Genomic DNA, 72,089 nt, shown 5'->3' with positions numbered 1-72,089 from the left:
GGGAAAAAGAATGTCTACAAATAAAAACTACACAGAAGAATTGTGTGAAACTTCTTTCTCTTCTGTTTGTTCAACTAAAAGTGTTGAACCTTAGTTTTGATTGAGCCGTTCTGAAACACTCTTTCTGTAGAAAATGCAAGTGGATATTCGGAGCGCTAAGAGGGTAGTAGTGGAAAAAGGAATGTCTCCAAATATAAACTACACAGAATCATTCTGTGAATCTTCTTTCTGATCTGTGCATTCAGCTAACAGAGTTAAACCATACTTTTGATTGAGCAGATCTGAACACTCTTTCTGTAGAAAATGCAACTGGACATTTGGAGCGCTAAGAGAGTAGTAGTGGAAAAAGGAATACATTCAAATATAAACTACACAGAAGCATTCTGTGAAACTTCTTTCTGATCTGAGCATTCAGCTAACAGAGTTAAACCATACTTTTGATTGAGCAGTTTTGAAACACTCTGTCTGTGGAAAATGCAACTGGACATTCGTAGCGCTAAGTGGGTAATAGTGGAAAAAAGAATATGTTCAAATATAAACTACACAGAAGCATTGTATGAAACTTCTTTCTGTTCTGTGCATTCAACAAACAGAGTTGAACCTTACTTTTGATTGAGCCTTTCTGAAACACTCTTTCTGTAGAAACTGCAATTGGACATTCTGAGCGCTAAGAGGCCTCTATTGGGAAAAATAATATCTTCAAATAAAAACTACACAGAAGCATTGTGTGAAACTTATTTCTGATATGTTCATTAAGCTAACAGAGTTAAACCATACTTTTGATTGCGCAGTTCTGAACACTCTTTCTGTAGAAAATGCAAGTGGACATTCGGAGCGCTAAGAGGGTAATAGTGGAAAAAGGAATATATTCAAATATAAACTACACAGTAGCATTCTGTGAAAATTCTTTCTGTTCTCTGCATTAAACTAACAGAGTTGAACCTTACTTTTGATTGAGCCGTTCTGAAACTCTCTTTCTGTAGAAACTGCAATTGGACATGCTAAGCGCTAAGAGGCCTACATTGGGAAAAAGAATATCTTCAAATAAAAACTACACAGATGCATTCTGTGAAACTTATTTCTGATCTGTAAATTCAGTTAACAGAGATAAAACAAATTTTTGATTGAGCAGTTATGAAACACTCTATTTGTAGAAAACGCAAGTGGAGATTCGGAGCGCTAAGAGGGTAATAGTGGAAAAAGGAATGTCTTAAAATATAAACTACACAGAATCATTCGGTGAAACTTATTTCTGATCTGTGCATTCAGCTAACAGAGTTAAACCATACTTTTGATTGAGCAGATCTGAACACTCTTTCTGTAGAAAATGCAACTGGACATTTGGAGCGCTAAGAGCGTAGTAGTGGAAAAAGGAATATATTCAAATATAAACTACACAGAAGCATTCTGTGAAACTTCTTTCTAATCTGAGCATTCAGCTCACAGAGTTAAACCATACTTTTGATTGAGCAGTTTTGAAACACTCTGTCTGTAGAAAATGCAACTGGACATTCGTAGCGCTAAGTGGGTAATAGTGGAAAAAAGAATATGTTCAAATAGAAACTACACAGAAGCATTGTATGAAACTTCTTTCTCTTCTGTGCATTCAACTAACAGAGTTGAACCTTACTTTTGATTGAGCCGTTCTGAAACACTCTTTCTGTAGAAACTGCAATTGGACATTCTGAGCGCTAAGAGGCCTATATTGGGAAAAAGAATGTCTACAAATAAAAACTACACAGAAGAATTGTGTGAAACTTCTTTCTGTTCTGTTTGTTCAACTAAAAGAGTTGAACCTTAGTTTTGATTGAGCCGTTCTGAAACACTCTTTCCGTAGAAAATTCAAGTGGAGATTCGGAGCGCTAAGAGGGTAATAGTGGAAAAAGGAATGTCTCCAAATATAAACTACACAGAATCATTCTGTGAAACTTCTTTCTGATCTGTGCATTCAGCTAACAGAGTTAAACCATACTTTTTATTGAGCAGATCTGAACACTCTTTCTGTAGAAAATGCAACTGGACATTTGGAGCGCTAAGAGAGTAGTAGTGGAAAAAGGAATATATTCAAATATAAACTACACAGAAGCATTCTGTGAAACTTCTTTCTGATCTGAGCATTCAGCTAACAGAGTTAAACCATACTTTTGATTGAGCAGTTTTGAAACACTCTCTCTGTAGAAAATGCAACTGGACATTCGTAGCGCTAAGTGGGTAATAGTGGAAAAAAGAATATGTTCAAATATAAACTACACAGAAGCATTGTATGAAACTTCTTTCTGTTCTGTGCATTCAACTAACAGAGTTGAACCTTACTTTTGATTGAGCCGTTCTGAAACATTCTTTCTGTAGAAACTGCAATTGGACATTCTGAGCGCTTGGAGGCCTATATTGGGAAAAAGAATGTCTACAAATAAAAACTACACAGAAGAATTGTGCGAAACTTCTTTCTGTTCTGTTTGTTCAACTAAAAGAGTTGAACCTTAGTTTTGATTGAGCCGTTCTGAAACACTCTTTCTGTAGAAAATGCAAGTGGAGATTCGGAGCGCTAAGAGGGTAATAGTGGAAAAAGGAATGTCTCCAAATATAAACTACACAGAATCATTCTGTGAAACTTCTTTCTGATCTGTGCATTCAGCTAACAGAGTTAAACCATACTTTTGATTGAGCAGATCTGAACACTCTTTCTGTAGAAAATGCAACTGGACATTTGGAGCGCTAAGAGCGTAGTAGTGGAAAAAGGAACATATTCAAATATAAACTACACAGAAGCATTCTGTGAAACTTCTTTCTGATCTGAGCATTCAGCTAACAGAGTTAAACCATACTTTTGATTGAGCAGTTTTGAAACTCTCTGTCTGTAGAAAATGCAACTGGACATTCGTAGCGCTAAGTGGGTAATAGTGGAAAAAAGAATATGTTCAAATATAAACTACACAGAAGCATTGTATGAAACTTCTTTCTGTTCTGTGCATTCAACTAACAGAGTTGAACCTTACTTTTGATTGAGCCTTTCTGAAACACTCTTTCTGTAGAAACTGCAATTGGACATTCTGAGCGCTATGAGGCCTATATTGGGAAAAATAATATCTTCAAATAAAAACTACACAGAAGCATTGTGTGAAACTTATTTCTGATATGTTCATTAAGCTAACAGAGTTAAACCATACTTTTGATTGCGCAGTTCTGAACACTCTTTCTATAGAAAATGCAAGTGGACATTCGGAGCGCAAAGAGGGTAATAGTGGAAAAAGGAATATATTCAAATATATACTACACAGTAGCATTCTGTGAAAATTCTTTCTGTTCTGTGCATTCAACTAACAGAGTTGAACCTTACTTTTGATTGAGCCGTTCTGAAACACTCTTTCTGTAGAAACTGCAATTGGACTTGCTAAGCGCTAAGAGGCCTACATTGGGAAAAAGAATATCTTCAAATAAAAACTACACAGATGCATTCTGTGAAACTTATTTCTGATCTGTAAATTCAGTTAACAGAGATAAAACATATTTTTGATTGAGCAGTTATGAAACACTCTTTTTGTAGAAAATGCAAGTGGAGATTCGGAGCGCTAAGAGGGTAATAGTGGAAAACGGAATGTCTTCAAATATAAACTACACAGAATCATTCGGTGAAACTTCTTTCTGCTCTGTGCATTCAGCTAACAGAGTTAAACCATACTTTTGATTGAGCAGATCTGAACACTCTTTCTGTAGAAAATGCAACTGGACATTTGGAGCGCTAAGAGCGTAGTAGTGGAAAAAGGAATATATTCAAATATAAACTACAAAGAAGCATTCTGTGAAACTTCTTTCTGATCTGAGCATTCAGCTAACAGAGTTAAACCATACTTTTGATTGAGCAGTTTTGAAACACTCTGTCTGTAGAAAATGCAACTGGACATTCGTAGCGCTAAGTGGGTAATAGTGGAAAAAAGAATATGTTCAAATATAAACTACACAGAAGCATTGTATGAAACTTCTTTCTGTTCTGTGCATTCAACTAACAGAGTTGAACCTTACTTTTGATTGAGCCGTTCTGAAACACTCTTTCTGTAGAAACTGCAATTGGACATTCTGAGCGCTAAGAGGCCTATATCGGGAAAAAGAATGTCTACAAATAAAAACTACACAGAAGAATTGTGTGAAACTTCTTTCTCTTCTGTTTGTTCAACTAAAAGTGTTGAACCTTAGTTTTGATTGAGCCGTTCTGAAACACTCTTTCTGTAGAAAATGCAAGTGGATATTCGGAGCGCTAAGAGGGTAGTAGTGGAAAAAGGAATGTCTACAAATATAAACTACACAGAATCATTCTGTGAATCTTCTTTCTGATCTGTGCATTCAGCTAACAGAGTTAAACCATACTTTTGATTGAGCAGATCTGAACACTCTTTCTGTAGAAAATGCAACTGGACATTTGGAGCGCTAAGAGAGTAGTAGTGGAAAAAGGAATACATTCAAATATAAACTACACAGAAGCATTCTGTGAAACTTCTTTCTGATCTGAGCATTCAGCTAACAGAGTTAAACCATACTTTTGATTGAGCAGTTTTGAAACACTCTGTCTGTGGAAAATGCAACTGGACATTCGTAGCGCTAAGTGGGTAATAGTGGAAAAAAGAATATGTTCAAATATAAACTACACAGAAGCATTGTATGAAACTTCTTTCTGTTCTGTGCATTCAACAAACAGAGTTGAACCTTACTTTTGATTGAGCCTTTCTGAAACACTCTTTCTGTAGAAACTGCAATTGGACATTCTGAGCGCTAAGAGGCCTATATTGGGAAAAATAATATCTTCAAATAAAAACTACACAGAAGCATTGTGTGAAACTTATTTCTGATATGTTCATTAAGCTAACAGAGTTAAACCATACTTTTGATTGCGCAGTTCTGAACACTCTTTCTGTAGAAAATGCAAGTGTACATTCGGAGCGCTAAGAGGATAATAGTGGAAAAAGGAATGTCTCCAAATATAAACTACACAGAATCATTCTGTGAAACTTCTTTCTGATCTGTGCATTCAGCTAACAGAGTTAAACCATACTTTTGATTGAGCAGATCTGAACACTCTTTCTGTAGAAAATGCAACTGGACATTTGGAGCGCTAAGAGCGTAGTAGTGGAAAAAGGAACATATTCAAATATAAACTACACAGAAGCATTCTGTGAAACTTCTTTCTGATCTGAGCATTCAGCTAACAGAGTTAAACCATACTTTTGATTGAGCAGTTTTGAAACACTCTGTCTGTAGAAAATGCAACTGGACATTCGTAGCGCTAAGTGGGTAATAGTGGAAAAAAGAATATGTTCAAATATAAACTACACAGAAGCATTGTATGAAACTTCTTTCTGTTCTGTGCATTCAACTAACAGAGTTGAACCTTACTTTTGATTGAGCCTTTCTGAAACACTCTTTCTGTAGAAACTGCAATTGGACATTCTGAGCGCTATGAGGCCTATATTGGGAAAAATAATATCTTCAAATAAAAACTACACAGAAGCATTGTGTGAAACTTATTTCTGATATGTTCATTAAGCTAACAGAGTTAAACCATACTTTTGATTGCGCAGTTCTGAACACTCTTTCTGTAGAAAATGCAAGTGGACATTCGGAGCGCAAAGAGGGTAATAATGGAAAAAGGAATATATTCAAATATAAACTACACAGTAGCATTCTGTGAAAATTCTTTCTGTTCTGTGCATTCAACTAACAGAGTTGAACCTTACTTTTGATTGAGCCGTTCTGAAACACTCTTTCTGTAGAAACTGCAATTGGACTTGCTAAGCGCTAAGAGGCCTACATTGGGAAAAAGAATATCTTCAAATAAAAACTACACAGATGCATTCTGTGAAACTTATTTCTGATCTGTAAATTCAGTTAACAGAGATAAAACATATTTTTGATTGAGCAGCTATGAAACACTCTTTTTGTAGAAAATGCAAGTGGAGATTCGGAGCGCTAAGAGGGTAATAGTGGAAAAAGGAATGTCTTCAAATATAAACTACCCAGAATCATTCGGTGAAACTTCTTTCTGATCTGTGCATTCAGCTAACAGAGTTAAACCATACTTTTGATTGAGCAGATCTGAACACTCTTTCTGTAGAAAATGCAACTGGACATTTGGAGCGCTAAGAGCGTAGTAGTGGAAAAAGGAATATATTCAAATATAAACTACACAGAAGCATTCTGTGAAACTTATCTCTGATCTGAGCATTCAGCTAACAGAGTTAAACCATACTTTTGATTGAGCAGTTTTGAAACACTCTGTCTGTAGAAAATGCAACTGGACATTCGTAGCGCTAAGTGGGTAATAGTGGAAAAAAGAATATGTACAAATATAAACTACACAGAAGCATTGTATGAAACTTCTTTCTGTTCTGTGCATTCAACTAACAGAGTTGAACCTTACTTTTGATTGAGCCGTTCTGAAACACTCTTTCTGTAGAAACTGCAATTGGACATTCTGAGCGCTAAGAGGCCTATATTGGGAAAAATAATGTCTACAAATAAAAACTACACAGAAGTATTGTGTGAAACTTCTTTCTGTTCTGTTTGTTCAACTAAAAGAGTTGAACCTTAGTTTTGATTGAGCAGTTCTGTAACACTCTTTCTGTAGAAAATGCAAGTGGAGATTCGGAGCGCTAAGAGGGTAATAGTGGAAAAGGGAATGTCTCCAAATATAAACTACACAGAATCATTCTGTGAAACTTCTTTCTGATCTGTGCATTCAGCTAACAGAGTTAAACCATACTTTTGATTGAGCAGATCTGAACACTCTTTCTGTAGAAAATGCAACTGGACATTTGGAGCGCTAAGAGAGTAGTAGTGGAAAAAGTAATATATTCAAATATAAACTACACAGAAGCATTCTGTGAAACTTCTTTCTGATCTGAGCATTCAGCTAACAGAGTTAAACCATACTTTTGATTGAGCAGTTTTGAAACACTCTGTCTGTAGAAAATGCAACTGGACATTCGTAGCGCTAAGTGGGTAATAGTGGAAAAAAGAATATGTTCAAATATAAACTACACAGAAGCATTGTATGAAACTTCTTTCTGTTCTGTGCATTCAACTAACAGAGTTGAACCTTACTTTTGATTGAGCCGTTCTGAAACACTCTTTCTGTAGAAACTGCAATTGGACATTCTGAGCGCTAAGAGGCCTATATTGGTAAAAAGAATGTCTACAAATAAAAACTACACAGAAGAATTGTGTGAAACTTCTTTCTGTTCTGTTTGTTCAACTAAAAGAGTTGAACCTTAGTTTTGATTGAGCCGTTCTGAAACACTCTTTCTGTAGAAAATGCAAGTGGAGATTCGGAGCGCTAAGAGGGTAATAGTGGAAAAAGGAATGTCTCCAAATATAAACTACACAGAATCATTCTGTGAAACTTCTTTCTGATCTGTGCATTCAGCTAACAGAGTTAAAACATACTTTTGATTGTGCAGATCTGAACACTCTTTCTGTAGAAAATGCAACGGGACATTTGGAGCGCTAAGAGAGTTGTAGTGGAAAAAGGAATATATTCAAATATAAACTACACAGAAGCATTCTGTGAAACATCTTTCTGATCTGAGCATTCAGCTAACAGAGTTAAACCATACTTTTGATTGAGCAGTTTTGAAACACTCTGTCTGTAGAAAATGCAACTGGACATTCGTAGCGCTAAGTGGGTAATAGTGGAAAAAAGAATATGTTCAAATATAAACTACACAGAAGCATTGTATGAAATTTCTTTCTGTTCTGTGCATTCAACTAACAGAGTTGAACCTTACTTTTGATTGAGCCTTTCTGAAACACTCTTTCTGTCGAAACTGCAATTGGACATTCTGAGCGCTAAGAGGCCTATATTGGGAAAAATAATATCTTCAAATAAAAACTACACAGAAGCATTTTGTGAAACTTATTTCTGATATGTTCATTAAGCTAACAGAGTTAAACCATCCTTTTGATTGCGCAGTTCTGAACACTCTTTCTGTAGAAAATGCAAGTTGACATTCGGAGCGCTAAGAGGGTAATAGTGGAAAAAGGAATATATTCAAATATAAACTACACAGTAGCATTCTGTGAAAATTCTTTCTGTTCTGTGCATTCAACTAACAGAGTTGAACCTTACTTTTGATTGAGCCGTTCTGAAACACTCTTTCTGTAGAAACTGCAATTGGACATGCTAAGCGCTAAGAGGCCTACATTGGGAAAAAGAATATCTTCAAATAAAAACTACACAGATGCATTCTGTGAAACTTATTTCTGATCTGTAAATTCAGTTAACAGAGATAAAACATATTTTTGATTGAGCAGTTATGAAACACTCTTTTTGTAGAAAATGCAAGTGGAGATTCGGAGCGCTAAGAGGGTGATAGTGGAAATAGGAATGTCTTCAAATATAAACTACACAGAATCATTCGGTGAAACTTCTTTCTGATCTGTGCATTCAGCTAACAGAGTTAAACCATAATTTTGATTGAGCAGATCTGAACACTCTTTCTGTAGAAAATGCAACTGGACATTTGGAGCGCTAAGAGAGTAGTAGTGGAAAAAGGAATATATTCAAATATAAACTACACAGAAGCATTCTGTGAAACTTCTTTCTGATCTGAGCATTCAGCTAACAGAGTTAAACCATACTTTTGATTGAGCAGGTTTGAAACACTCTGTCTGTAGAAAATGCAACTGGACATTCGTAGCGCTAAGTGGGTAATATTGGAAAAAAGAATATGTTCAAATATAAACTACACAGAAGCATTGTATGAAACTTCTTTCTGTTCTGTGCATTCAACTAACAGAGTTGAACCTTACTTTTGATTGAGCCGTTCTGAAACACTCTTTCTGTAGAAACTGCAATTGGACATTCTGAGCGCTAAGAGGACTATATTGGGAAAAAGAATGTCTACAAATTAAAACTACACAGAAGAATTGTGTGAAACTTCTTTCTGTTCTGTTTGTTCAACTAAAAGAGTTGAACCTTAGTTTTGATTGAGCCGTTCTGAAACACTCTTTCTGTAGAAAATGCAAGTGGAGATTCGGAGCGCTAAGAGGGTAATAGTGGAAAAAGGAATGTCTCCAAATATAAACTACACAGAATCATTCTGTGAAAATTCTTTCTGATCTGTGCATTCAGCTAACAGAGTTAAACCATACTTTTTATTGAGCAGATCTGAACACTCTTTCTGTAGAAAATGCAACTGGACATTTGGAGCGCTAAGAGAGTAGTAGTGTAAAAAGGAATATATTCAAATATAAACTACACAGAAGCATTCTGTGAAACTTCTTTCTGATCTGAGCATTCAGCTAACAGTGTTAAACCATACTTTTGATTGAGCAGGTTTGAAACACTCTGTCTGTAGAAAATGCAACTGGACATTCGTAGCGCTAAGTGGGTAATATTGGAAAAAAGAATATGTTCAAATATAAACTACAGAGAAGCATTGTATGAAACTTCTTTCTGTTCTGTGCATTCAACTAACAGAGTTGAACCTTACTTTTGATTGAGCCGTTCTGAAACACTCTTTCTGTAGAAACTGCAATTGGACATTCTGAGTGCTAAGAGGACTATATTGGGAAAAAGAATGTCTACAAATTAAAACTACACAGAAGAATTGTGTGAAACTTCTTTCTGTTCTGTTTGTTCAACTAAAAGAGTTGAACCTTAGTTTTGATTGAGCCGTTCTGAAACACTCTTTCTGTAGAAAATGCAAGTGGAGATTCGGAGCGCTAAGAGGGTAATAGTGGAAAAAGGAATGTCTTCAAAAATAAACTACACAGAATCATTCGGTGAAACTTCTTTCTGATCTGTGCATTCAGCTAACAGAGTTAAACCATACTTTTTATTGAGCAGATCTGAACACTCTTTCTGTAGAAAATGCAACTGGACATTTGGAGCGCTAAGAGAGTAGTAGTGTAAAAAGGAATATATTCAAATATAAACTACACAGAAGCATTCTGTGAAACTTCTTTCTGATCTGAGCATTCAGCTAACAGAGTTAAACCATACTTTTGATTGAGCAGTTTTGAAACACTCTCTCTGTAGAAAATGCAACTGGACATTCGTAGCGCTAAGTGGGTAATAGTGGAAAAAAGAATATGTTCAAATATAAACTACACAGAAGCATTGTATGAAACTTCTTTCTGTTCTGTGCATTCAACTAACAGAGTTGAACCTTACTTTTGATTGAGCCGTTCTGAAACACTCTTTCTGTAGAAACTGCAATTGGACATTCTGAGCGCTAAGAGGCCTATATTGGGAAAAACAATGTCTACAAATAAAAACTACACAGAAGAATTGTGTGAAACTTCTTTCTGTTCTGTTTGTTCAACTAAAAGAGTTGAACCTTAGTTTTGATTGAGCCGTTCTGAAACACTCTTTCTGTAGAAAATGCAAGTGGAGATTCGGAGCGCTAAGAGGGTAATGGTGGAAAAAGGAATGTCTCCAAATATAAACTACACAGAATCATTCTGTGAAACTTCTTTCTGATCCGTGCATTCAGCTAACAGAGTTAAACCATACTTTTGATTGAGCAGATCTGAACACTCTTTCTGTAGAAAATGCAACTGGACATTTGGAGCGCTAAGAGAGTAGTAGTGGAAAAAGGAATATATTCAAATATAAACTACACAGAAGCATTCTGTGAAACTTTTTCCTGATCTGAGCATTCAGCTAACAGAGTTAAACCATACTTTTGATTGAGCAGTTTTGAAACACTCTGTCTGTAGAAAATGCAACTGGACATTCATAGCGCTAAGTGGGTAATAGTGGAAAAAAGAATATGTTCAAATATAAACTACACAGAAGCATTGTATGAAACTTCTTTCTGTTCTGTGCATTCAACTAACAGAGTTGAACCTTACTTTTGATTGAGCCTTTCTGAAACACTCTTTCTGTAGAAACTGCAATTGGACATTCTGAGCGCTAAGAGGCCTATATTGGGAAAAATAATATCTTCAAATAAAAACTAACCAGAAGCATTGTTTGAAACTTATTACTGATATGTTCATTAAGCTAGCAGAGTTAAACCATACTTTTGATTGCGCAGTTCTGAACACTCTTTCTGTAGAAAATGCAAGTGGACATTCGGAGCGCTAAGAGGGTAATAGTGGAAAAAGGAATATATTCAAATATAAACTACACAGTAGCATTCTGTGAAAATTCTTTCTGTTCGGTGCATTCAACTAACAGAGTTGAACCTTACTTTTGATTGAGCCGTTCTGAAACACTCTTTCTGTAGAAACTGCAATTGGACATGCTAAGCGCTAAGAGGCCTACATTGGGAAAAAGAATATCTTCAAATAAAAACTACACAGATGCATTCTGTGAAACTTATTTCTGATCTGTAAATTCAGTTAACAGAGATAAAACATATTTTTGATTGAGCAGTTATGAAACACTCTTTTTGTAGAAAATGCAAGTGGAGATTCGGAGCGCTAAGAGGGTAATAGTGGAAATAGGAATGTCTTCAAATATAAACTACACAGAACCATTCGGTGAAACTTCTTTCTGATCTGTGCATTCAGCTAACAGAGTTAAACCATACTTTTGATTGAGCAGGTTTGAAACACTCTGTCTGTAGAAAATGCAACTGGACATTCGTAGCGCTAAGTGGGTAATATTGGAAAAAAGAATATGTTCAAATATAAACTACACAGAAGCATTGTATGAAACTACTTTCTGTTCTGTGCATTCAACTAACAGAGTTGAACCTTACTTTTGATTGAGCCGTTCTGAAACACTCTTTCTGTAGAAACTGCAATTGGACATTCTGAGCGCTAAGAGGACTATATTGGGAAAAAGAATGTCTACAAATTAAAACTACACAGAAGAATTGTGTGAAACTTCTTTCTGTTCTGTTTGTTCAACTAAAAGAGTTGAACCTTAGTTTTGATTGAGCCGTTCTGTAACACTCTTTCTGTAGAAAATGCAAGTGGAGATTCGGAGCGCTAAGAGGGTAATAGTGGAAAAGGGAATGTCTCCAAATATAAACTACACAGAATCATTCTGTGAAACTTCTTTCTGATCTGTGCATTCAGCTAACAGAGTTAAACCATACTTTTGATTGAGCAGATCTGAACACTCTTTCTGTAGAAAATGCAACTGGACATTTGGAGCGCTAAGAGAGTAGTAGTGGAAAAAGGAATATATTCAAATATAAACTACACAGAAGCATTCTGTGAAACTTCTTTCTGATCTGAGCATTCAGCTAACAGAGTTAAACCATACTTTTGATTGAGCAGTTTTGAAACACTCTGTCTGTAGAAAATGCAACTGGACATTCGTAGCGCTAAGTGGGTAATAGTGGAAAAAAGAATATGTTCAAATATAAACTACACAGAAGCATTGTATGAAACTTCTTTCTGTTCTGTGCATTCAACTAACAGAGTTGAACCTTACTTTTGATTGAGCCGTTCTGAAACACTCTTTCTGTAGAAACTGCAATTGGACATTCTGAGCGCTAAGAGGCCTATATTGGTAAAAAGAATGTCTACAAATAAAAACTACACAGAAGAATTCTGTGAAACTTCTTTCTGTTCTGTTTGTTCAACTAAAAGAGTTGAACCTTAGTTTTGATTGAGCCGTTCTGAAACACTCTTTCTGTAGAAAATGCAAGTGGAGATTCGGAGCGCTAAGAGGGTAATAGTGGAAAAAGGAATGTCTCCAAATATAAACTACACAGAATCATTCTGTGAAACTTCTTTCTGATCTGTGCATTCAGCTAACAGAGTTAAACCATACTTTTGATTGAGAAGATCTGAACACTCTTTCTGTAGAAAATGCAACGGGACATTTGGAGCGCTAAGAGAGTTGTAGTGGAAAAAGGAATATATTCAAATATAAACTACACAGAAGCATTCTGTGAAACATCTTTCTGATCTGAGCATTCAGCTAACAGAGTTAAACCATACTTTTGATTGAGCAGTTTTGAAACACTCTGTCTGTAGAAAATGCAACTGGACATTCGTAGCGCTAAGTGGGTAATAGTGGAAAAAAGAATATGTTCAAATATAAACTACACAGAAGCATTGTATGAAATTTCTTTCTGTTCTGTGCATTCAACTAACAGAGTTGAACCTTACTTTTGATTGAGCCTTTCTGAAACACTCTTTCTGTCGAAACTGCAATTGGACATTCTGAGCGCTAAGAGGCCTATATTGGGAAAAATAATATCTTCAAATAAAAACTACACAGAAGCATTTTGTGAAACTTATTTCTGATATGTTCATTAAGCTAACAGAGTTAAACCATACTTTTGATTGAGCAGATCTGAACACTCTTTCTGTAGAAAATGCAACTGGACATTTGGAGCGCTAAGAGCGTAGTAGTGGAAAAAGGAATATATTCAAATATAAACTACACAGAAGCATTCTGTGAAACTTCTTTCTAATCTGAGCATTCAGCTCACAGAGTTAAACCATACTTTTGATTGAGCAGTTTTGAAACACTCTGTCTGTAGAAAATGCAACTGGACATTCGTAGCGCTAAGTGGGTAATAGTGGAAAAAAGAATATGTTCAAATAGAAACTACACAGAAGCATTGTATGAAACTTCTTTCTCTTCTGTGCATTCAACTAACAGAGTTGAACCTTACTTTTGATTGAGCCGTTCTGAAACACTCTTTCTGTAGAAACTGCAATTGGACATTCTGAGCGCTAAGAGGCCTATATTGGGAAAAAGAATGTCTACAAATAAAAACTACACAGAAGAATTGTGTGAAACTTCTTTCTGTTCTGTTTGTTCAACTAAAAGAGTTGAACCTTAGTTTTGATTGAGCCGTTCTGAAACACTCTTTCCGTAGAAAATTCAAGTGGAGATTCGGAGCGCTAAGAGGGTAATAGTGGAAAAAGGAATGTCTCCAAATATAAACTACACAGAATCATTCTGTGAAACTTCTTTCTGATCTGTGCATTCAGCTAACAGGGTTAAACCATACTTTTTATTGAGCAGATCTGAACACTCTTTCTGTAGAAAATGCAACTGGACATTTGGAGCGCTAAGAGAGTAGTAGTGGAAAAAGGAATATATTCAAATATAAACTACACAGAAGCATTCTGTGAAACTTCTTTCTGATCTGAGCATTCAGCTAACAGAGTTAAACCATACTTTTGATTGAGCAGTTTTGAAACACTCTCTCTGTAGAAAATGCAACTGGACATTCGTAGCGATAAGTGGGTAATAGTGGAAAAAAGAATATGTTCAAATATAAACTACACAGAAGCATTGTATGAAACTTCTTTCTGTTCTGTGCATTCAACTAACAGAGTTGAACCTTACTTTTGATTGAGCCGTTCTGAAACATTCTTTCTGTAGAAACTGCAATTGGACATTCTGAGCGCTTGGAGGCCTATATTGGGAAAAAGAATGTCTACAAATAAAAACTACACAGAAGAATTGTGCGAAACTTCTTTCTGTTCTGTTTGTTCAACTAAAAGAGTTGAACCTTAGTTTTGATTGAGCCGTTCTGAAACACTCTTTCTGTAGAAAATGCAAGTGGAGATTCGGAGCGCTAAGAGGGTAATAGTGGAAAAAGGAATGTCTCCAAATATAAACTACACAGAATCATTCTGTGAAACTTCTTTCTGATCTGTGCATTCAGCTAACAGAGTTAAACCATACTTTTGATTGAGCAGATCTGAACACTCTTTCTGTAGAAAATGCAACTGGACATTTGGAGCGCTAAGAGCGTAGTAGTGGAAAAAGGAACATATTCAAATATAAACTACACAGAAGCATTCTGTGAAACTTCTTTCTGATCTGAGCATTCAGCTAACAGAGTTAAACCATACTTTTGATTGAGCAGTTTTGAAACTCTCTGTCTGTAGAAAATGCAACTGGACATTCGTAGCGCTAAGTGGGTAATAGTGGAAAAAAGAATATGTTCAAATATAAACTACACAGAAGCATTGTATGAAACTTCTTTCTGTTCTGTGCATTCAACTAACAGAGTTGAACCTTACTTTTGATTGAGCCTTTCTGAAACACTCTTTCTGTAGAAACTGCAATTGGACATTTTGAGCGCTATGAGGCCTATATTGGGAAAAATAATATCTTCAAATAAAAACTACACAGAAGCATTGTGTGAAACTTATTTCTGATATGTTCATTAAGCTAACAGAGTTAAACCATACTTTTGATTGCGCAGTTCTGAACACTCTTTCTATAGAAAATGCAAGTGGACATTCGGAGCGCAAAGAGGGTAATAGTGGAAAAAGGAATATATTCAAATATATACTACACAGTAGCATTCTGTGAAAATTCTTTCTGTTCTGTGCATTCAACTAACAGAGTTGAACCTTACTTTTGATTGAGCCGTTCTGAAACACTCTTTCTGTAGAAACTGCAATTGGACTTGCTAAGCGCTAAGAGGCCTACATTGGGAAAAAGAATATCTTCAAATAAAAACTACACAGATGCATTCTGTGAAACTTATTTCTGATCTGTAAATTCAGTTAACAGAGATAAAACATATTTTTGATTGAGCAGTTATGAAACACTCTTTTTGTAGAAAATGCAAGTGGAGATTCGGAGCGCTAAGAGGGTAATAGTGGAAAACGGAATGTCTTCAAATATAAACTACACAGAATCATTCGGTGAAACTTCTTTCTGCTCTGTGCATTCAGCTAACAGAGTTAAACCATACTTTTGATTGAGCAGATCTGAACACTCTTTCTGTAGAAAATGCAACTGGACATTTGGAGCGCTAAGAGCGTAGTAGTGGAAAAAGGAATATATTCAAATATAAACTACAAAGAAGCATTCTGTGAAACTTCTTTCTGATCTGAGCATTCAGCTAACAGAGTTAAACCATACTTTTGATTGAGCAGTTTTGAAACACTCTGTCTGTAGAAAATGCAACTGGACATTCGTAGCGCTAAGTGGGTAATAGTGGAAAAAAGAATATGTTCAAATATAAACTACACAGAAGCATTGTATGAAACTTCTTTCTGTTCTGTGCATTCAACTAACAGAGTTGAACCTTACTTTTGATTGAGCCGTTCTGAAACACTCTTTCTGTAGAAACTGCAATTGGACATTCTGAGCGCTAAGAGGCCTATATCGGGAAAAAGAATGTCTACAAATAAAAACTACACAGAAGAATTGTGTGAAACTTCTTTCTCTTCTGTTTGTTCAAATAAAAGTGTTGAACCTTAGTTTTGATTGAGCCGTTCTGAAACACTCTTTCTGTAGAAAATGCAAGTGGATATTCGGAGCGCTAAGAGGGTAGTAGTGGAAAAAGGAATGTCTACAAATATAAACTACACAGAATCATTCTGTGAATCTTCTTTCTGATCTGTGCATTCAGCTAACAGAGTTAAACCATACTTTTGATTGAGCAGATCTGAACACTCTTTCTGTAGAAAATGCAACTGGACATTTGGAGCGCTAAGAGAGTAGTAGTGGAAAAAGGAATACATTCAAATATAAACTACACAGAAGCATTCTGTGAAACTTCTTTCTGATCTGAGCATTCAGCTAACAGAGTTAAACCATACTTTTGATTGAGCAGTTTTGAAACACTCTGTCTGTGGAAAATGCAACTGGACATTCGTAGCGCTAAGTGGGTAATAGTGGAAAAAAGAATATGTTCAAATATAAACTACACAGAAGCATTGTATGAAACTTCTTTCTGTTCTGTGCATTCAACAAACAGAGTTGAACCTTACTTTTGATTGAGCCTTTCTGAAACACTCTTTCTGTAGAAACTGCAATTGGACATTCTGAGCGCTAAGAGGCCTATATTGGGAAAAATAATATCTTCAAATAAAAACTACACAGAAGCATTGTGTGAAACTTATTTCTGATATGTTCATTAAGCTAACAGAGTTAAACCATACTTTTGATTGCGCAGTTCTGAACACTCTTTCTGTAGAAAATGCAAGTGTACATTCGGAGCGCTAAGAGGATAATAGTGGAAAAAGGAATGTCTCCAAATATAAACTACACAGAATCATTCTGTGAAACTTCTTTCTGATCTGTGCATTCAGCTAACAGAGTTAAACCATACTTTTGATTGAGCAGATCTGAACACTCTTTCTGTAGAAAATGCAACTGGACATTTGGAGCGCTAAGAGCGTAGTAGTGGAAAAAGGAACATATTCAAATATAAACTACACAGAAGCATTCTGTGAAACTTCTTTCTGATCTGAGCATTCAGCTAACAGAGTTAAACCATACTTTTGATTGAGCAGTTTTGAAACACTCTGTCTGTAGAAAATGCAACTGGACATTCGTAGCGCTAAGTGGGTAATAGTGGAAAAAAGAATATGTTCAAATATAAACTACACAGAAGCATTGTATGAAACTTCTTTCTGTTCTGTGCATTCAACTAACAGAGTTGAACCTTACTTTTGATTGAGCCTTTCTGAAACACTCTTTCTGTAGAAACTGCAATTGGACATTCTGAGCGCTATGAGGCCTATATTGGGAAAAATAATATCTTCAAATAAAAACTACACAGAAGCATTGTGTGAAACTTATTTCTGATATGTTCATTAAGCTAACAGAGTTAAACCATACTTTTGATTGCGCAGTTCTGAACACTCTTTCTGTAGAAAATGCAAGTGGACATTCGGAGCGCAAAGAGGGTAATAATGGAAAAAGGAATATATTCAAATATAAACTACACAGTAGCATTCTGTGAAAATTCTTTCTGTTCTGTGCATTCAACTAACAGAGTTGAACCTTACTTTTGATTGAGCCGTTCTGAAACACTCTTTCTGTAGAAACTGCAATTGGACTTGCTAAGCGCTAAGAGGCCTACATTGGGAAAAAGAATATCTTCAAATAAAAACTACACAGATGCTTTCTGTGAAACTTATTTCTGATCTGTAAATTCAGTTAACAGAGATAAAACATATTTTTGATTGAGCAGCTATGAAACACTCTTTTTGTAGAAAATGCAAGTGGAGATTCGGAGCGCTAAGAGGGTAATAGTGGAAAAAGGAATGTCTTCAAATATAAACTACCCAGAATCATTCGGTGAAACTTCTTTCTGATCTGTGCATTCAGCTAACAGAGTTAAACCATACTTTTGATTGAGCAGATCTGAACACTCTTTCTGTAGAAAATGCAACTGGACATTTGGAGCGCTAAGAGCGTAGTAGTGGAAAAAGGAATATATTCAAATATAAACTACACAGAAGCATTCTGTGAAACTTATCTCTGATCTGAGCATTCAGCTAACAGAGTTAAACCATACTTTTGATTGAGCAGTTTTGAAACACTCTGTCTGTAGAAAATGCAACTGGACATTCGTAGCGCTAAGTGGGTAATAGTGGAAAAAAGAATATGTACAAATATAAACTACACAGAAGCATTGTATGAAACTTCTTTCTGTTCTGTGCATTCAACTAACAGAGTTGAACCTTACTTTTGATTGAGCCGTTCTGAAACACTCTTTCTGTAGAAACTGCAATTGGACATTCTGAGCGCTAAGAGGCCTATATTGGGAAAAATAATGTCTACAAATAAAAACTACACAGAAGTATTGTGTGAAACTTCTTTCTGTTCTGTTTGTTCAACTAAAAGAGTTGAACCTTAGTTTTGATTGAGCAGTTCTGTAACACTCTTTCTGTAGAAAATGCAAGTGGAGATTCGGAGCGCTAAGAGGGTAATAGTGGAAAAGGGAATGTCTCCAAATATAAACTACACAGAATCATTCTGTGAAACTTCTTTCTGATCTGTGCATTCAGCTAACAGGGTTAAACCATACTTTTGATTGAGCAGATCTGAACACTCTTTCTGTAGAAAATGCAACTGGACATTTGGAGCGCTAAGAGAGTAGTAGTGGAAAAAGTAATATATTCAAATATAAACTACACAGAAGCATTCTGTGAAACTTCTTTCTGATCTGAGCATTCAGCTAACAGAGTTAAACCATACTTTTGATTGAGCAGTTTTGAAACACTCTGTCTGTAGAAAATGCAACTGGACATTCGTAGCGCTAAGTGGGTAATAGTGGAAAAAAGAATATGTTCAAATATAAACTACACAGAAGCATTGTATGAAACTTCTTTCTGTTCTGTGCATTCAACTAACAGAGTTGAACCTTACTTTTGATTGAGCCGTTCTGAAACACTCTTTCTGTAGAAACTGCAATTGGACATTCTGAGCGCTAAGAGGCCTATATTGGTAAAAAGAATGTCTACAAATAAAAACTACACAGAAGAATTGTGTGAAACTTCTTTCTGTTCTGTTTGTTCAACTAAAAGAGTTGAACCTTAGTTTTGATTGAGCCGTTCTGAAACACTCTTTCTGTAGAAAATGCAAGTGGAGATTCGGAGCGCTAAGAGGGTAATAGTGGAAAAAGGAATGTCTCCAAATATAAACTACACAGAATCATTCTGTGAAACTTCTTTCTGATCTGTGCATTCAGCTAACAGAGTTAAAACATACTTTTGATTGAGCAGATCTGAACACTCTTTCTGTAGAAAATGCAACGGGACATTTGGAGCGCTAAGAGAGTTGTAGTGGAAAAAGTAATATATTCAAATATAAACTACACAGAAGCATTCTGTGAAACTTCTTTCTGATCTGAGCATTCAGCTAACAGAGTTAAACCATACTTTTGATTGAGCAGTTTTGAAACACTCTGTCTGTAGAAAATGCAACTGGACATTCGTAGCGCTAAGTGGGTAATAGTGGAAAAAAGAATATGTTCAAATATAAACTACACAGAAGCATTGTATGAAACATCTTTCTGTTCTGTGCATTCAACTAACAGAGTTGAACCTTACTTTTGATTGAGCCTTTCTGAAACACTCTTTCTGTGGAAACTGCAATTGGACATTCTGAGCGCTATGAGGCCTATATTGGGAAAAATAATATCTTCAAATAAAAACTACACAGAAGCATTGTGTGAAACTTATTTCTGATATGTTCATTAAGCTAACAGAGTTAAACCATACTTTTGATTGCGCAGTTCTGAACACTCTTTCTGTAGAAAATGCAAGTGGACATTCGGAGCTCAAAGAGGGTAATAGTGGAAAAAGGAATATATTCAAATATAAACTACACAGTAGCATTCTGTGAAAATTCTTTCTGTTCTGTGCATTCAACTAACAGAGTTGAACCTTACTTTTGATTGAGCCGTTCTGAAACACTCTTTCTGTAGAAACTGCAATTGGACTTGCTAAGCGCTAAGAGGCCTACATTGGGAAAAAGAATATCTTCAAATAAAAACTACACAGATGCATTCTGTGAAACTTATTTCTGATCTGTAAATTCAGTTAACAGAGATAAAACATATTTTTGATTGAGCAGTTATGAAACACTCTTTTTGTAGAAAATGCAAGTGGAGATTCGGAGCGCTAAGAGGGTAATAGTGGAAAAAGGAATGTCTTCAAATATAAACTACCCAGAATCATTCGGTGAAACTTCTTTCTGATCTGTGCATTCAGCTAACAGAGTTAAACCATACTTTTGATTGAGCAGATCTGAACACTCTTTCTGTAGAAAATGCAACTGGACATTTGGAGCGCTAAGAGCGTAGTAGTGGAAAAAGGAATATATTCAAATATAAACTACACAGAAGCATTCTGTGAAACTTATCTCTGATCTGAGCATTCAGCTAACAGAGTTAAACCATACTTTTGATTGAGCAGTTTTGAAACACTCTGTCTGTAGTAAATGCAACTGGACATTCGTAGCGCTAAGTGGGTAATAGTGGAAAAAAGAATATGTACAAATATAAACTACACAGAAGCATTGTATGAAACTTCTTTCTGTTCTGTGCATTCAACTAACAGAGTTGAACCTTACTTTTGATTGAGCCGTTCTGAAACACTCTTTCTGTAGAAACTGCAATTGGACATTCTGAGCGCTAAGAGGCCTATATTGGGAAAAATAATGTCTACAAATAAAAACTACACAGAAGTATTGTGTGAAACTTCTTTCTGTTCTGTTTGTTCAACTAAAAGAGTTGAACCTTAGTTTTGATTGAGCCGTTCTGTAACACTCTTTCTGTAGAAAATGCAAGTGGAGATTCGGAGCGCTAAGAGGGTAATAGTGGAAAAGGGAATGTCTCCAAATATAAACTACACAGAATCATTCTGTGAAACTTCTTTCTGATCTGTGCATTCAGCTAACAGAGTTAAACCATACTTTTGATTGAGCAGATCTGAACACTCTTTCTGTAGAAAATGCAACTGGACATTTGGAGCGCTAAGAGAGTAGTAGTGGAAAAAGTAATATATTCAAATATAAACTACACAGAAGCATTCTGTGAAACTTCTTTCTGATCTGAGCATTCAGCTAACAGAGTTAAACCATACTTTTGATTGAGCAGTTTTGAAACACTCTGTCTGTAGAAAATGCAACTGGACATTCGTAGCGCTAAGTGGGTAATAGTGGAAAAAAGAATATGTTCAAATATAAACTACACAGAAGCATTGTATGAAACTTCTTTCTGTTCTGTGCATTCAACTAACAGAGTTGAACCTTACTTTTGATTGAGCCGTTCTGAAACACTCTTTCTGTAGAAACTGCAATTGGACATTCTGAGCGCTAAGAGGCCTATATTGGGAAAAATTATATCTTCAAATAAAAACTACACAGAAGCATTGTGTGAAACTTATTTCAGATATGTTCATTAAGCTAACAGAGTTAAACCATACTTTTGATTGCGCAGTTCTGAACACTCTTTCTGTAGAAAATGCAAGTGGACATTCGGAGCGCTAAGAGGTTAATAGTGGAAAAAGGAATATATTCAAATATAAACTACACAGTAGCATTCTGTGAAAATTCTTTCTGTTCTGTGCATTCAACTAACAGAGTTGAACCTTACTTTTGATTGAGCCGTTCTGAAACACTCTTTCTGTAGAAACTGCAATTGGACATGCTAAGCGCTAAGAGTCCTACATTGGGAAAAAGAATATCTTCAAATAAAAACTACACAGATGCATTCTGTGAAACTTATTTCTGATCTGTAAATTCAGTTAACAGAGATAAAACATATTTTTGATTGAGCAGTTATGAAACACTCTTTTTGTAGAAAATGCAAGTGGAGATTCAGAGCGCTAAGAGGGTAATAGTGGAAAACGGAATGTCTTCAAATATAAACTACACAGAATCATTCGGTGAAACTTCTTTCTGCTCTGTGCATTCAGCTAACAGAGTTAAACCATACTTTTGATTGAGCAGATCTGAACACTCTTTCTGTAGAAAATGCAACTGGACATTTGGAGCGCTAAGAGCGTAGTAGTGGAAAAAGGAATATATTCAAATATAAACTACACAGAAGCATTCTGTGAAACTTCTTTCTGATCTGAGCATTCAGCTAACAGAGTTAAACCATACTTTTGATTGAGCAGTTTTGAAACACTCTCTCTGTAGAAAATGCAACTGGACATTCGTAGCGCTAAGTGGGTAATAGTGGAAAAAAGAATATGTTCAAATATAAACTACACAGAAGCATTGTATGAAACTTCTTTCTGTTCTGTGCATTCAACTAACAGAGTTGAACCTTACTTTTGATTGAGCCGTTCTGAAACATTCTTTCTGTAGGAACTGCAATTGGACATTCTGAGCGCTTGGAGGCCTATATTGGGAAAAAGAATGTCTACAAATAAAAACTACACAGAAGAATTGTGCGAAACTTCTTTCTGTTCTGTTTGTTCAACTAAAAGAGTTGAACCTTAGTTTTGATTGAGCCGTTCTGAAACACTCTTTCTGTAGAAAATGCAAGTGGAGATTCGGAGCGCTAAGAGGGTAATAGTGGAAAAAGGAATGTCTCCAAATATAAACTACACAGAATCATTCTGTGAAACTTCTTTCTGATCTGTGCATTCAGCTAACAGAGTTAAAACATACTTTTGATTGAGCAGATCTGAACACTCTTTCTGTAGAAAATGCAACTGGACATTTGGAGCGCTAAGAGCGTAGTAGTGGAAAAAGGAACATATTCAAATATAAACTACACAGAAGCATTCTGTGAAACTTCTTTCTGATCTGAGCATTCAGCTAACAGAGTTAAACCATACTTTTGATTGAGTAGTTTTGAAACACTCTGTCTGTAGAAAATGCAACTGGACATTCGTAGCGCTAAGTGGGTAATAGTGGAAAAAAGAATATGTTCAAATATAAACTACACAGAAGCATTGTATGAAACTTCTTTCTGTTCTGTGCATTCAACTAACAGAGTTGAACCTTACTTTTGATTGAGCCTTTCTGAAACACTCTTTCTGTAGAAACTGCAATTGGACATTCTGAGCGCTATGAGGCCTATATTGGGAAAAATAATATCTTCAAATAAAAACTACACAGAAGAATTGTGTGAAACTTATTTCTGATATGTTCATTAAGCTAACAGAGTTAAACCATACTTTTGATTGCGCAGTTCTGAACACTCTTTCTGTAGAAAATGCAAGTGGACATTCGGAGCGCAAAGAGGGTAATAGTGGAAAAAGGAATATATTCAAATATAAACTACACAGTAGCATTCTGTGAAAATACTTTCTGTTCTGTGCATTCAACTAACAGAGTTGAACCTTACTTTTGATTGAGCCGTTCTGAAACACTCTTTCTGTAGAAACTGCAATTGGACTTGCTAAGCGCTAAGAGGCCTACATTGGGAAAAAGAATATCTTCAAATAAAAACTACACAGATGCATTCTGTGAAACTTATTTCTGATCTGTAAATTCAGTTAACAGAGATAAAACATATTTTTGATTGAGCAGTTATGAAACACTCTTTTTGTAGAAAATGCAAGTGGAGATTCGGAGCGCTAAGAGGGTAATAGTGGAAAACGGAATGTCTTCAAATATAAACTACACAGAATCATTCGGTGAAACTTCTTTCTGCTCTGTGCATTCAGCTAACAGAGTTAAACCATACTTTTGATTGAGCAGATCTGAACACTCTTTCTGTAGAAAATGCAACTGGACATTTGGAGCGCTAAGAGCGTAGTAGTGGAAAAAGGAATATATTCAAATATAAACTACACAGAAGCATTCTGTGAAACTTCTTTCTGATCTGAGCATTCAGCTAACAGAGTTAAACCATACTTTTGATTGAGCAGTTTTGAAACACTCTGTCTGTAGAAAATGCAACTGGACATTCGTAGCGCTAAGTGGGTAATAGTGGAAAAAAGAATATGTTCAAGTATAAACTACACAGAAGCATTGTATGAAACTTCTTTCTGTTCTGTGCATTCAACTAACAGAGTTGAACCTTACTTTTGATTGAGCCGTTCTGAAACACTCTTTCTGTAGAAACTGCAATTGGACATTCTGAGCGCTAAGAGGCCTATATCGGGAAAAAGAATGTCTACAAATAAAAACTACACAGAAGAATTGTGTGAAACTTCTTTCTCTTCTGTTTGTTCAACTAAAAGTGTTGAACCTTAGTTTTGATTGAGCCGTTCTGAAACACTCTTTCTGTAGAAAATGCAAGTGGATATTCGGAGCGCTAAGAGGGTAGTAGTGGAAAAAGTAATGTCTCCAAATATAAACTACACAGAATCATTCTGTGAATCTTCTTTCTGATCTGTGCATTCAGCTAACAGAGTTAAACCATACTTTTGATTGAGCAGATCTGAACACTCTTTCTGTAGAAAATGCAACTGGACATTTGGAGCGCTAAGAGAGTAGTAGTGGAAAAAGGAATACATTCAAATATAAACTACACAGAAGCATTCTGTGAAACTTCTTTCTGATCTGAGCATTCAGCTAACAGAGTTAAACCATACTTTTGATTGAGCAGTTTTGAAACACTCTGTCTGTGGAAAATGCAACTGGACATTCGTAGCGCTAAGTGGGTAATAGTGGAAAAAAGAATATGTTCAAATATAAACTACACAGAAGCATTGTATGAAACTTCTTTCTGTTCTGTGCATTCAACAAACAGAGTTGAACCTTACTTTTGATTGAGCCTTTCTGAAACACTCTTTCTGTAGAAACTGCAATTGGACATTCTGAGCGCTAAGAGGCCTCTATTGGGAAAAATAATATCTTCAAATAAAAACTACACAGAAGCATTGTGTGAAACTTATTTCTGATATGTTCATTAAGCTAACAGAGTTAAACCATACTTTTGATTGCGCAGTTCTGAACACTCTTTCTGTAGAAAATGCAAGTGGACATTCGGAGCGCTAAGAGGGTAATAGTGGAAAAAGGAATATATTCAAATATAAACTACACAGTAGCATTCTGTGAAAATTCTTTCTGTTCTCTGCATTAAACTAACAGAGTTGAACCTTACTTTTGATTGAGCCGTTCTGAAACACTCTTTCTGTAGAAACTGCAATTGGACATGCTAAGCGCTAAGAGGCCTACATTGGGAAAAAGAATATCTTCAAATAAAAACTACACAGATGCATTCTGTGAAACTTATTTCTGATCTGTAAATTCAGTTAACAGAGATAAAACAAATTTTTGATTGAGCAGTTATGAAACACTCTATTTGTAGAAAACGCAAGTGGAGATTCGGAGCGCTAAGAGGGTAATAGTGGAAAAAGGAATGTCTTAAAATATAAACTACACAGAATCATTCGGTGAAACTTATTTCTGATCTGTGCATTCAGCTAACAGAGTTAAACCATACTTTTGATTGAGCAGATCTGAACACTCTTTCTGTAGAAAATGCAACTGGACATTTGGAGCGCTAAGAGCGTAGTAGTGGAAAAAGGAATATATTCAAATATAAACTACACAGAAGCATTCTGTGAAACTTCTTTCTAATCTGAGCATTCAGCTCACAGAGTTAAACCATACTTTTGATTGAGCAGTTTTGAAACACTCTGTCTGTAGAAAATGCAACTGGACATTCGTAGCGCTAAGTGGGTAATAGTGGAAAAAAGAATATGTTCAAATAGAAACTACACAGAAGCATTGTATGAAACTTCTTTCTCTTCTGTGCATTCAACTAACAGAGTTGAACCTTACTTTTGATTGAGCCGTTCTGAAACACTCTTTCTGTAGAAACTGCAATTGGACATTCTGAGCGCTAAGAGGCCTATATTGGGAAAAAGAATGTCTACAAATAAAAACTACACAGAAGAATTGTGTGAAACTTCTTTCTGTTCTGTTTGTTCAACTAAAAGAGTTGAACCTTAGTTTTGATTGAGCCGTTCTGAAACACTCTTTCCGTAGAAAATTCAAGTGGAGATTCGGAGCGCTAAGAGGGTAATAGTGGAAAAAGGAATGTCTCCAAATATAAACTACACAGAATCATTCTGTGAAACTTCTTTCTGATCTGTGCATTCAGCTAACAGAGTTAAACCATACTTTTTATTGAGCAGATCTGAACACTCTTTCTGTAGAAAATGCAACTGGACATTTGGAGCGCTAAGAGAGTAGTAGTGGAAAAAGGAATATATTCAAATATAAACTACACAGAAGCATTCTGTGAAACTTCTTTCTGATCTGAGCATTCAGCTAACAGAGTTAAACCATACTTTTGATTGAGCAGTTTTGAAACACTCTCTCTGTAGAAAATGCAACTGGACATTCGTAGCGCTAAGTGGGTAATAGTGGAAAAAAGAATATGTTCAAATATAAACTACACAGAAGCATTGTATGAAACTTCTTTCTGTTCTGTGCATTCAACTAACAGAGTTGAACCTTACTTTTGATTGAGCCGTTCTGAAACATTCTTTCTGTAGAAACTGCAATTGGACATTCTGAGCGCTTGGAGGCCTATATTGGGAAAAAGAATGTCTACAAATAAAAACTACACAGAAGAATTGTGCGAAACTTCTTTCTGTTCTGTTTGTTCAACTAAAAGAGTTGAACCTTAGTTTTGATTGAGCCGTTCTGAAACACTCTTTCTGTAGAAAATGCAAGTGGAGATTCGGAGCGCTAAGAGGGTAATAGTGGAAAAAGGAATGTCTCCAAATATAAACTACACAGAATCATTCTGTGAAACTTCTTTCTGATCTGTGCATTCAGCTAACAGAGTTAAACCATACTTTTGATTGAGCAGATCTGAACACTCTTTCTGTAGAAAATGCAACTGGACATTTGGAGCGCTAAGAGCGTAGTAGTGGAAAAAGGAACATATTCAAATATAAACTACACAGAAGCATTCTGTGAAACTTCTTTCTGATCTGAGCATTCAGCTAACAGAGTTAAACCATACTTTTGATTGAGTAGTTTTGAAACACTCTGTCTGTAGAAAATGCAACTGGACATTCGTAGCGCTAAGTGGGTAATAGTGGAAAAAAGAATATGTTCAAATATAAACTACACAGAAGCATTGTATGAAACTTCTTTCTGTTCTGTGCATTCAACTAACAGAGTTGAACCTTACTTTTGATTGAGCCTTTCTGAAACACTCTTTCTGTAGAAACTGCAATTGGACATTCTGAGCGCTATGAGGCCTATATTGGGAAAAATAATATCTTCAAATAAAAACTACACAGAAGCATTGTGTGAAACTTATTTCTGATATGTTCATTAAGCTAACAGAGTTAAACCATACTTTTGATTGCGCAGTTCTGAACACTCTTTCTGTAGAAAATGCAAGTGGACATTCGGAGCGCAAAGAGGGTAATAGTGGAAAAAGGAATATATTCAAATATAAACTACACAGTAGCATTCTGTGAAAATACTTTCTGTTCTGTGCATTCAACTAACAGAGTTGAACCTTACTTTTGATTGAGCCGTTGTGAAACACTCTTTCTGTAGAAACTGCAATTGGACTTGCTAAGCGCTAAGAGGCCTACATTGGGAAAAAGAATATCTTCAAATAAAAACTACACAGATGCATTCTGTGAAACTTATTTCTGATCTGTAAATTCAGTTAACAGAGATAAAACATATTTTTGATTGAGCAGTTATGAAACACTCTTTTTGTAGAAAATGCAAGTGGAGATTCGGAGCGCTAAGAGGGTAATAGTGGAAAACGGAATGTCTTCAAATATAAACTACACAGAATCATTCGGTGAAACTTCTTTCTGCTCTGTGCATTCAGCTAACAGAGTTAAACCATACTTTTGATTGAGCAGATCTGAACACTCTTTCTGTAGAAAATGCAACTGGACATTTGGAGCGCTAAGAGCGTAGTAGTGGAAAAAGGAATATATTCAAATATAAACTACACAGAAGCATTCTGTGAAACTTCTTTCTGATCTGAGCATTCAGCTAACAGAGTTAAACCATACTTTTGATTGAGCAGTTTTGAAACACTCTGTCTGTAGAAAATGCAACTGGACATTCGTAGCGCTAAGTGGGTAATAGTGGAAAAAAGAATATGTTCAAGTATAAACTACACAGAAGCATTGTATGAAACTTCTTTCTGTTCTGTGCATTCAACTAACAGAGTTGAACCTTACTTTTGATTGAGCCGTTCTGAAACACTCTTTCTGTAGAAACTGCAATTGGACATTCTGAGCGCTAAGAGGCCTATATCGGGAAAAAGAATGTCTACAAATAAAAACTACACAGAAGAATTGTGTGAAACTTCTTTCTCTTCTGTTTGTTCAACTAAAAGTGTTGAAACTTAGTTTTGATTGAGCCGTTCTGAAACACTCTTTCTGTAGAAAATGCAAGTGGATATTCGGAGCGCTAAGAGGGTAGTAGTGGAAAAAGGAATGTCTCCAAATATAAACTACACAGAATCATTCTGTGAATCTTCTTTCTGATCTGTGCATTCAGCTAACAGAGTTAAACCATACTTTTGATTGAGCAGATCTGAACACTCTTTCTGTAGAAAATGCAACTGGACATTTGGAGCGCTAAGAGAGTAGTAGTGGAAAAAGGAATACATTCAAATATAAACTACACAGAAGCATTCTGTGAAACTTCTTTCTGATCTGAGCATTCAGCTAACAGAGTTAAACCATACTTTTGATTGAGCAGTTTTGAAACACTCTGTCTGTGGAAAATGCAAGTGGACATTCGTAGCGCTAAGTGGGTAATAGTGGAAAAAAGAATATGTTCAAATATAAACTACACAGAAGCATTGTATGAAACTTCTTTCTGTTCTGTGCATTCAACAAACAGAGTTGAACCTTACTTTTGATTGAGCCTTTCTGAAACACTCTTTCTGTAGAAACTGCAATTGGACATTCTGAGCGCTAAGAGGCCTCTATTGGGAAAAATAATATCTTCAAATAAAAACTACACAGAAGCATTGTGTGAAACTTATTTCTGATATGTTCATTAAGCTAACAGAGTTAAACCATACTTTTGATTGCGCAGTTCTGAACACTCTTTCTGTAGAAAATGCAAGTGGACATTCGGAGCGCTAAGAGGGTAATAGTGGAAAAAGGAATATATTCAAATATAAACTACACAGTAGCATTCTGTGAAAATTCTTTCTGTTCTCTGCATTAAACTAACAGAGTTGAACCTTACTTTTGATTGAGCCGTTCTGAAACACTCTTTCTGTAGAAACTGCAATTGGACATGCTAAGCGCTAAGAGGCCTACATTGGGAAAAAGAATATCTTCAAATAAAAACTACACAGATGCATTCTGTGAAACTTATTTCTGATCTGTAAATTCAGTTAACAGAGATAAAACAAATTTTTGATTGAGCAGTTATGAAACACTCTATTTGTAGAAAACGCAAGTGGAGATTCGGAGCGCTAAGAGGGTAATAGTGGAAAAAGGAATGTCTTAAAATATAAACTACACAGAATCATTCGGTGAAACTTATTTCTGATCTGTGCATTCAGCTAACAGAGTTAAACCATACTTTTGATTGAGCAGATCTGAACACTCTTTCTGTAGAAAATGCAACTGGACATTTGGAGCGCTAAGAGCGTAGTAGTGGAAAAAGGAATATATTCAAATATAAACTACACAGAAGCATTCTGTGAAACTTCTTTCTAATCTGAGCATTCAGCTCACAGAGTTAAACCATACTTTTGATTGAGCAGTTTTGAAACACTCTGTCTGTAGAAAATGCAACTGGACATTCGTAGCGCTAAGTGGGTAATAGTGGAAAAAAGAATATGTTCAAATAGAAACTACACAGAAGCATTGTATGAAACTTCTTTCTCTTCTGTGCATTCAACTAACAGAGTTGAACCTTACTTTTGATTGAGCCGTTCTGAAACACTCTTTCTGTAGAAACTGCAATTGGACATTCTGAGCGCTAAGAGGCCTATATTGGGAAAAAGAATGTCTACAAATAAAAACTACACAGAAGAATTGTGTGAAACTTCTTTCTGTTCTGTTTGTTCAACTAAAAGAGTTGAACCTTAGTTTTGATTGAGCCGTTCTGAAACACTCTTTCCGTAGAAAATTCAAGTGGAGATTCGGAGCGCTAAGAGGGTAATAGTGGAAAAAGGAATGTCTCCAAATATAAACTACACAGAATCATTCTGTGAAACTTCTTTCTGATCTGTGCATTCAGCTAACAGAGTTAAACCATACTTTTTATTGAGCAGATCTGAACACTCTTTCTGTAGAAAATGCAACTGGACATTTGGAGCGCTAAGAGAGTAGTAGTGGAAAAAGGAATATATTCAAATATAAACTACACAGAAGCATTCTGTGAAACTTCTTTCTGATCTGAGCATTCAGCTAACAGAGTTAAACCATACTTTTGATTGAGCAGTTTTGAAACACTCTCTCTGTAGAAAATGCAACTGGACATTCGTAGCGCTAAGTGGGTAATAGTGGAAAAAAGAATATGTTCAAATATAAACTACACAGAAGCATTGTATGAAACTTCTTTCTGTTCTGTGCATTCAACTAACAGAGTTGAACCTTACTTTTGATTGAGCCGTTCTGAAACATTCTTTCTGTAGAAACTGCAATTGGACATTCTGAGCGCTTGGAGGCCTATATTGGGAAAAAGAATGTCTACAAATAAAAACTACACAGAAGAATTGTGCGAAACTTCTTTCTGTTCTGTTTGTTCAACTAAAAGAGTTGAACCTTAGTTTTGATTGAGCCGTTCTGAAACACTCTTTCTGTAGAAAATGCAAGTGGAGATTCGGAGCGCTAAGAGGGTAATAGTGGAAAAAGGAATGTCTCCAAATATAAACTACACAGAATCATTCTGTGAAACTTCTTTCTGATCTGTGCATTCAGCTAACAGAGTTAAACCATACTTTTGATTGAGCAGATCTGAACACTCTTTCTGTAGAAAATGCAACTGGACATTTGGAGCGCTAAGAGCGTAGTAGTGGAAAAAGGAACATATTCAAATATAAACTACACAGAAGCATTCTGTGAAACTTCTTTCTGATCTGAGCATTCAGCTAACAGAGTTAAACCATACTTTTGATTGAGCAGTTTTGAAACTCTCTGTCTGTAGAAAATGCAACTGGACATTCGTAGCGCTAAGTGGGTAATAGTGGAAAAAAGAATATGTTCAAATATAAACTACACAGAAGCATTGTATGAAACTTCTTTCTGTTCTGTGCATTCAACTAACAGAGTTGAACCTTACTTTTGATTGAGCCTTTCTGAAACACTCTTTCTGTAGAAACTGCAATTGGACATTCTGAGGGCTATGAGGCCTATATTGGGAAAAATAATATCTTCAAATAAAAACTACACAGAAGCATTGTGTGAAACTTATTTCTGATATGTTCATTAAGCTAACAGAGTTAAACCATACTTTTGATTGCGCAGTTCTGAACACTCTTTCTATAGAAAATGCAAGTGGACATTCGGAGCGCAAAGAGGGTAATAGTGGAAAAAGGAATATACTCAAATATATACTACACAGTAGCATTCTGTGAAAATTCTTTCTGTTCTGTGCATTCAACTAACAGAGTTGAACCTTACTTTTGATTGAGCCGTTCTGAAACACTCTTTCTGTAGAAACTGCAATTGGACTTGCTAAGCGCTAAGAGGCCTACATTGGGAAAAAGAATATCTTCAAATAAAAACTACACAGATGCATTCTGTGAAACTTATTTCTGATCTGTAAATTCAGTTAACAGAGATAAAACATATTTTTGATTGAGCAGTTATGAAACACTCTTTTTGTAGAAAATGCAAGTGGAGATTCGGAGCGCTAAGAGGGTAATAGTGGAAAACGGAATGTCTTCAAATATAAACTACACAGAATCATTCGGTGAAACTTCTTTCTGCTCTGTGCATTCAGCTAACAGAGTTAAACCATACTTTTGATTGAGCAGATCTGAACACTCTTTCTGTAGAAAATGCAACTGGACATTTGGAGCGCTAAGAGCGTAGTAGTGGAAAAAGGAATATATTCAAATATAAACTACAAAGAAGCATTCTGTGAAACTTCTTTCTGATCTGAGCATTCAGCTAACAGAGTTAAACCATACTTTTGATTGAGCAGTTTTGAAACACTCTGTCTGTAGAAAATGCAACTGGACATTCGTAGCGCTAAGTGGGTAATAGTGGAAAAAAGAATATGTTCAAATATAAACTACACAGAAGCATTGTATGAAACTTCTTTCTGTTCTGTGCATTCAACTAACAGAGTTGAACCTTACTTTTGATTGAGCCGTTCTGAAACACTCTTTCTGTAGAAACTGCAATTGGACATTCTGAGCGCTAAGAGGCCTATATTGGGAAAAATAATGTCTACAAATAAAAACTACACAGAAGTATTGTGTGAAACTTCTTTCTGTTCTGTTTGTTCAACTAAAAGAGTTGAACCTTAGTTTTGATTGAGCAGTTCTGTAACACTCTTTCTGTAGAAAATGCAAGTGGAGATTCGGAGCGCTAAGAGGGTAATAGTGGAAAAGGGAATGTCTCCAAATATAAACTACACAGAATCATTCTGTGAAACTTCTTTCTGATCTGTGCATTCAGCTAACAGAGTTAAACCATACTTTTGATTGAGCAGATCTGAACACTCTTTCTGTAGAAAATGCAACTGGACATTTGGAGCGCTAAGAGAGTAGTAGTGGAAAAAGTAATATATTCAAATATAAACTACACAGAAGCATTCTGTGAAACTTCTTTCTGATCTGAGCATTCAGCTAACAGAGTTAAACCATACTTTTGATTGAGCAGTTTTGAAACACTCTGTCTGTAGAAAATGCAACTGGACATTCGTAGCGCTAAGTGGGTAATAGTGGAAAAAAGAATATGTTCAAATATAAACTACACAGAAGCATTGTATGAAACTTCTTTCTGTTCTGTGCATTCAACTAACAGAGTTGAACCTTACTTTTGATTGAGCCGTTCTGAAACACTCTTTCTGTAGAAACTGCAATTGGACATTCTGAGCGCTAAGAGGCCTATATTGGGAAAAAGAATGTCTACAAATAAAAACTACACAGAAGAATTGTGTGAAACTTCTTTCTGTTCTGTTTGTTCAACTAAAAGAGTTGAACCTTAGTTTTGATTGAGCCGTTCTGAAACACTCTTTCTGTAGAAAATGCAAGTGGAGATTCGGAGCGCTAAGAGGGTAATAGTGGAAAAAGGAATGTCTCCAAATATAAACTACACAGAATCATTCTGTGAAACTTCTTTCTGATCTGTGCATTCAGCTAACAGAGTTAAAACATACTTTTGATTGAGCAGATCTGAACACTCTTTCTGTAGAAAATGCAACGGGACATTTGGAGCGCTAAGAGAGTTGTAGTGGAAAAAGGAATATATTCAAATATAAACTACACAGAAGCATTCTGTGAAACATCTTTCTGATCTGAGCATTCAGCTAACAGAGTTAAACCATACTTTTGATTGAGCAGTTTTGAAACACTCTGTCTGTAGAAAATGCAACTGGACATTCGTAGCGCTAAGTGGGTAATAGTGGAAAAAAGAATATGTTCAAATATAAACTACACAGAAGCATTGTATGAAATTTCTTTCTGTTCTGTGCATTCAACTAACAGAGTTGAACCTTACTTTTGATTGAGCCTTTCTGAAACACTCTTTCTGTCGAAACTGCAATTGGACATTCTGAGCGCTAAGAGGCCTATATTGGGAAAAATAATATCTTCAAATAAAAACTACACAGAAGCATTTTGTGAAACTTATTTCTGATATGTTCATTAAGCTAACAGAGTTAAACCATCCTTTTGATTGCGCAGTTCTGAACACTCTTTCTGTAGAAAATGCAAGTGGACATTCGGAGCGCTAAGAGGGTAATAGTGGAAAAAGGAATATATTCAAATATAAACTACACAGTAGCATTCTGTGAAAATTCTTTCTGTTCTGTGCATTCAACTAACAGAGTTGAACCTTACTTTTGATTGAGCCGTTCTGAAACACTCTTTCTGTAGAAACTGCAATTGGACATGCTAAGCGCTAAGAGGCCTACATTGGGAAAAAGAATATCTTCAAATAAAAACTACACAGATGCATTCTGTGAAACTTATTTCTGATCTGTAAATTCAGTTAACAGAGATAAAACATATTTTTGATTGAGCAGTTATGAAACACTCTTTTTGTAGAAAATGCAAGTGGAGATTCGGAGCGCTAAGAGGGTGATAGTGGAAATAGGAATGTCTTCAAATATAAACTACACAGAATCATTCGGTGAAACTTCTTTCTGATCTGTGCATTCAGCTAACAGAGTTAAACCATAATTTTGATTGAGCAGATCTGAACACTCTTTCTGTAGAAAATGCAACTGGACATTTGGAGCGCTAAGAGAGTAGTAGTGGAAAAAGGAATATATTCAAATATAAACTACACAGAAGCATTCTGTGAAACTTCTTTCTGATCTGAGCATTCAGCTAACAGAGTTAAACCATACTTTTGATTGAGCAGGTTTGAAACACTCTGTCTGTAGAAAATGCAACTGGACATTCGTAGCGCTAAGTGGGTAATATTGGAAAAAAGAATATGTTCAAATATAAACTACACAGAAGCATTGTATGAAACTTCTTTCTGTTCTGTGCATTCAACTAACAGAGTTGAACCTTACTTTTGATTGAGCCGTTCTGAAACACTCTTTCTGTAGAAACTGCAATTGGACATTCTGAGCGCTAAGAGGACTATATTGGGAAAAAGAATGTCTACAAATTAAAACTACACAGAAGAATTGTGTGAAACTTCTTTCTGTTCTGTTTGTTCAACTAAAAGAGTTGAACCTTAGTTTTGATTGAGCCGTTCTGAAACACTCTTTCTGTAGAAAATGCAAGTGGAGATTCGGAGCGCTAAGAGGGTAATAGTGGAAAAAGGAATGTCTCCAAATATAAACTACACAGAATCATTCTGTGAAAATTCTTTCTGATCTGTGCATTCAGCTAACAGAGTTAAACCATACTTTTTATTGAGCAGATCTGAACACTCTTTCTGTAGAAAATGCAACTGGACATTTGGAGCGCTAAGAGAGTAGTAGTGTAAAAAGGAATATATTCAAATATAAACTACACAGAAGCATTCTGTGAAACTTCTTTCTGATCTGAGCATTCAGCTAACAGTGTTAAACCATACTTTTGATTGAGCAGGTTTGAAACACTCTGTCTGTAGAAAATGCAACTGGACATTCGTAGCGCTAAGTGGGTAATATTGGAAAAAAGAATATGTTCAAATATAAACTACAGAGAAGCATTGTATGAAACTTCTTTCTGTTCTGTGCATTCAACTAACAGAGTTGAACCTTACTTTTGATTGAGCCGTTCTGAAACACTCTTTCTGTAGAAACTGCAATTGGACATTCTGAGTGCTAAGAGGACTATATTGGGAAAAAGAATGTCTACAAATTAAAACTACACAGAAGAATTGTGTGAAACTTCTTTCTGTTCTGTTTGTTCAACTAAAAGAGTTGAACCTTAGTTTTGATTGAGCCGTTCTGAAACACTCTTTCTGTAGAAAATGCAAGTGGAGATTCGGAGCGCTAAGAGGGTAATAGTGGAAAAAGGAATGTCTTCAAAAATAAACTACACAGAATCATTCGGTGAAACTTCTTTCTGATCTGTGCATTCAGCTAACAGAGTTAAACCATACTTTTTATTGAGCAGATCTGAACACTCTTTCTGTAGAAAATGCAACTGGACATTTGGAGCGCTAAGAGAGTAGTAGTGTAAAAAGGAATATATTCAAATATAAACTACACAGAAGCATTCTGTGAAACTTCTTTCTGATCTGAGCATTCAGCTAACAGAGTTAAACCATACTTTTGATTGAGCAGTTTTGAAACACTCTCTCTGTAGAAAATGCAACTGGACATTCGTAGCGCTAAGTGGGTAATAGTGGAAAAAAGAATATGTTCAAATATAAACTACACAGAAGCATTGTATGAAACTTCTTTCTGTTCTGTGCATTCAACTAACAGAGTTGAACCTTACTTTTGATTGAGCCGTTCTGAAACACTCTTTCTGTAGAAACTGCAATTGGACATTCTGAGCGCTAAGAGGCCTATATTGGGAAAAACAATGTCTACAAATAAAAACTACACAGAAGAATTGTGTGAAACTTCTTTCTGTTCTGTTTGTTCAACTAAAAGAGTTGAACCTTAGTTTTGATTGAGCCGTTCTGAAACACTCTTTCTGTAGAAAATGCAAGTGGAGATTCGGAGCGCTAAGAGGGTAATGGTGGAAAAAGGAATGTCTCCAAATATAAACTACACAGAATCATTCTGTGAAACTTCTTTCTGATCCGTGCATTCAGCTAACAGAGTTAAACCATACTTTTGATTGAGCAGATCTGAACACTCTTTCTGTAGAAAATGCAACTGGACATTTGGAGCGCTAAGAGAGTAGTAGTGGAAAAAGGAATATATTCAAATATAAACTACACAGAAGCATTCTGTGAAACTTTTTCCTGATCTGAGCATTCAGCTAACAGAGTTAAACCATACTTTTGATTGAGCAGTTTTGAAACACTCTGTCTGTAGAAAATGCAACTGGACATTCATAGCGCTAAGTGGGTAATAGTGGAAAAAAGAATATGTTCAAATATAAACTACACAGAAGCATTGTATGAAACTTCTTTCTGTTCTGTGCATTCAACTAACAGAGTTGAACCTTACTTTTGATTGAGCCTTTCTGAAACACTCTTTCTGTAGAAACTGCAATTGGACATTCTGAGGGCTAAGAGGCCTATATTGGGAAAAATAATATCTTCAAATAAAAACTAACCAGAAGCATTGTTTGAAACTTATTACTGATATGTTCATTAAGCTAGCAGAGTTAAACCATACTTTTGATTGCGCAGTTCTGAACACTCTTTCTGTAGAAAATGCAAGTGGACATTCGGAGCGCTAAGAGGGTAATAGTGGAAAAAGGAATATATTCAAATATAAACTACACAGTAGCATTCTGTGAAAATTCTTTCTGTTCGGTGCATTCAACTAACAGAGTTGAACCTTACTTTTGATTGAGCCGTTCTGAAACACTCTTTCTGTAGAAACTGCAATTGGACATGCTAAGCGCTAAGAGGCCTACATTGGGAAAAAGAATATCTTCAAATAAAAACTACACAGATGCATTCTGTGAAACATATTTCTGATCTGTAAATTCAGTTAACAGAGATAAAACATATTTTTGATTGAGCAGTTATGAAACACTCTTTTTGTAGAAAATGCAAGTGGAGATTCGGAGCGCTAAGAGGGTAATAGTGGAAATAGGAATGTCTTCAAATATAAACTACACAGAACCATTCGGTGAAACTTCTTTCTGATCTGTGCATTCAGCTAACAGAGTTAAACCATACTTTTGATTGAGCAGGTTTGAAACACTCTGTCTGTAGAAAATGCAACTGGACATTCGTAGCGCTAAGTGGGTAATATTGGAAAAAAGAATATGTTCAAATATAAACTACACAGAAGCATTGTATGAAACTACTTTCTGTTCTGTGCATTCAACTAACAGAGTTGAACCTTACTTTTGATTGAGCCGTTCTGAAACACTCTTTCTGTAGAAACTGCAATTGGACATTCTGAGCGCTAAGAGGACTATATTGGGAAAAAGAATGTCTACAAATTAAAACTACACAGAAGAATTGTGTGAAACTTCTTTCTGTTCTGTTTGTTCAACTAAAAGAGTTGAACCTTAGTTTTGATTGAGCCGTTCTGTAACACTCTTTCTGTAGAAAATGCAAGTGGAGATTCGGAGCGCTAAGAGGGTAATAGTGGAAAAGGGAATGTCTCCAAATATAAACTACACAGAATCATTCTGTGAAACTTCTTTCTGATCTGTGCATTCAGCTAACAGAGTTAAACCATACTTTTGATTGAGCAGATCTGAACACTCTTTCTGTAGAAAATGCAACTGGACATTTGGAGCGCTAAGAGAGTAGTAGTGGAAAAAGTAATATATTCAAATATAAACTACACAGAAGCATTCTGTGAAACTTCTTTCTGATCTGAGCATTCAGCTAACAGAGTTAAACCATACTTTTGATTGAGCAGTTTTGAAACACTCTGTCTGTAGAAAATGCAACTGGACATTCGTAGCGCTAAGTGGGTAATAGTGGAAAAAAGAATATGTTCAAATATAAACTACACAGAAGCATTGTATGAAACTTCTTTCTGTTCTGTGCATTCAACTAACAGAGTTGAACCTTACTTTTGATTGAGCCGTTCTGAAACACTCTTTCTGTAGAAACTGCAATTGGACATTCTGAGCGCTAAGAGGCCTATATTGGTAAAAAGAATGTCTACAAATAAAAACTACACAGAAGAATTGTGTGAAACTTCTTTCTGTTCTGTTTGTTCAACTAAAAGAGTTGAACCTTAGTTTTGATTGAGCCGTTCTGAAACACTCTTTCTGTAGAAAATGCAAGTGGAGATTCGGAGCGCTAAGAGGGTAATAGTGGAAAAAGGAATGTCTCCAAATATAAACTACACAGAATCATTCTGTGAAACTTCTTTCTGATCTGTGCATTCAGCTAACAGAGTTAAACCATACTTTTGATTGAGAAGATCTGAACACTCTTTCTGTAGAAAATGCAACGGGACATTTGGAGCGCTAAGAGAGTTGTAGTGGAAAAAGGAATATATTCAAATATAAACTACACAGAAGCATTCTGTGAAACATCTTTCTGATCTGAGCATTCAGCTAACAGAGTTAAACCATACTTTTGATTGAGCAGTTTTGAAACACTCTGTCTGTAGAAAATGCAACTGGACATTCGTAGCGCTAAGTGGGTAATAGTGGAAAAAAGAATATGTTCAAATATAAACTACACAGAAGCATTGTATGAAATTTCTTTCTGTTCTGTGCATTCAACTAACAGAGTTGAACCTTACTTTTGATTGAGCCTTTCTGAAACACTCTTTCTGTCGAAACTGCAATTGGACATTCTGAGCGCTAAGAGGCCTATATTGGGAAAAATTATATCTTCAAATAAAAACTACACAGAAGCATTTTGTGAAACTTATTTCTGATATGTTCATTAAGCTAACAGAGTTAAACCATACTTTTAATTGCGCAGTTCTGAACACTCTTTCTGTAGAAAATGCAAGTGGACATTCGGAGCGCTAAGAGGGTAATAGTGGAAAAAGGAATATATTCAAATATAAACTACACAGTAGCATTCTGTGAAAATTCTTTCTGTTCTGTGTATTCAACTAACAGAGTTGAACCTTACTTTTGATTGAGCCGTTCTGAAACACTCTTTCTGTAGAAACTGCAATTGGACATGCTAAGCGCTAAGAGGCCTACATTGGGAAAAAGAATATCTTCAAATAAAAACTACACAGATGCATTCTGTGAAACTTATTTCTGATCTGTAAATTCAGTTAACAGAGATAAAACATATTTTTGATTGAGCAGTTATGAAACACTCTTTTTGTAGAAAATGCAAGTGGAGATTCGGAGCGCTAAGAGGGTAATTGTGGAAATAGGAATGTCTTCAAATATAAACTACACAGAATCATTCGGTGAAACTTCTTTCTGATCTGTGCATTCAGCTAACAGAGTTAAACCATACTTTTGATTGAGCAGATCTGAACACTCTTTCTGTAGAAAATGCAACTGGACATTTGGAGCGCTAAGAGAGTAGTAGTGGAAAAAGGAATATATTCAAATATAAACTACACAGAAGCATTCTGTGAAACTTCTTTCTGATCTGAGCATTCAGCTAACAGAGTTAAACCATACTTTTGATTGAGCAGGTTTGAAACACTCTGTCTGTAGAAAATGCAACTGGACATTCGTAGCGCTAAGTGGGTAATATTGGAAAAAAGAATATATTCAAATATAAACTACACAGAAGCATTGTATGAAACTTCTTTCTGTTCTGTGCATTCAACTAACAGAGTTGAACCTTACTTTTGATTGAGCCGTTCTGAAACACTCTTTCTGTAGAAACTGCAATTGGACATTCTGAGCGCTAAGAGGACTATATTGGGAAAAAGAATGTCTACAAATTAAAACTACACAGAAGAATTGTGTGAAACTTCTTTCTGTTCTGTTTGTTCAACTAAAAGAGTTGAACCTTAGTTTTGATTGAGCCGTTCTGAAACACTCTTTCTGTAGAAAATGCAAGTGGAGATTCGGAGCGCTAAGAGGGTAATAGTGGAAAAAGGAATGTCTCCAAATACAAACTACACAGAATCATTCTGTGAAACTTCTTTCTGATCTGTGCATTCAGCTAACAGAGTTAAACCATACTTTTTATTGAGCAGATCTAAACACTCTTTCTGTAGAAAATGCAACTGGACATTTGGAGCGCTAAGAGAGTAGTAGTGTAAAAAGGAATATATTCAAATATAAACTACACAGAAGCATTCTGTGAAACTTCTTTCTGATCTGAGCATTCAGCTAACAGAGTTAAACCATACTTTTGATTGAGCAGGTTTGAAACACTCTGTCTGTAGAAAATGCAACTGGACATTCGTAGCGCTAAGTGGGTAATATTGGAAAAAAGAATATGTTCAAATATAAACTACAGAGAAGCATTGTATGAAACTTCTTTCTGTTCTGTGCATTCAACTAACAGAGTTGAACCTTACTTTTGATTGAGCCGTTCTGAAACACTCTTTCTGTAGAAACTGCAATTGGACATTCTGAGCGCTAAGAGGACTATATTGGGAAAAAGAATGTCTACAAATTAAAACTACACAGAAGAATTGTGTGAAACTTCTTTCTGTTCTGTTTGTTCAACTAAAAGAGTTGAACCTTAGTTTTGATTGAGCCGTTCTGAAACACTCTTTCTGTAGAAAATGCAAGTGGAGATTCGGAGCGCTAAGAGGGTAATAGTGGAAAAAGGAATGTCTTCAAAAATAAACTACACAGAATCATTCGGTGAAACTTCTTTCTGATCTGTGCATTCAGCTAACAGAGTTAAACCATACTTTTTATTGAGCAGATCTGAACACTCTTTCTGTAGAAAATGCAACTGGACATTTGGAGCGCTAAGAGAGTAGTAGTGTAAAAAGGAATATATTCAAATATAAACTACACAGAAGCATTCTGTGAAACTTCTTTCTGATCTGAGCATTCAGCTAACAGAGTTAAACCATACTTTTGATTGAGCAGTTTTGAAACACTCTGTCTGTAGAAAATGCAACTGGACATTCGTAGCGATAAGTGGGTAATAGTGGAAAAAAGAATATGTTCAAATATAAACTACACAGAAGCATTGTATGAAACTTCTTTCTGTTCTGTGCATTCAACTAACAGATTTGAACCTTATTTTTGATTGAGCCGTTCTGAAACACTCTTTCTGTAGAAACTGCAATTGGACATTCTGAGCGCTAAGAGGCCTATATTGGGAAAAACAATGTCTACAAATAAAAACTACACAGAAGAATTGTGTGAAACTTCTTTCTGTTCTGTTTGTTCAACTAAAAGAGTTGAACCTTAGTTTTGATTGAGCCGTTCTGAAACACTCTTTCTGTAGAAAATGCAAGTGGAGATTCGGAGCGCTAAGAGGGTAATGGTGGAAAAAGGAATGTCTCCAAATATAAACTACACAGAATCATTCTGTGAAACTTCTTTCTGATCCGTGCATTCAGCTAACAGAGTTAAACCATACTTTTGATTGAGCAGATCTGAACACTCTTTCTGTAGAAAATGCAACTGGACATTTGGAGCGCTAAGAGAGTAGTAGTGGAAAAAGGAATATATTCAAATATAAACTACACAGAAGCATTCTGTGAAACTTCTTCCTGATCTGAGCATTCAGCTAACAGAGTTAAACCATACTTTTGATTGAGCAGTTTTGAAACACTCTGTCTGTAGAAAATGCAACTGGACATTCATAGCGCTAAGTGGGTAATAGTGGAAAAAAGAATATGTTCAAATATAAACTACACAGAAGCATTGTATGAAACTTCTTTCTGTTCTGTGCATTCAACTAACAGAGTTGAACCTTACTTTTGATTGAGCCTTTCTGAAACACTCTTTCTGTAGAAACTGCAATTGGACATTCTGAGCGCTAAGAGGCCTATATTGGGAAAAATAATATCTTCAAATAAAAACTAACCAGAAGCATTGTTTGAAACTTATTACTGATATGTTCATTAAGCTAGCAGAGTTAAACCATACTTTTGATTGCGCAGTTCTGAACACTCTTTCTGTAGAAAATGCAAGTGGACATTCGGAGCGCTAAGAGGGTAATAGTGGAAAAAGGAATATATTCAAATATAAACTACACAGTAGCATTCTGTGAAAATTCTTTCTGTTCGGTGCATTCAACTAACAGAGTTGAACCTTACTTTTGATTGAGCCGTTCTGAAACACTCTTTCTGTAGAAACTGCAATTGGACATGCTAAGCGCTAAGAGGCCTACATTGGGAAAAAGAATATCTTCAAATAAAAACTACACAGATGCATTCTGTGAAACATATTTCTGATCTGTAAATTCAGTTAACAGAGATAAAACATATTTTTGATTGAGCAGTTATGAAACACTCTTTTTGTAGAAAATGCAAGTGGAGATTCGGAGCGCTAAGAGGGTAATAGTGGAAATAGGAATGTCTTCAAATATAAACTACACAGAACCATTCGGTGAAACTTCTTTCTGATCTGTGCATTCAGCTAACAGAGTTAAACCATACTTTTGATTGAGCAGGTTTGAAACACTCTGTCTGTAGAAAATGCAACTGGACATTCGTAGCGCTAAGTGGGTAATATTGGAAAAAAGAATATGTTCAAATATAAACTACACAGAAGCATTGTATGAAACTACTTTCTGTTCTGTGCATTCAACTAACAGAGTTGAACCTTACTTTTGATTGAGCCGTTCTGAAACACTCTTTCTGTAGAAACTGCAATTGGACATTCTGAGCGCTAAGAGGACTATATTGGGAAAAAGAATGTCTACAAATTAAAACTACACAGAAGAATTGTGTGAAACTTCTTTCTGTTCTGTTTGTTCAACTAAAAGAGTTGAACCTTAGTTTTGATTGAGCCGTTCTGTAACACTCTTTCTGTAGAAAATGCAAGTGGAGATTCGGAGCGCTAAGAGGGTAATAGTGGAAAAGGGAATGTCTCCAAATATAAACTACACAGAATCATTCTGTGAAACTTCTTTCTGATCTGTGCATTCAGCTAACAGAGTTAAACCATACTTTTGATTGAGCAGATCTGAACACTCTTTCTGTAGAAAATGCAACTGGACATTTGGAGCGCTAAGAGAGTAGTAGTGGAAAAAGTAATATATTCAAATATAAACTACACAGAAGCATTCTGTGAAACTTCTTTCTGATCTGAGCATTCAGCTAACAGAGTTAAACCATACTTTTGATTGAGCAGTTTTGAAACACTCTGTCTGTAGAAAATGCAACTGGACATTCGTAGCGCTAAGTGGGTAATAGTGGAAAAAAGAATATGTTCAAATATAAACTACACAGACGCATTGTATGAAACTTCTTTCTGTTCTGTGCATTCAACTAACAGAGTTGAACCTTACTTTTGATTGAGCCGTTCTGAAACACTCTTTCTGTAGAAACTGCAATTGGACATTCTGAGCGCTAAGAGGCCTATATTGGTAAAAAGAATGTCTACAAATAAAAACTACACAGAAGAATTGTGTGAAACTTCTTTCTGTTCTGTTTGTTCAACTAAAAGAGTTGAACCTTAGTTTTGATTGAGCCGTTCTGAAACACTCTTTCTGTAGAAAATGCAAGTGGAGATTCGGAGCGCTAAGAGGGTAATAGTGGAAAAAGGAATGTCTCCAAATATAAACTACACAGAATCATTCTGTGAAACTTCTTTCTGATCTGTGCATTCAGCTAACAGAGTTAAACCATACTTTTGATTGAGAAGATCTGAACACTCTTTCTGTAGAAAATGCAACGGGACATTTGGAGCGCTAAGAGAGTTGTAGTGGAAAAAGGAATATATTCAAATATAAACTACACAGAAGCATTCTGTGAAACATCTTTCTGATCTGAGCATTCAGCTAACAGAGTTAAACCATACTTTTGATTGAGCAGTTTTGAAACACTCTGTCTGTAGAAAATGCAACTGGACATTCGTAGCGCTAAGTGGGTAATAGTGGAAAAAAGAATATGTTCAAATATAAACTACACAGAAGCATTGTATGAAATTTCTTTCTGTTCTGTGCATTCAACTAACAGAGTTGAACCTTACTTTTGATTGAGCCTTTCTGAAACACTCTTTCTGTCGAAACTGCAATTGGACATTCTGAGCGCTAAGAGGCCTATATTGGGAAAAATAATATCTTCAAATAAAAACTACACAGAAGCATTTTGTGAAACTTATTTCTGATATGTTCATTAAGCTAACAGAGTTAAACCATACTTTTAATTGCGCAGTTCTGAACACTCTTTCTGTAGAAAATGCAAGTGGACATTCGGAGCGCTAAGAGGGTAATAGTGGAAAAAGGAATATATTCAAATATAAACTACACAGTAGCATTCTGTGAAAATTCTTTCTGTTCTGTGTATTCAACTAACAGAGTTGAACCTTACTTTTGATTGAGCCGTTCTGAAACACTCTTTCTGTAGAAACTGCAATTGGACATGCTAAGCGCTAAGAGGCCTACATTGGGAAAAAGAATATCTTCAAATAAAAACTACACAGATGCATTCTGTGAAACTTATTTCTGATCTGTAAATTCAGTTAACAGAGATAAAACATATTTTTGATTGAGCAGTTATGAAACACTCTTTTTGTAGAAAATGCAAGTGGAGATTCGGAGCGCTAAGAGGGTAATTGTGGAAATAGGAATGTCTTCAAATATAAACTACACAGAATCATTCGGTGAAACTTCTTTCTGATCTGTGCATTCAGCTAACAGAGTTAAACCATACTTTTGATTGAGCAGATCTGAACACTCTTTCTGTAGAAAATGCAACTGGACATTTGGAGCGCTAAGAGAGTAGTAGTGGAAAAAGGAATATATTCAAATATAAACTACACAGAAGCATTCTGTGAAACTTCTTTCTGATCTGAGCATTCAGCTAACAGAGTTAAACCATACTTTTGATTGAGCAGGTTTGAAACACTCTGTCTGTAGAAAATGCAACTGGACATTCGTAGCGCTAAGTGGGTAATATTGGAAAAAAGAATATATTCAAATATAAACTACACAGAAGCATTGTATGAAACTTCTTTCTGTTCTGTGCATTCAACTAACAGAGTTGAACCTTACTTTTGATTGAGCCGTTCTGAAACACTCTTTCTGTAGAAACTGCAATTGGACATTCTGAGCGCTAAGAGGACTATATTGGGAAAAAGAATGTCTACAAATTAAAACTACACAGAAGAATTGTGTGAAACTTCTTTCTGTTCTGTTTGTTCAACTAAAAGAGTTGAACCTTAGTTTTGATTGAGCCGTTCTGAAACACTCTTTCTGTAGAAAATGCAAGTGGAGATTCGGAGCGCTAAGAGGGTAATAGTGGAAAAAGGAATGTCTCCAAATACAAACTACACAGAATCATTCTGTGAAACTTCTTTCTGATCTGTGCATTCAGCTAACAGAGTTAAACCATACTTTTTATTGAGCAGATCTAAACACTCTTTCTGTAGAAAATGCAACTGGACATTTGGAGCGCTAAGAGAGTAGTAGTGTAAAAAGGAATATATTCAAATATAAACTACACAGAAGCATTCTGTGAAACTTCTTTCTGATCTGAGCATTCAGCTAACAGAGTTAAACCATACTTTTGATTGAGCAGGTTTGAAACACTCTGTCTGTAGAAAATGCAACTGGACATTCGTAGCGCTAAGTGGGTAATATTGGAAAAAAGAATATGTTCAAATATAAACTACAGAGAAGCATTGTATGAAACTTCTTTCTGTTCTGTGCATTCAACTAACAGAGTTGAACCTTACTTTTGATTGAGCCGTTCTGAAACACTCTTTCTGTAGAAACTGCAATTGGACATTCTGAGCGCTAAGAGGACTATATTGGGAAAAAGAATGTCTACAAATTAAAACTACACAGAAGAATTGTGTGAAACTTCTTTCTGTTCTGTTTGTTCAACTAAAAGAGTTGAACCTTAGTTTTGATTGAGCCGTTCTGAAACACTCTTTCTGTAGAAAATGCAAGTGGAGATTCGGAGCGCTAAGAGGGTAATAGTGGAAAAAGGAATGTCTTCAAAAATAAACTACACAGAATCATTCGGTGAAACTTCTTTCTGATCTGTGCATTCAGCTAACAGAGTTAAACCATACTTTTTATTGAGCAGATCTGAACACTCTTTCTGTAGAAAATGCAACTGGACATTTGGAGCGCTAAGAGAGTAGTAGTGTAAAAAGGAATATATTCAAATATAAACTACACAGAAGCATTCTGTGAAACTTCTTTCTGATCTGAGCATTCAGCTAACAGAGTTAAACCATACTTTTGATTGAGCAGTTTTGAAACACTCTGTCTGTAGAAAATGCAACTGGACATTCGTAGCGATAAGTGGGTAATAGTGGAAAAAAGAATATGTTCAAATATAAACTACACAGAAGCATTGTATGAAACTTCTTTCTGTTCTGTGCATTCAACTAACAGATTTGAACCTTACTTTTGATTGAGCCGTTCTGAAACACTCTTTCTGTAGAAACTGCAATTGGACATTCTGAGCGCTAAGAGGCCTATATTGGGAAAAACAATGTCTACAAATAAAAACTACACAGAAGAATTGTGTGAAACTTCTTTCTGTTCTGTTTGTTCAACTAAAAGAGTTGAACCTTAGTTTTGATTGAGCCGTTCTGAAACACTCTTTCTGTAGAAAATGCAAGTGGAGATTCGGAGCGCTAAGAGGGTAATGGTGGAAAAAGGAATGTCTCCAAATATAAACTACACAGAATCATTCTGTGAAACTTCTTTCTGATCCGTGCATTCAGCTAACAGAGTTAAACCATACTTTTGATTGAGCAGATCTGAACACTCTTTCTGTAGAAAATGCAACTGGACATTTGGAGCGCTAAGAGAGTAGTAGTGGAAAAAGGAATATATTCAAATATAAACTACACAGAAGCATTCTGTGAAACTTCTTCCTGATCTGAGCATTCAGCTAACAGAGTTAAACCATACTTTTGATTGAGCAGTTTTGAAACACTCTGTCTGTAGAAAATGCAACTGGACATTCGTAGCGCTAAGTGGGTAATAGTGGAAAAATGAATATGTTCAAATATAAACTACACAGAAGCATTGTATGAAACTTCTTTCTGTTCTGTGCATTCAACTAACAGAGTTGAACCTTACTTTTGATTGAGCCTTTCTGAAACACTCTTTCTGTAGAAACTGCAATTGGACATTCTGAGCGCTAAGAGGCCTATATTGGGAAAAATAATATCTTCAAATAAAAACTAACCAGAAGCATTGTTTGAAACTTATTACTGATATGTTCATTAAGCTAGCAGAGTTAAACCATACTTTTGATTGCGCAGTTCTGAACACTCTTTCTGTAGAAAATGCAAGTGGACATTCGGAGCGCTAAGAGGGTAATAGTGGAAAAAGGAATATATTCAAATATAAACTACACAGTAGCATTCTGTGAAAATTCTTTCTGTTCGGTGCATTCAACTAACAGAGTTGAACCTTACTTTTGATTGAGCCGTTCTGAAACACTCTTTCTGTAGAAACTGCAATTGGACATGCTAAGCGCTAAGAGGCCTACATTGGGAAAAAGAATATCTTCAAATAAAAACTACACAGATGCATTCTGTGAAACTTATTTCTGATCTGTAAATTCAGTTAACAGAGATAAAACATATTTTTGATTGAGCAGTTATGAAACACTCATTTTGTAGAAAATGCAAGAGGAGGTTTTGAGCACTAAGAGGGTAATAGTGGAAAAAGGAATGTCTTCAAAAATAAACTACACAGAATCATTCGGTGAAACTTCTTTCTGATCTGTGCATTCAGCTAACAGAGTTAAACCATACTTTTGATTGAGCAGATCTGAACACTCTTTCTGTAGAAAATGCAATTGGACACTTGGAGCGCTAAGAGAGTAGTAGTGGAAAAAGGATTATATTCAAATATAAACTTCACAGAAGCATTCTGTGAAACTTCTTTCTGATCTGAGCATTCAGCTAACAGAGTTAAACCATACTTTTGATTGAGCAGTTTTGAAACACTCTGTCTGTAGAAAATGCAAATGGACATTCGTAGAGCTAAGTGTGTAATAGTGGAAAAAAGAATATGTTCAAATATAAACTACACAGAACCATTGTATGAAACTTCTTTCTGTTCTGGGCATTCAACTAACAGAGTTGAACCTTACTTTTGATTGAGCCTTTCTGAAACACTCTTTCTGTAGAAACTGCAATTGGACATTCTGAGCGCTAAGAGGCCTATATTGGGAAAAATAATATCTTCAAATAAAAACTACACAGAAGCATTGTGTGAAACTTATTTCTGATATGTTCATTAAGCTAACAGAGTTAAACCATACTTTTGATTGCGCAGTTCTGAACACTCTTTCTGTAGAAAATGCAAGTGGACATTCGGAGCGCTAAGAGGGTAATAGTGGAAAAAGGAATATATTCAAATATAAACTACACAGTAGCATTCTGTGAAAATTCTTTCTGTTCTGTGCATTCAACTAACAGATTTGAACCTTACTTTTGATTGAGCCGTTCTGAAACACTCTTTCTGTAGAAACTGCAATTGGACATGCTAAGCGCTAAGAGGCCTACATTGGGAAAAAGAATATCTTCAAATAAAAACTACACAGATGCATTCTGTGAAACTTATTTCTGATCTGTAAATTCAGTTAACAGAGATAAAACATATTTTTGATTGAGCAGTTATGAAACACTCTTTTTGTAAAAAATGCAAGAGGAGATTTTGAGCGCTAAGAGGGTAATAGTGGAAAAAGGAATGTCTTCAAATATAAACTACACAGAATCATTCGGTGAAACTTCTTTCTGATCTGTGCATTCAGCTAACAGAGTTAAACCATACTTTTGATTGAGCAGATCTGAACACTCTTTCTGTAGAAAATGCAACTGGACATTTGGAGCGCTAAGAGCGTAGTAGTGGAAAAAGGAATATATTCAAATATAAACTACACAGAAGCATTCTGTGAAACTTCTTTCTGATCTGAGCATTCAGCTAACAGAGTTAAACCATACTTTTGATTGAGCAGTTTTGAAACACTCTGTCTGTAGAAAATGCAACTGGACATTCGTAGCGCTAAGTGGGTAATAGTGGAAAAAAGAATATGTTCAAATATAAACTACACAGAAGCATTGTATGAAACTTCTTTCTGTTCTGTGCATTCAACTAACAGAGTTGAACCTTACTTTTGATTGAGCCTTTCTGAAACACTCTTTCTGTAGAAACTGCAATTGGACATTCTGAGCGCTAAGAGGCCTATATTGGGAAAAATAATATCTTCAAATAAAAACTAACCAGAAGCATTGTTTGAAAGTTATTACTGATATGTTCATTAAGCTAGCAGAGTTAAACCATACTTTTGATTGCGCAGTTCTGAACACTCTTTCTGTAGAAAATGCAAGTGGACATTCGGAGCGCTAAGAGGGTAATAGTGGAAAAAGGAATATATTCAAATATAAACTACACAGTAGCATTCTGTGAAAATTCTTTCTGTTCGGTGCATTCAACTAACAGAGTTGAACCTTACTTTTGATTGAGCCGTTCTGAAACACTCTTTCTGTAGAAACTGCAATTGGACATGCTAAGCGCTAAGAGGCCTACATTGGGAAAAAGAATATCTTCAAATAAAAACTACACAGATGCATTCTGTGAAACTTATTTCTGATCTGTAAATTCAGTTAACAGAGATAAAACATATTTTTGATTGAGCAGTTATGAAACACTCTTTTTGTAGAAAATGCAAGTGGAGATTCGGAGCGCTAAGAGGGTAATAGTGGAAAAAGGAATGTCTTCAAATATAAACTACCCAGAATGATTCGGTGAAACTTCTTTCTGATCTGTGCATTCAGCTAACAGAGTTAAACCATACTTTTGATTGAGCAGATCTGAACACTCTTTCTGTAGAAAATGCAACTGGACATTTGGAGCGCTAAGAGCGTAGTAGTGGAAAAAGGAATATATTCAAATATAAACTACACAGAAGCATTCTGTGAAACTTATCTCTGATCTGAGCATTCAGCTAACAGAGTTAAACCATACTTTTGATTGAGCAGTTTTGAAACACTCTGTCTGTAGAAAATGCAACTGGACATTCGTAGCGCTAAGTGGGTAATAGTGGAAAAAAGAATATGTACAAATATAAACTACACAGAAGCATTGTATGAAACTTCTTTCTGTTCTGTGCATTCAACTAACAGAGTTGAACCTTACTTTTGATTGAGCCGTTCTGAAACACTCTTTCTGTAGAAACTGCAATTGGACATTCTGAGCGCTAAGAGGCCTATATTGGGAAAAATAATGTCTACAAATAAAAACTACACAGAAGTATTGTGTGAAACTTCTTTCTGTTCTGTTTGTTCAACTAAAAGAGTTGAACCTTAGTTTTGATTGAGCCGTTCTGTAACACTCTTTCTGTAGAAAATGCAAGTGGAGATTCGGAGCGCTAAGAGGGTAATAGTGGAAAAGGGAATGTCTCCAAATATAAACTACACAGAATCATTCTGTGAAACTTCTTTCTGATCTGTGCATTCAGCTAACAGAGTTAAACCATACTTTTGATTGAGCAGATCTGAACACTCTTTCTGTAGAAAATGCAACTGGACATTTGGAGCGCTAAGAGAGTAGTAGTGGAAAAAGTAATATATTCAAATATAAACTACACAGAAGCATTCTGTGAAACTTCTTTCTGATCTGAGCATTCAGCTAACAGAGTTAAACCATACCTTTGATTGAGCAGTTTTGAAACACTCTGTCTGTAGAAAATGCAACTGGACATTCGTAGCGCTAAGTGGGTAATAGTGGAAAAAAGAATATGTTCAAATATAAACTACACAGAAGCATTGTATGAAACTTCTTTCTGTTCTCTGCATTCAACTAACAGAGTTGAACCTTACTTTTGATTGAGCCGTTCTGAAACACTCTTTCTGTAGAAACTGCAATTGGACATTCTGAGCGCTAAGAGGCCTATATTGGTAAAAAGAATGTCTACAAATAAAAACTACACAGAAGAATTGTGTGAAACTTCTTTCTGTTCTGTTTGTTCAACTAAAAGAGTTGAACCTTAGTTTTGATTGAGCCGTTCTGAAACACTCTTTCTGTAGAAAATGCAAGTGGAGATTCGGAGCGCTAAGATGGTAATAGTGGAAAAAGGAATGTCTCCAAATATAAACTACACAGAATCATTCTGTGAAACTTCTTTCTGATCTGTGCATTCAGCTAACAGAGTTAAACCATACTTTTGATTGAGCAGATCTGAACACTCTTTCTGTAGAAAATGCAACGGGACATTTGGAGCGCTAAGAGAGTTGTAGTGGAAAAAGGAATATATTCAAATATAAACTACACAGAAGCATTCTGTGAAACATCTTTCTGATCTGAGCATTCAGCTAACAGAGTTAAACCATACTTTTGATTGAGCAGTTTTGAAACACTCTGTCTGTAGAAAATGCAACTGGACATTCGTAGCGCTAAGTGGGTAATAGTGGAAAAAAGAATATGTTCAAATATAAACTACACAGAAGCATTGTATGAAATTTCTTTCTGTTCTGTGCATTCAACTAACAGAGTTGAACCTTACTTTTGATTGAGCCTTTCTGAAACACTCTTTCTGTCGAAACTGCAATTGGACATTCTCAGCGCTAAGAGGCCTATATTGGGAAAAATAATATCTTCAAATAAAAACTACACAGAAGCATTTTGTGAAACTTATTTCTGATATGTTCATTAAGCTAACAGAGTTAAACCATCCTTTTAATTGCGCAGTTCTGAACACTCTTTCTGTAGAAAATGCAAGTGGACATTCGGAGCGCTAAGAGGGTAATAGTGGAAAAAGGAATATATTCAAATATAAACTACACAGTAGCATTCTGTGAAAATTCTTTCTGTTCTGTGCATTCAACTAACAGAGTTGAACCTTACTTTTGATTGAGCCGTTCTGAAACACTCTTTCTGTAGAAACTGCAATTGGACATGCTAAGCGCTAAGAGGCCTACATTGGGAAAAAGAATATCTTCAAATAAAAACTACACAGATGCATTCTGTGAAACATATTTCTGATCTGTAAATTCAGTTAACAGAGATAAAACATATTTTTGATTGAGCAGTTATGAAACACTCTTTTTGTAGAAAATGCAAGTGGAGATTCGGAGCGCTAAGAGGGTAATAGTGGAAATAGGAATGTCTTCAAATATAAACTACACAGAATCATTCGGTGAAACTTCTTTCTGATCTGTGCATTCAGCTAACAGAGTTAAACCATACTTTTGATTGAGCAGATCTGAACACTCTTTCTGTAGAAAATGCAACTGGACATTTGGAGCGCTAAGAGAGTAGTAGTGGAAAAAGGAATATATTCAAATATAAACTACACAGAAGCATTCTGTGAAACTTCTTTCTGATCTGAGCATTCAGCTAACAGAGTTAAACCATACTTTTGATTGAGCAGGTTTGAAACACTCTGTCTGTAGAAAATGCAACTGGACATTCGTAGCGCTAAGTGGGTAATATTGGAAAAAAGAATATGTTCAAATATAAACTACACAGAAGCACTGTATGAAACTTCTTTCTGTTCTGTGCATTCAACTAACAGAGTTGAACCTTACTTTTGATTGAGCCGTTCTGAAACACTCTTTCTGTAGAAACTGCAATTGGACATTCTGAGCGCTAAGAGGACTATATTGGGAAAAAGAATGTCTACAAATTAAAACTACACAGAAGAATTGTGTGAAACTTCTTTCTGTTCTGTTTGTTCAACTAAAAGAGTTGAACCTTAGTTTTGATTGAGCCGTTCTGAAACACTCTTTCTGTAGAAAATGCAAGTGGAGATTCGGAGCGCTAAGAGGGTAATAGTGGAAAAAGGAATGTCTCCAAATATAAACTACACAGAATCATTCTGTGAAACTTCTTTCTGATCTGTGCATTCAGCTAACAGAGTTAAACCATACTTTTTATTGAGCAGATCTAAACACTCTTTCTGTAGAAAATGCAACTGGACATTTGGAGCGCTAAGAGAGTAGTAGTGTAAAAAGGAATATATTCAAATATAAACTACACAGAAGCATTCTGTGAAACTTCTTTCTGATCTGAGCATTCAGCTAACAGAGTTAAACCATACTTTTGATTGAGCAGGTTTGAAACACTCTGTCTGTAGAAAATGCAACTGGACATTCGTAGCGCTAAGGGGGTAATATTGGAAAAAAGAATATGTTCAAATATAAACTACAGAGAAGCATTGTATGAAACTTCTTTCTGTTCTGTGCATTCAACTAACAGAGTTGAACCTTACTTTTGATTGAGCCGTTCTGAAACACTCTTTCTGTAGAAACTGCAATTGGACATGCTAAGCGCTAAGAGGCCTACATTGGGAAAAAGAATATCTTCAAATAAAAACTACACAGATGCATTCTGTGAAACTTATTTCTGATCTGTAAATTCAGTTAACAGAGATAAAACATATTTTTGATTGAGCAGTTATGAAACACTCTTTTTGTAGAAAATGCAAGTGGAGATTCGGAGCGCTAAGAGGGTAATAGTGGAAATAGGAATGTCTTCAAATATAAACTACACAGAATCATTCGGTGAAACTTCTTTCTGATCTGTGCATTCAGCTAACAGAGTTAAACCATACTTTTGATTGAGCAGATCTGAACACTCTTTCTGTAGAAAATGCAACTGGACATTTGGAGCGCTAAGAGAGTAGTAGTGGAAAAAGGAATATATTCAAATATAAACTACACAGAAGCATTCTGTGAAACTTCTTTCTGATCTGAGCATTCAGCTAACAGAGTTAAACCATACTTTTGATTGAGCAGGTTTGAAACACTCTGTCTGTAGAAAATGCAACTGGACATTCGTAGCGCTAAGTGGGTAATATTGGAAAAAAGAATATGTTCAAATATAAACTACACAGAAGCACTGTATGAAACTTCTTTCTGTTCTGTGCATTCAACTAACAGAGTTGAACCTTACTTTTGATTGAGCCGTTCTGAAACACTCTTTCTGTAGAAACTGCAATTGGACATTCTGAGCGCTAAGAGGACTATATTGGGAAAAAGAATGTCTACAAATTAAAACTACACAGAAGAATTGTGTGAAACTTCTTTCTGTTCTGTTTGTTCAACTAAAAGAGTTGAACCTTAGTTTTGATTGAGCCGTTCTGAAACACTCTTTCTGTAGAAAATGCAAGTGGAGATTCGGAGCGCTAAGAGGGTAATAGTGGAAAAAGGAATGTCTCCAAATATAAACTACACAGAATCATTCTGTGAAACTTCTTTCTGATCTGTGCATTCAGCTAACAGAGTTAAACCATACTTTTTATTGAGCAGATCTAAACACTCTTTCTGTAGAAAATGCAACTGGACATTTGGAGCGCTAAGAGAGTAGTAGTGTAAAAAGGAATATATTCAAATATAAACTACACAGAAGCATTCTGTGAAACTTCTTTCTGATCTGAGCATTCAGCTAACAGAGTTAAACCATACTTTTGATTGAGCAGGTTTGAAACACTCTGTCTGTAGAAAATGCAACTGGACATTCGTAGCGCTAAGGGGGTAATATTGGAAAAAAGAATATGTTCAAATATAAACTACAGAGAAGCATTGTATGAAACTTCTTTCTGTTCTGTGCATTCAACTAACAGAGTTGAACCTTACTTTTGATTGAGCCGTTCTGAAACACTCTTTCTGTAGAAACTGCAATTGGACATTCTGAGCGCTAAGAGGACAATATTGGGAAAAAGAATGTCTACAAATTAAAACTACACAGAAGAATTGTGTGAAACTTCTTTCTGTTCTGTTTGTTCAACTAAAAGAGTTGAACCTTAGTTTTGATTGAGCCGTTCTGAAACACTCTTTCTGTAGAAAATGCAAGTGGAGATTCGGAGCGCTAAGAGGGTAATGGTGGAAAAAGGAATGTCTCCAAATATAAACTACACAGAATCATTCTGTGAAACTTCTTTCTGATCCGTGCATTCAGCTAACAGAGTTAAACCATACTTTTGATTGAGCAGATCTGAACACTCTTTCTGTAGAAAATGCAACTGGACATTTGGAGCGCTAAGAGAGTAGTAGTGGAAAAAGGAATATATTCAAATATAAACTACACAGAAGCATTCTGTGAAACTTCTTCCTGATCTGAGCATTCAGCTAACAGAGTTAAACCATACTTTTGATTGAGCAGTTTTGAAACACTCTGTCTGTAGAAAATGCAACTGGACATTCGTAGCGCTAAGTGGGTAATAGTGGAAAAAAGAATATGTTCAAATATAAACTACACAGAAGCATTGTATGAAACTTCTTTCTGTTCTGTGCATTCAACTAACAGAGTTGAACCTTACTTTTGATTGAGCCTTTCTGAAACACTCTTTCTGTAGAAACTGCAATTGGACATTCTGAGCGCTAAGAGGCCTATATTGGGAAAAATAATATCTTCAAATAAAAACTAACCAGAAGCATTGTTTGAAACTTATTACTGATATGTTCATTAAGCTAGCAGAGTTAAACCATACTTTTGATTGCGCAGTTCTGAACACTCTTTCTGTAGAAAATGCAAGTGGACATTCGGAGCGCTAAGAGGGTAATAGTGGAAAAAGGAATATATTCAAATATAAACTACACAGTAGCATTCTGTGAAAATTCTTTCTGTTCGGTGCATTCAACTAACAGAGTTGAACCTTACTTTTGATTGAGCCGTTCTGAAACACTCTTTCTGTAGAAACTGCAATTGGACATGCTAAGCGCTAAGAGGCCTACATTGGGAAAAAGAATATCTTCAAATAAAAACTACACAGATGCATTCTGTGAAACTTATTTCTGATCTGTAAATTCAGTTAACAGAGATAAAACATATTTTTGATTGAGCAGTTATGAAACACTCTTTTTGTAGAAAATGCAAGTGGAGATTCGGAGCGCTAAGAGGGTAATAGTGGAAAAAGGAATGTCTTCAAATATAAACTACCCAGAATCATTCGGTGAAACTTCTTTCTGATCTGTGCATTCAGCTAACAGAGTTAAACCATACTTTTGATTGAGCAGATCTGAACTCTCTTTCTGTAGAAAATGCAACTGGACATTTGGAGCGCTAAGAGCGTAGTAGTGGAAAAAGGAATATATTCAAATATAAACTACACAGAAGCATTCTGTGAAACTTATCTCTGATCTGAGCATTCAGCTAACAGAGTTAAACCATACTTTTGATTGAGCAGTTTTGAAACACTCTGTCTGTAGAAAATGCAACTGGACATTCGTAGCGCTAAGTGGGTAATAGTGGAAAAAAGAATATGTACAAATATAAACTACACAGAAGCATTGTATGAAACTTCTTTCTGTTCTGTGCATTCAACTAACAGAGTTGAACCTTACTTTTGATTGAGCCGTTCTGAAACACTCTTTCTGTAGAAACTGCAATTGGACATTCTGAGCGCTAAGAGGCCTATATTGGGAAAAATAATGTCTACAAATAAAAACTACACAGAAGTATTGTGTGAAACTTCTTTCTGTTCTGTTTGTTCAACTAAAAGAGTTGAACCTTAGTTTTGATTGAGCCGTTCTGTAACACTCTTTCTGTAGAAAATGCAAGTGGAGATTCGGAGCGCTAAGAGGGTAATAGTGGAAAAAGGAATGTCTCCAAATATAAACTACACAGAATCATTCTGTGAAACTTCTTTCTGATCTGTGCATTCAGCTAACAGAGTTAAACCATACTTTTGATTGAGAAGATCTGAACACTCTTTCTGTAGAAAATGCAACGGGACATTTGGAGCGCTAAGAGAGTTGTAGTGGAAAAAGGAATATATTCAAATATAAACTACACAGAAGCATTCTGTGAAACATCTTTCTGATCTGAGCATTCAGCTAACAGAGTTAAACCATACTTTTGATTGAGCAGTTTTGAAACACTCTGTCTGTAGAAAATGCAACTGGACATTCGTAGCGCTAAGTGGGTAATAGTGGAAAAAAGAATATGTTCAAATATAAACTACACAGAAGCATTGTATGAAATTTCTTTCTGTTCTGTGCATTCAACTAACAGAGTTGAACCTTACTTTTGATTGAGCCTTTCTGAAACACTCTTTCTGTCGAAACTGCAATTGGACATTCTGAGCGCTAAGAGGCCTATATTGGGAAAAATAATATCTTCAAATAAAAACTACACAGAAGCATTTTGTGAAACTTATTTCTGATATGTTCATTAAGCTAACAGAGTTAAACCATCCTTTTAATTGCGCAGTTCTGAACACTCTTTCTGTAGAAAATGCAAGTGGACATGCGGAGCGCTAAGAGGGTAATAGTGGAAAAAGGAATATATTCAAATATAAACTACACAGTAGCATTCTGTGAAAATTCTTTCTGTTCTGTGCATTCAACTAACAGAGTTGAACCTTACTTTTGATTGAGCCGTTCTGAAACACTCTTTCTGTAGAAACTGCAATTGGACATGCTAAGCGCTAAGAGGCCTACATTGGGAAAAAGAATATCTTCAAATAAAAACTACACAGATGCATTCTGTGAAACTTATTTCTGATCTGTAAATTCAGTTAACAGAGATAAAACATATTTTTGATTGAGCAGTTATGAAACACTCTTTTTGTAGAAAATGCAAGTGGAGATTCGGAGCGCTAAGAGGGTAATAGTGGAAATAGGAATGTCTTCAAATATAAACTACACAGAATCATTCGGTGAAACTTCTTTCTGATCTGTGCATTCAGCTAACAGAGTTAAACCATACTTTTGATTGAGCAGATCTGAACACTCTTTCTGTAGAAAATGCAACTGGACATTTGGAGCGCTAAGAGAGTAGTAGTGGAAAAAGGAATATATTCAAATATAAACTACACAGAAGCATTCTGTGAAACTTCTTTCTGATCTGAGCATTCAGCTAACAGAGTTAAACCATCTTTTGATTGAGCAGGTTTGAAACACTCTGTCTGTAGAAAATGCAACTGGACATTCGTAGCGCTAAGTGGGTAATATTGGAAAAAAGAATATGTTCAAATATAAACTACACAGAAGCATTGTATGAAACTTCTTTCTGTTCTGTGCATTCAACTAACAGAGTTGAACCTTACTTTTGATTGAGCCGTTCTGAAACACTCTTTCTGTAGAAACTGCAATTGGACATTCTGAGCGCTAAGAGGACTATATTGGGAAAAAGAATGTCTACAAATTAAAACTACACAGAAGAATTGTGTGAAACTTCTTTCTGTTCTGTTTGTTCAACTAAAAGAGTTGAACCTTAGTTTTGATTGAGCCGTTCTGAAACACTCTTTCTGTAGAAAATGCAAGTGGAGATTCGGAGCGCTAAGAGGGTAATAGTGGAAAAAGGAATGTCTCCAAATACAAACTACACAGAATCATTCTGTGAAACTTCTTTCTGATCTGTGCATTCAGCTAACAGAGTTAAACCATACTTTTTATTGAGCAGATCTAAACACTCTTTCTGTAGAAAATGCAACTGGACATTTGGAGCGCTAAGAGAGTAGTAGTGTAAAAAGGAATATATTCAAATATAAACTACACAGAAGCATTCTGTGAAACTTCTTTCTGATCTGAGCATTCAGCTAACAGAGTTAAACCATACTTTTGATTGAGCAGGTTTGAAACACTCTGTCTGTAGAAAATGCAACTGGACATTCGTAGCGCTAAGTGGGTAATATTGGAAAAAAGAATATGTTCAAATATAAACTACAGAGAAGCATTGTATGAAACTTCTTTCTGTTCTGTGCATTCAACTAACAGAGTTGAACCTTACTTTTGATTGAGCCGTTCTGAAACACTCTTTCTGTAGAAACTGCAATTGGACATTCTGAGCGCTAAGAGGACTATATTGGGAAAAAGAATGTCTACAAATTAAAACTACACAGAAGAATTGTGTGAAACTTCTTTCTGTTCTGTTTGTTCAACTAAAAGAGTTGAACCTTAGTTTTGATTGAGCCGTTCTGAAACACTCTTTCTGTAGAAAATGCAAGTGGAGATTCGGAGCGCTAAGAGGGTAATAGTGGAAAAAGGAATGTCTTCAAAAATAAACTACACAGAATCATTCGGTGAAACTTCTTTCTGATCTGTGCATTCAGCTAACAGAGTTAAACCATACTTTTTATTGAGCAGATCTGAACACTCTTTCTGTAGAAAATGCAACTGGACATTTGGAGCGCTAAGAGAGTAGTAGTGTAAAAAGGAATATATTCAAATATAAACTACACAGAAGCATTCTGTGAAACTTCTTTCTGATCTGAGCATTCAGCTAACAGAGTTAAACCATACTTTTGATTGAGCAGTTTTGAAACACTCTGTCTGTAGAAAATGCAACTGGACATTCGTAGCGATAAGTGGGTAATAGTGGAAAAAAGAATATGTTCAAATATAAACTACACAGAAGCATTGTATGAAACTTCTTTCTGTTCTGTGCATTCAACTAACAGATTTGAACCTTACTTTTGATTGAGCCGTTCTGAAACACTCTTTCTGTAGAAACTGCAATTGGACATTCTGAGCGCTAAGAGGCCTATATTGGGAAAAACAATGTCTACAAATAAAAACTACACAGAAGAATTGTGTGAAACTTCTTTCTGTTCTGTTTGTTCAACTAAAAGAGTTGAACCTTAGTTTTGATTGAGCCGTTCTGAAACACTCTTTCTGTAGAAAATGCAAGTGGAGATTCGGAGCGCTAAGAGGGTAATGGTGGAAAAAGGAATGTCTCCAAATATAAACTACACAGAATCATTCTGTGAAACTTCTTTCTGATCCGTGCATTCAGCTAACAGAGTTAAACCATACTTTTGATTGAGCAGATCTGAACACTCTTTCTGTAGAAAATGCAACTGGACATTTGGAGCGCTAAGAGAGTAGTAGTGGAAAAAGGAATATATTCAAATATAAACTACACAGAAGCATTCTGTGAAACTTCTTCCTGATCTGAGCATTCAGCTAACAGAGTTAAACCATACTTTTGATTGAGCAGTTTTGAAACACTCTGTCTGTAGAAAATGCAACTGGACATTCGTAGCGCTAAGTGGGTAATAGTGGAAAAAAGAATATGTTCAAATATAAACTACACAGAAGCATTGTATGAAACTTCTTTCTGTTCTGTGCATTCAACTAACAGAGTTGAACCTTACTTTTGATTGAGCCTTTCTGAAACACTCTTTCTGTAGAAACTGCAATTGGACATTCTGAGCGCTAAGAGGCCTATATTGGGAAAAATAATATCTTCAAATAAAAACTAACCAGAAGCATTGTTTGAAACTTATTACTGATATGTTCATTAAGCTAGCAGAGTTAAACCATACTTTTGATTGCGCAGTTCTGAACACTCTTTCTGTAGAAAATGCAAGTGGACATTCGGAGCGCTAAGAGGGTAATAGTGGAAAAAGGAATATATTCAAATATAAACTACACAGTAGCATTCTGTGAAAATTCTTTCTGTTCGGTGCATTCAACTAACAGAGTTGAACCTTACTTTTGATTGAGCCGTTCTGAAACACTCTTTCTGTAGAAACTGCAATTGGACATGCTAAGCGCTAAGAGGCCTACATTGGGAAAAAGAATATCTTCAAATAAAAACTACACAGATGCATTCTGTGAAACTTATTTCTGATCTGTAAATTCAGTTAACAGAGATAAAACATATTTTTGATTGAGCAGTTATGAAACACTCATTTTGTAGAAAATGCAAGAGGAGGTTTTGAGCACTAAGAGGGTAATAGTGGAAAAAGGAATGTCTTCAAAAATAAACTACACAGAATCATTCGGTGAAACTTCTTTCTGATCTGTGCATTCAGCTAACAGAGTTAAACCATACTTTTGATTGAGCAGATCTGAACACTCTTTCTGTAGAAAATGCAATTGGACACTTGGAGCGCTAAGAGAGTAGTAGTGGAAAAAGGATTATATTCAAATATAAACTTCACAGAAGCATTCTGTGAAACTTCTTTCTGATCTGAGCATTCAGCTAACAGAGTTAAACCATACTTTTGATTGAGCAGTTTTGAAACACTCTGTCTGTAGAAAATGCAAATGGACATTCGTAGAGCTAAGTGTGTAATAGTGGAAAAAAGAATATGTTCAAATATAAACTACACAGAACCATTGTATGAAACTTCTTTCTGTTCTGGGCATTCAACTAACAGAGTTGAACCTTACTTTTGATTGAGCCTTTCTGAAACACTCTTTCTGTAGAAACTGCAATTGGACATTCTGAGCGCTAAGAGGCCTATATTGGGAAAAATAATATCTTCAAATAAAAACTACACAGAAGCATTGTGTGAAACTTATTTCTGATATGTTCATTAAGCTAACAGAGTTAAACCATACTTTTGATTGCGCAGTTCTGAACACTCTTTCTGTAGAAAATGCAAGTGGACATTCGGAGCGCTAAGAGGGTAATAGTGGAAAAAGGAATATATTCAAATATAAACTACACAGTAGCATTCTGTGAAAATTCTTTCTGTTCTGTGCATTCAACTAACAGATTTGAACCTTACTTTTGATTGAGCCGTTCTGAAACACTCTTTCTGTAGAAACTGCAATTGGACATGCTAAGCGCTAAGAGGCCTACATTGGGAAAAAGAATATCTTCAAATAAAAACTACACAGATGCATTCTGTGAAACTTATTTCTGATCTGTAAATTCAGTTAACAGAGATAAAACATATTTTTGATTGAGCAGTTATGAAACACTCTTTTTGTAAAAAATGCAAGAGGAGATTTTGAGCGCTAAGAGGGTAATAGTGGAAAAAGGAATGTCTTCAAATATAAACTACACAGAATCATTCGGTGAAACTTCTTTCTGATCTGTGCATTCAGCTAACAGAGTTAAACCATACTTTTGATTGAGCAGATCTGAACACTCTTTCTGTAGAAAATGCAACTGGACATTTGGAGCGCTAAGAGCGTAGTAGTGGAAAAAGGAATATATTCAAATATAAACTACACAGAAGCATTCTGTGAAACTTCTTTCTGATCTGAGCATTCAGCTAACAGAGTTAAACCATACTTTTGATTGAGCAGTTTTGAAACACTCTGTCTGTAGAAAATGCAACTGGACATTCGTAGCGCTAAGTGGGTAATAGTGGAAAAAAGAATATGTTCAAATATAAACTACACAGAAGCATTGTATGAAACTTCTTTCTGTTCTGTGCATTCAACTAACAGAGTTGAACCTTACTTTTGATTGAGCCTTTCTGAAACACTCTTTCTGTAGAAACTGCAATTGGACATTCTGAGCGCTAAGAGGCCTATATTGGGAAAAATAATATCTTCAAATAAAAACTAACCAGAAGCATTGTTTGAAAGTTATTACTGATATGTTCATTAAGCTAGCAGAGTTAAACCATACTTTTGATTGCGCAGTTCTGAACACTCTTTCTGTAGAAAATGCAAGTGGACATTCGGAGCGCTAAGAGGGTAATAGTGGAAAAAGGAATATATTCAAATATAAACTACACAGTAGCATTCTGTGAAAATTCTTTCTGTTCGGTGCATTCAACTAACAGAGTTGAACCTTACTTTTGATTGAGCCGTTCTGAAACACTCTTTCTGTAGAAACTGCAATTGGACATGCTAAGCGCTAAGAGGCCTACATTGGGAAAAAGAATATCTTCAAATAAAAACTACACAGATGCATTCTGTGAAACTTATTTCTGATCTGTAAATTCAGTTAACAGAGATAAAACATATTTTTGATTGAGCAGTTATGAAACACTCTTTTTGTAGAAAATGCAAGTGGAGATTCGGAGCGCTAAGAGGGTAATAGTGGAAAAAGGAATGTCTTCAAATATAAACTACCCAGAATGATTCGGTGAAACTTCTTTCTGATCTGTGCATTCAGCTAACAGAGTTAAACCATACTTTTGATTGAGCAGATCTGAACACTCTTTCTGTAGAAAATGCAACTGGACATTTGGAGCGCTAAGAGCGTAGTAGTGGAAAAAGGAATATATTCAAATATAAACTACACAGAAGCATTCTGTGAAACTTATCTCTGATCTGAGCATTCAGCTAACAGAGTTAAACCATACTTTTGATTGAGCAGTTTTGAAACACTCTGTCTGTAGAAAATGCAACTGGACATTCGTAGCGCTAAGTGGGTAATAGTGGAAAAAAGAATATGTACAAATATAAACTACACAGAAGCATTGTATGAAACTTCTTTCTGTTCTGTGCATTCAACTAACAGAGTTGAACCTTACTTTTGATTGAGCCGTTCTGAAACACTCTTTCTGTAGAAACTGCAATTGGACATTCTGAGCGCTAAGAGGCCTATATTGGGAAAAATAATGTCTACAAATAAAAACTACACAGAAGTATTGTGTGAAACTTCTTTCTGTTCTGTTTGTTCAACTAAAAGAGTTGAACCTTAGTTTTGATTGAGCCGTTCTGTAACACTCTTTCTGTAGAAAATGCAAGTGGAGATTCGGAGCGCTAAGAGGGTAATAGTGGAAAAGGGAATGTCTCCAAATATAAACTACACAGAATCATTCTGTGAAACTTCTTTCTGATCTGTGCATTCAGCTAACAGAGTTAAACCATACTTTTGATTGAGCAGATCTGAACACTCTTTCTGTAGAAAATGCAACTGGACATTTGGAGCGCTAAGAGAGTAGTAGTGGAAAAAGTAATATATTCAAATATAAACTACACAGAAGCATTCTGTGAAACTTCTTTCTGATCTGAGCATTCAGCTAACAGAGTTAAACCATACTTTTGATTGAGCAGTTTTGAAACACTCTGTCTGTAGAAAATGCAACTGGACATTCGTAGCGCTAAGTGGGTAATAGTGGAAAAAAGAATATGTTCAAATATAAACTACACAGAAGCATTGTATGAAACTTCTTTCTGTTCTCTGCATTCAACTAACAGAGTTGAACCTTACTTTTGATTGAGCCGTTCTGAAACACTCTTTCTGTAGAAACTGCAATTGGACATTCTGAGCGCTAAGAGGCCTATATTGGTAAAAAGAATGTCTACAAATAAAAACTACACAGAAGAATTGTGTGAAACTTCTTTCTGTTCTGTTTGTTCAACTAAAAGAGTTGAACCTTAGTTTTGATTGAGCCGTTCTGAAACACTCTTTCTGTAGAAAATGCAAGTGGAGATTCGGAGCGCTAAGATGGTAATAGTGGAAAAAGGAATGTCTCCAAATATAAACTACACAGAATCATTCTGTGAAACTTCTTTCTGATCTGTGCATTCAGCTAACAGAGTTAAACCATACTTTTGATTGAGCAGATCTGAACACTCTTTCTGTAGAAAATGCAACGGGACATTTGGAGCGCTAAGAGAGTTGTAGTGGAAAAAGGAATATATTCAAATATAAACTACACAGAAGCATTCTGTGAAACATCTTTCTGATCTGAGCATTCAGCTAACAGAGTTAAACCATACTTTTGATTGAGCAGTTTGGAAACACTCTGTCTGTAGAAAATGCAACTGGACATTCGTAGCGCTAAGTGGGTAATAGTGGAAAAAAGAATATGTTCAAATATAAACTACACAGAAGCATTGTATGAAATTTCTTTCTGTTCTGTGCATTCAACTAACAGAGTTGAACCTTACTTTTGATTGAGCCTTTCTGAAACACTCTTTCTGTCGAAACTGCAATTGGACATTCTCAGCGCTAAGAGGCCTATATTGGGAAAAATAATATCTTCAAATAAAAACTACACAGAAGCATTTTGTGAAACTTATTTCTGATATGTTCATTAAGCTAACAGAGTTAAACCATCCTTTTAATTGCGCAGTTCTGAACACTCTTTCTGTAGAAAATGCAAGTGGACATTCGGAGCGCTAAGAGGGTAATAGTGGAAAAAGGAATATATTCAAATATAAACTACACAGTAGCATTCTGTGAAAATTCTTTCTGTTCTGTGCATTCAACTAACAGAGTTGAACCTTACTTTTGATTGAGCCGTTCTGAAACACTCTTTCTGTAGAAACTGCAATTGGACATGCTAAGCGCTAAGAGGCCTACATTGGGAAAAAGAATATCTTCAAATAAAAACTACACAGATGCATTCTGTGAAACATATTTCTGATCTGTAAATTCAGTTAACAGAGATAAAACATATTTTTGATTGAGCAGTTATGAAACACTCTTTTTGTAGAAAATGCAAGTGGAGATTCGGAGCGCTAAGAGGGTAATAGTGGAAATAGGAATGTCTTCAAATATAAACTACACAGAATCATTCGGTGAAACTTCTTTCTGATCTGTGCATTCAGCTAACAGAGTTAAACCATACTTTTGATTGAGCAGATCTGAACACTCTTTCTGTAGAAAATGCAACTGGACATTTGGAGCGCTAAGAGAGTAGTAGTGGAAAAAGGAATATATTCAGATATAAACTACACAGAAGCATTCTGTGAAACTTCTTTCTGATCTGAGCATTCAGCTAACAGAGTTAAACCATACTTTTTATTGAGCAGGTTTGAAACACTCTGTCTGTAGAAAATGCAACTGGACATTCGTAGCGCTAAGTGGGTAATATTGGAAAAAAGAATATGTTCAAATATAAACTACACAGAAGCACTGTATGAAACTTCTTTCTGTTCTGTGCATTCAACTAACAGAGTTGAACCTTACTTTTGATTGAGCCGTTCTGAAACACTCTTTCTGTAGAAACTGCAATTGGACATTCTGAGCGCTAAGAGGACTATATTGGGAAAAAGAATGTCTACAAATTAAAACTACACAGAAGAATTGTGTGAAACTTCTTTCTGTTCTGTTTGTTCAACTAAAAGAGTTGAACCTTAGTTTTGATTGAGCCGTTCTGAAACACTCTTTCTGTAGAAAATGCAAGTGGAGATTCGGAGCGCTAAGAGGGTAATAGTGGAAAAAGGAATGTCTCCAAATATAAACTACACAGAATCATTCTGTGAAACTTCTTTCTGATCTGTGCATTCAGCTAACAGAGTTAAACCATACTTTTTATTGAGCAGATCTAAACACTCTTTCTGTAGAAAATGCAACTGGACATTTGGAGCGCTAAGAGAGTAGTAGTGTAAAAAGGAATATATTCAAATATAAACTACACAGAAGCATTCTGTGAAACTTCTTTCTGATCTGAGCATTCAGCTAACAGAGTTAAACCATACTTTTGATTGAGCAGGTTTGAAACACTCTGTCTGTAGAAAATGCAACTGGACATTCGTAGCGCTAAGGGGGTAATATTGGAAAAAAGAATATGTTCAAATATAAACTACAGAGAAGCATTGTATGAAACTTCTTTCTGTTCTGTGCATTCAACTAACAGAGTTGAACCTTACTTTTGATTGAGCCGTTCTGAAACACTCTTTCTGTAGAAACTGCAATTGGACATGCTAAGCGCTAAGAGGCCTACATTGGGAAAAAGAATATCTTCAAATAAAAACTACACAGATGCATTCTGTGAAACTTATTTCTGATCTGTAAATTCAGTTAACAGAGATAAAACATATTTTTGATTGAGCAGTTATGAAACACTCTTTTTGTAGAAAATGCAAGTGGAGATTCGGAGCGCTAAGAGGGTAATAGTGGAAATAGGAATGTCTTCAAATATAAACTACACAGAATCATTCGGTGAAACTTCTTTCTGATCTGTGCATTCAGCTAACAGAGTTAAACCATACTTTTGATTGAGCAGATCTGAACACTCTTTCTGTAGAAAATGCAACTGGACATTTGGAGCGCTAAGAGAGTAGTAGTGGAAAAAGGAATATATTCAAATATAAACTACACAGAAGCATTCTGTGAAACTTCTTTCTGATCTGAGCATTCAGCTAACAGAGTTAAACCATACTTTTGATTGAGCAGGTTTGAAACACTCTGTCTGTAGAAAATGCAACTGGACATTCGTAGCGCTAAGTGGGTAATATTGGAAAAAATAATATGTTCAAATATAAACTACACAGAAGCACTGTATGAAACTTCTTTCTGTTCTGTGCATTCAACTAACAGAGTTGAACCTTACTTTTGATTGAGCCGTTCTGAAACACTCTTTCTGTAGAAACTGCAATTGGACATTCTGAGCGCTAAGAGGACTATATTGGGAAAAAGAATGTCTACAAATTAAAACTACACAGAAGAATTGTGTGAAACTTCTTTCTGTTCTGTTTGTTCAACTAAAAGAGTTGAACCTTAGTTTTGATTGAGCCGTTCTGAAACACTCTTTCTGTAGAAAATGCAAGTGGAGATTCGGAGCGCTAAGAGGGTAATAGTGGAAAAAGGAATGTCTCCAAATATAAACTACACAGAATCATTCTGTGAAACTTCTTTCTGATCTGTGCATTCAGCTAACAGAGTTAAACCATACTTTTTATTGAGCAGATCTAAACACTCTTTCTGTAGAAAATGCAACTGGACATTTGGAGCGCTAAGAGAGTAGTAGTGTAAAAAGGAATATATTCAAATATAAACTACACAGAAGCATTCTGTGAAACTTCTTTCTGATCTGAGCATTCAGCTAACAGAGTTAAACCATACTTTTGATTGAGCAGGTTTGAAACACTCTGTCTGTAGAAAATGCAACTGGACATTCGTAGCGCTAAGGGGGTAATATTGGAAAAAAGAATATGTTCAAATATAAACTACAGAGAAGCATTGTATGAAACTTCTTTCTGTTCTGTGCATTCAACTAACAGAGTTGAACCTTACTTTTGATTGAGCCGTTCTGAAACACTCTTTCTGTAGAAACTGCAATTGGACATTCTGAGCGCTAAGAGGACTATATTGGGAAAAAGAATGTCTACAAATTAAAACTACACAGAAGAATTGTGTGAAACTTCTTTCTGTTCTGTTTGTTCAACTAAAAGAGTTGAACCTTAGTTTTGATTGAGCCGTTCTGAAACACTCTTTCTGTAGAAAATGCAAGTGGAGATTCGGAGCGCTAAGAGGGTAATGGTGGAAAAAGGAATGTCTCCAAATATAAACTACACAGAATCATTCTGTGAAACTTCTTTCTGATCCGTGCATTCAGCTAACAGAGTTAAACCATACTTTTGATTGAGCAGATCTGAACACTCTTTCTGTAGAAAATGCAACTGGACATTTGGAGCGCTAAGAGAGTAGTAGTGGAAAAAGGAATATATTCAAATATAAACTACACAGAAGCATTCTGTGAAACTTCTTCCTGATCTGAGCATTCAGCTAACAGAGTTAAACCATACTTTTGATTGAGCAGTTTTGAAACACTCTGTCTGTAGAAAATGCAACTGGACATTCGTAGCGCTAAGTGGGTAATAGTGGAAAAAAGAATATGTTCAAATATAAACTACACAGAAGCATTGTATGAAACTTCTTTCTGTTCTGTGCATTCAACTAACAGAGTTGAACCTTACTTTTGATTGAGCCTTTCTGAAACACTCTTTCTGTAGAAACTGCAATTGGACATTCTGAGCGCTAAGAGGCCTATATTGGGAAAAATAATATCTTCAAATAAAAACTAACCAGAAGCATTGTTTGAAACTTATTACTGATATGTTCATTAAGCTAGCAGAGTTAAACCATACTTTTGATTGCGCAGTTCTGAACACTCTTTCTGTAGAAAATGCAAGTGGACATTCGGAGCGCTAAGAGGGTAATAGTGGAAAAAGGAATATATTCAAATATAAACTACACAGTAGCATTCTGTGAAAATTCTTTCTGTTCGGTGCATTCAACTAACAGAGTTGAACCTTACTTTTGATTGAGCCGTTCTGAAACACTCTTTCTGTAGAAACTGCAATTGGACATGCTAAGCGCTAAGAGGCCTACATTGGGAAAAAGAATATCTTCAAATAAAAACTACACAGATGCATTCTGTGAAACTTATTTCTGATCTGTAAATTCAGTTAACAGAGATAAAACATATTTTTGATTGAGCAGTTATGAAACACTCTTTTTGTAGAAAATGCAAGTGGAGATTCGGAGCGCTAAGAGGGTAATAGTGGAAAAAGGAATGTCTTCAAATATAAACTACCCAGAATCATTCGGTGAAACTTCTTTCTGATCTGTGCATTCAGCTAACAGAGTTAAACCATACTTTTGATTGAGCAGATCTGAACTCTCTTTCTGTAGAAAATGCAACTGGACATTTGGAGCGCTAAGAGCGTAGTAGTGGAAAAAGGAATATATTCAAATATAAACTACACAGAAGCATTCTGTGAAACTTATCTCTGATCTGAGCATTCAGCTAACAGAGTTAAACCATACTTTTGATTGAGCAGTTTTGAAACACTCTGTCTGTAGAAAATGCAACTGGACATTCGTAGCGCTAAGTGGGTAATAGTGGAAAAAAGAATATGTACAAATATAAACTACACAGAAGCATTGTATGAAACTTCTTTCTGTTCTGTGCATTCAACTAACAGAGTTGAACCTTACTTTTGATTGAGCCGTTCTGAAACACTCTTTCTGTAGAAACTGCAATTGGACATTCTGAGCGCTAAGAGGCCTATATTGGGAAAAATAATGTCTACAAATAAAAACTACACAGAAGTATTGTGTGAAACTTCTTTCTGTTCTGTTTGTTCAACTAAAAGAGTTGAACCTTAGTTTTGATTGAGCCGTTCTGTAACACTCTTTCTGTAGAAAATGCAAGTGGAGATTCGGAGCGCTAAGAGGGTAATAGTGGAAAAAGGAATGTCTCCAAATATAAACTACACAGAATCATTCTGTGAAACTTCTTTCTGATCTGTGCATTCAGCTAACAGAGTTAAACCATACTTTTGATTGAGAAGATCTGAACACTCTTTCTGTAGAAAATGCAACGGGACATTTGGAGCGCTAAGAGAGTTGTAGTGGAAAAAGGAATATATTCAAATATAAACTACACAGAAGCATTCTGTGAAACATCTTTCTGATCTGAGCATTCAGCTAACAGAGTTAAACCATACTTTTGATTGAGCAGTTTTGAAACACTCTGTCTGTAGAAAATGCAACTGGACATTCGTAGCGCTAAGTGGGTAATAGTGGAAAAAAGAATATGTTCAAATATAAACTACACAGAAGCATTGTATGAAATTTCTTTCTGTTCTGTGCATTCAACTAACAGAGTTGAACCTTACTTTTGATTGAGCCTTTCTGAAACACTCTTTCTGTCGAAACTGCAATTGGACATTCTGAGCGCTAAGAGGCCTATATTGGGAAAAATAATATCTTCAAATAAAAACTACACAGAAGCATTTTGTGAAACTTATTTCTGATATGTTCATTAAGCTAACAGAGTTAAACCATCCTTTTAATTGCGCAGTTCTGAACACCCTTTCTGTAGAAAATGCAAGTGGACATTCGGAGCGCTAAGAGGGTAATAGTGGAAAAAGGAATATATTCAAATATAAACTACACAGTAGCATTCTGTGAAAATTCTTTCTGTTCTGTGCATTCAACTAACAGAGTTGAACCTTACTTTTGATTGAGCCGTTCTGAAACACTCTTTCTGTAGAAACTGCAATTGGACATGCTAAGCGCTAAGAGGCCTACATTGGGAAAAAGAATATCTTCAAATAAAAACTACACAGATGCATTCTGTGAAACTTATTTCTGATCTGTAAATTCAGTTAACAGAGATAAAACATATTTTTGATTGAGCAGTTATGAAACACTCTTTTTGTAGAAAATGCAAGTGGAGATTCGGAGCGCTAAGAGGGTAATAGTGGAAATAGGAATGTCTTCAAATATAAACTACACAGAATCATTCGGTGAAACTTCTTTCTGATCTGTGCATTCAGCTAACAGAGTTAAACCATACTTTTGATTGAGCAGATCTGAACACTCTTTCTGTAGAAAATGCAACTGGACATTTGGAGCGCTAAGAGAGTAGTAGTGGAAAAAGGAATATATTCAAATATAAACTACACAGAAGCATTCTGTGAAACTTCTTTCTGATCTGAGCATTCAGCTAACAGAGTTAAACCATCTTTTGATTGAGCAGGTTTGAAACACTCTGTCTGTAGAAAATGCAACTGGACATTCGTAGCGCTAAGTGGGTAATATTGGAAAAAAGAATATGTTCAAATATAAACTACACAGAAGCATTGTATGAAACTTCTTTCTGTTCTGTGCATTCAACTAACAGAGTTGAACCTTACTTTTGATTGAGCCGTTCTGAAACACTCTTTCTGTAGAAACTGCAATTGGACATTCTGAGCGCTAAGAGGACTATATTGGGAAAAAGAATGTCTACAAATTAAAACTACACAGAAGAATTGTGTGAAACTTCTTTCTGTTCTGTTTGTTCAACTAAAAGAGTTGAACCTTAGTTTTGATTGAGCCGTTCTGAAACACTCTTTCTGTAGAAAATGCAAGTGGAGATTCGGAGCGCTAAGAGGGTAATAGTGGAAAAAGGAATGTCTCCAAATACAAACTACACAGAATCATTCTGTGAAACTTCTTTCTGATCTGTGCATTCAGCTAACAGAGTTAAACCATACTTTTTATTGAGCAGATCTAAACACTCTTTCTGTAGAAAATGCAACTGGACATTTGGAGCGCTAAGAGAGTAGTAGTGTAAAAAGGAATATATTCAAATATAAACTACACAGAAGCATTCTGTGAAACTTCTTTCTGATCTGAGCATTCAGCTAACAGAGTTAAACCATACTTTTGATTGAGCAGGTTTGAAACACTCTGTCTGTAGAAAATGCAACTGGACATTCGTAGCGCTAAGTGGGTAATATTGGAAAAAAGAATATGTTCAAATATAAACTACAGAGAAGCATTGTATGAAACTTCTTTCTGTTCTGTGCATTCAACTAACAGAGTTGAACCTTACTTTTGATTGAGCCGTTCTGAAACACTCTTTCTGTAGAAACTGCAATTGGACATTCTGAGCGCTAAGAGGACTATATTGGGAAAAAGAATGTCTACAAATTAAAACTACACAGAAGAATTGTGTGAAA

Source organism: Symphalangus syndactylus, chromosome 15 (assembly GCF_028878055.3).
Source record: "Symphalangus syndactylus isolate Jambi chromosome 15, NHGRI_mSymSyn1-v2.1_pri, whole genome shotgun sequence".
Taxonomy (NCBI): Eukaryota; Metazoa; Chordata; class Mammalia; order Primates; family Hylobatidae; genus Symphalangus; species Symphalangus syndactylus.
This window is presented reverse-complemented; position numbering follows the sequence as displayed.